Genomic DNA, 72,089 nt, shown 5'->3' on the forward strand with positions numbered 1-72,089 from the left:
GGGAACAGTACTCAGCAATCGTTTCATGGTAGAAAATCCCAGAGAGCATTTCGGCCATTGCTGCAATGAGTCACCTGCAACCATCTCTGGGTTGTGTCCCACTGCTTGAACTCAAGTCAGACAGCTGCCATGTGGCTGTACCAGGGAAAAGGAGAGAAGAGACCCAGAAAATTCACTTTGATGGTGGAGGGTAGGGGGTTGATGGGGGACAGTCACCGTTTCTACCAGGGCTATGAACAAAGGGAGAAGAAATTCCTTCCCAGCAAATTAAGATGGGATCATGAAGGTACTAACTGCTGGGAAGATGCAAATTAAAAAAACAAAGTTCCACCACACACATCTAGATCCCAAACCAGTCCTTTTCCATCATCTGAAGGGATGGGAAGTTTATTCAAAGAAAATATTAGAGCAGTGGTTCTCAACTTTGGCTTATGGAAGAATCGTCTGGGGAGCTTTTATGAATCCTAATGCTCGGGTCAAAACCCAAACCAATTAAACAAGAATTTTAGGGGTGGGACCCAGGCATCAGTACCTTGTAAAGCTCCCCAGAGTTCACATGCAGCCAAGGTTGAGAACAGTGGTGTTACTAGAAAGCCCAATACACAAAACAGACAAAGCAGCCCTGCTCCAGTTGGGCGGGGAGATTGGCAATGCTCCCCTCCTGCTGGTCCCTGAGGCACCTCTGAGGAAACCTTTTATACTAGCACTTAAGATGGGTTGTAATTGTACACTGTTGACTCCCTTATTTTCCCACACCCAGATCCACTCTGTCAGTTTGGCTCAAGCTTCAAAAGATAATCAGAATCCGACCACATCCCCCGCTGCCACTCTGGCCCGAGCCAGCATCCTCTCTGGCTTGGATGCCATGATAGCTTCCTAATGGGTCTCCCTGCTTCTAACCTGGCACCCTTGCCCCCCAGAGTCTGCTCTCAACACAGCAGTATGGGTGATTCATGTATAAGATAAACTAGAGTGTGGCCCTCCTCTGCCCAAAACCTGAGATGGCTTGCATTTTGTTCATAGTAAAGGCAAAACACTCCGAGCCTCTACACCAGGGGTCAACAAATGTTTTTAGTAAATACTTTAGACTGTGTAGGCCATATGGTCTCTGTCACAACTACTCAACTCTGGCCATGTTAGCCAGAAAGCACCCATAGACGATGTGTAAATGAACAAGCGTGGCTGTGTGCCAATAAGACTTGTACAAAAACAAGCAGAGGGGCTAGGTTTGTCCATAGGCCGGTATTTGCCAACCCCTGCTGTATAAATCACACCCCTTGATTCAGTTTCGGCCTGATATCTTCCTGTCCACCTCTTGGCTCTCTCCTTTCCAGTCACATTGGCTCCTTGAAGCCACTGGAATGTTTTAGGTACTCCCCTGTCTTAGGGAGAGGATTCTATGTTCTTCTGCTCTCAAGATTTTCCTTTGGCTACCCCTCACCTCGTTCAAGGCTTTGTTCAGATCTTACCTTCTCAATTAGGCCCATCGGGACACCTTATTTAATAGGGCACCTGCCTCCCCACCTCCAGCCCCATGGCACCCTAGATTACCCTTACTCTTTCCCTCTCTCTTTCCCTTCTCTGATTTTCTTTCTTTCCATAGCAGCTTTCACTCTTAAGCGTACTTTAGAATTTACTTATTAAGCCATTTACTGTCTATCCAGAATGTAAACCGCACAAGCACAGAGTATCTGTCAGGGTTCAGTCAGAGCAACAGAACCACTGTGAGAAACAGAGAATGGGAATTATTGTCGGGATTAGCTGGTAGGCAGTTGTGGGAGCAGGTGGGGCAGCTGTGCAGGCTTCTGCATCTGGTTGGAGCCCGAAGACACCACGAGTCAATGATTCAGGAAGGAAACCTGGATGGGAATGAGAACAGGGACAACATGGAATTCACAAAGACAAATACAGACAAAGTGGAATATACACCTGTCACTCACTGACTCCAAACTCAGTGCTGTGGGCATCTGCAGAAGTGGGCCCTTTGCCACTGAGCAACACCACTCTGGACTTCAGGCCACAAAGAAACAGGAAGAGGAGACCCAGCAGGATCCTAAGGTCACCCAATACTGCACAAGGAAGGTGACGCAGCACGTCATCTCCAAAGTACAGGAGCTACAGCAGTGCCTGGCCCCGCACTGACCGTCAGAGTGTAATGGCTGCAGCTTTCCTCCTGGTGTTCAGACCTTTTGCAGATTTCTCTTATGGTCACCCCTAACCCAGACAGAACCTTACAGACAGAAAATTCTGGGGAAGGTGCTTCCAGCTTAGATAGGTTGGCACATTATAAAGCCACCACAAGCAGGAATAATATTGTCTGTTTGTTTTCTTGATGAATCAGAATTCCTAGAACCCCAAACAGTGCCTGGCACATCGTAGGTGCTTTAAAAAATAGTTGGTGAATGAATGACAGATATGTTGATGGATATTTGATTCATGCCAGCTCCTGTACTAACACGTAAGTTCATGAGAGCAGAGGGCATGTGTTTTATGTCTGCCATTGTATCAACAGCACCCAACACACATTCAGTCTCTATGCAGGCTCTCATTTCAAGAAACACTTCCCAGTAGCCAAAAATAAAGACACCTGATGGTATCTCCGCAAGAATGCCAAAAGGTATCCAACACAGACCCAAGGCAACGTTTCCTAAAATCCTTTCTCCAAACTCCAAAGCCACTCCGAGGCTTTTGCATCCCTCCCTCAGCTCCCAACCCCCACCAAAAATCGCTCCCTCGACCCACTCTTCACCACGCCCACTTCACCATACTACGTTGATTCTTCTCTCCCTTACCTTTCTATGTAAATCTCCTTATCCTACACCTCACCCACCACCAAGCACCCTAACACACATCAGAAGACCACAATAATCTTGCAGATTCAATCTCCCTTAGATTATATGTGTGTGAGTGTACATGTAGGTCTGTATACATCTTCTATTATGTAATTTTAATATATTTATTATATACTATTTATACATTAAATTTCTCTTCTCCCTCCTACTAAATGAATAAACAAACTCTTTATGGACAATAGGACTGGGAATACATGACAAATTAAGTCTTTTGGATACTAATGTGATAGAATAAAACCAGGTGATATTTCAAAGGTAGATGATGATAGATAGATAAAGTGACACATAAATGGATGAAAATAATCTGTGAACTCAAGTCATAATAATGTTAAAAATAGAAGAAATAAGGGTTATTGAGAAAATTACACAGATGGTAACAGATATGAATTTGTCATTTAAAATATTTTTAAAAGATGATTTCATTTGATGTCTTTGTGCTTATGTTATCTATTAAGCAATAGTAATAGAGTCAAAATTATTGACTTCATAAAGGCACTGACAGTAAAGAAATAGATAATATAAAATACTTTTTGGCTTTGAAATGCCATATATATATATATATATATATATATATATATATATATATGTTTATATTCAGGAAGAGTCTAAAATTTACCCTGATAATTCACAAAGTGGAAAATTCACAGGCGAAAATAACCCAGCCTTAGCCTTATTCAAACAGAGAATTAAATGTTCTCTGGATATAATAGACAATAGAGGACAAAGAACAGGGCTGTACATCTCTGGCACATTTTGAGCAGGGCAAAGAAATTCCCAGGAAATCCCCAACCCACTGCCGCGGTTATTCTGAGGCAAGGTCAAATTCAGGAGGGAGGTAAATCATTCACTCTTAATACCTCCTGAAGCTTCTTGCCTAGAACAAAGATAAAGACTCTCCCTAGACTTCACCCCCAAATCAGGGGACAACCTCATATTATCTAAAAGATGATCCAATGTGGGACGCCTGGGTGGCTCAGTTGGTTAAGTGTCCAACTTCAACTGAGGTCATGATCTCGTGGTTCACAAGCGATGGCTTGGAGCCTGGAGCCTGCTTCGGATTCTGTGTCTCCCTCTCTCCCTGCCCCTCCCATTCTCACTCACTCTATCCCTCTCTCAAAAATAAATAGACATTAAAAAAATGTTTAAATAAAAGATGATCCAATATGTGTGAATAATAATAAAGCCAAGGGTAAAAATCCTTCAGCCCCTGAAGTTTGAGATCAATTGATTCTGGAATCAGTCATCTCCAGAATAAACTTCCCTGTCTTCCCTGGGACAGACTATGCAAATGGTCCTCACTAGTTTTCCCTCACTCTAGAGTGGCTAGAATCAGACAACTTTGGTGTTGTTTATAACACAAGTCACTACCAACTGTTTCACAAAGTCCCCACAGTCTCAAAGCGGACAGTTTCTACCTGAGAAAACAGCGCTGTTCAGCAATGAGTGAGCTTCAGTTACAGACACCTGTAAAAGCCAACTTTGTGACTCATTGTTAAGTAGTCATCTTAAAAGAATCATCGTTATGAATTGATTTGCAATCAATTCTCTATAAATGAAAGCCCTGAGTAACTCAATTCAATGAATCATGTGAATCCAGAGAACAATGTGAAAAATTAAGAGTGAATCACACTAATACAGACAGAGGTGAGGGGACAATGTGGTATGATTGAGTCAGATTTCATGGCTAAAATCTGAGAGATTTCAGATCTCTCAGATCTCTCTTCCTAAACAGTGAGAAACCAGGGAAGACCCATTATGCTCCCATTATTGACATGGGAAGACAGCTTTTATTTTTCATTTATTTTTTTAAAAAAATTTTAATGTTTATTTATATTTGAGAGAGAGAGAGACAGAGACAGAGTGCAAGCAGGGGCGGGGCAGAGAAAGAGGGAGACGCAGAACCAGAAGCAGGATCCAGACTCTGAGCTGTCAGCCCAGAGCCCCACACGGGACTGGAACCCATGATGATCCAAACTGAAGCTGGCCGTTTAACCACCTGAGCCACCCAGGCACCCCTGGAGGGCAGCTTTTAAATGGCAAGAGGTATCTGTCTGCTCTCAGAGTACTTAACACTTCCTAAATGCATGACCTAAGTTATTCACTCAGAAAATCTGATGAAGCCCCTTCATGCTTATCATCATCATCATCATCATCATCATCATCATCATCACTTGAAAATAATGGACTGGACTTCCACTTTGAAATAACAAAAAAAAAATTTTTCTTAGGCATAAAAGGAACAGAAAGTTCCATTATATACCCTCCTGAATTTTCTGCTTTCCCCAGGGGAGGGAGGAAATGACTCAGCTTCCTCTAAGTACTGGCCATCTCCATTTCTCCAACTTATTTTTACATACATGGTTAAAATCCTATACTCATTCAGCAAATATTCATAGAGCACGAACTATGTGTCAAGTACTTTGGACAAACATACATAACCTATCCTGCCAAATTTATTATTAAGTGTATTTTTTTCAAATTGTGTTACTGACATTTTTCTTTGGTTTAGAACCACATATGCAACAATTCTTCAAATTTAATTTATGGATATCTGTGCTCAGAGCAAACTTTTTTATACAATAATTTTCCCACCACTGAATTTTGTATCTTTTTAGGTCAGCTAGAGTTCACCTTTGAGTCATTTTTTTAGGGAACTTCCTTTGGCAGCTACTTAGCTTACCTTTTCAGAAATGGAATAATATATATGCAAGAATAAAATTCTTGTACCATTCCTGTACCAAATCTTTGCCCATATATCCCTGTAATCTATGCTCTTCTAAGTTTTAATACTATAGAGTGTATCAGAAGGAAACAGGATTTTACCCCTTTGCAGGCCACCTCCCCAGATGCATTGGAAGTATTTAAAATTTAAAAAAATTACCAGGATGTGTTCAGGAACAGACTGATGCTGCCTTAGTCCTCATGATATACATACACAGGTCTCACGTGGAGCAGGCAAATTTTCCTCCATTATCTATCTGAATGTCACTCTCATCCTTTTGCTCTGATCTCCTGTTTAGAAACCTCAATTCTCTCTGTTTAATCGCTATGTTCTGATCCTCAGCTACCCATTTGTCATTTTTTTAAACTGTTTTTCCTTTTTCTCTCCATCTTGAAGAGTGGGTTCTCCATTTTTCTTTCCGTCATTGGCTCTTCTGGTTATTCCCTACTTATTCAGCCCAGAGGAAGGGACAGCTTACTCTGGCCTAGCGTTTCCCCCATAAACTGAAACGATGGGTTTACTTATTTCTCCTGACGGCCCTTGCAATTCTTCTGTCAGATTATGATGCAGAGGGCTGGTTGATGTCAATGTCTATTTCCTATTCAGCCTCAAGTGAATGGTATGCAGTGGGAGCCAAAGGCATTCCCAGCAGAGAAATGTCTCTGCACAGCTTCTTCCCAGCACTGGTGAAGTTGGAAAGCCTCCAGCATTCTGCTTCTGGCTTGCTGTTTGCCAGGCCTCCGTGCCAGGTAACAGCTGTGCCACTGCCCACTCCCTCCTTGGTCCTTCTGCCAGCCAAATCGGGCACAAGCCACCCTGCTGGATGCATTTCCTGTGCTGCTGTGTGAAACCAGCTGCCTCCCACTGCTGTTAATTCTAGTTTTCTGGGCTGCCAGAGTGGAATAGAAACCCAAAAGTGTGTTCTAAGTGACCCCAGGACCAACCCTGCACATTTCCAGCCTGTACTCAATAGAATGAGAATGTTCAGTTCAACCAAGTTCTCCTCCCTGACTGCATCTGAGGGTAACTCCCCCTGTCACACTGTCCTGCTCAGAATAATTATGGCACCCATAAACCCTAGAGATCGTCTTTGCCACTAACGGATGCTGAACTGAGCCACAAAACAAAATCCACCATGGGCATTTTAAATCCTGTATCCGGTCCGTCAATACACCACGTATGATCACCTAGAAACCATAACTCGGAGCGTTACTTTGCAATAGTTTTGGTTCTCCTCTTGATACATTTGCGAACGCATGACAAAGCTGGATAGTTCTCTCCTCTCTTTCCTTACCAAAACTATCTTCTTACTCTTCTCCTAATCCTAAACCTAACTGAGGGCTCCTAGGACAGTAATCCACAGCCCCCAGGCTGCTGTGAGAGAAACACAGATGCACAGACTATTTTGCCTTGTGCGCGCGCGCGCACACACACACACACACACACACACACACACACACACACACACAATCCTTGGTAATAACATTCTCACTTCAGAGTTTACAAAGTGCATGCACATAGTCCACTTCCCTTGCTCTTCGTAAGATCTATGTAAGAGAGAAAACATGAATACCTCTGTCTCAGGGATCACAGGACTGTGCCCAGCAGCCTTTACAGCTCTACCCCACCAACACCACTGCCCTGAGCATCCTCTTGTAAGTTCCCATTACTCAAGTCTCCCCAGACTCTGGCAATCTCTCCAGTCTGCCTCCCAAACTTGCTTGCTCAGTCTTACGGGGTCTCTGCTGCTGATCCTTCCCTTTGGGTCCATGAAATAGGGGTGGGCATTTCAGACATCCCCTTGCTCCCTGCCCTGCCCTCCCATGGCCTGCAGTCCCGGTTCCACTCACACTTTGTTCCATGTGCTATGGAACTCCCTTAGCTATGAGCGAGCCCCGTTCATTCCCACACCGAGGCTGGAAACTCAGTCTGGGCTGAGCCCTGATCTCCTCAGTTACCTAGAGAAAGACAAATAGACATGTGTAAATTAGGCCCCAGAGGAGGCAGAATATACAGTGAATACGTGATCTGCCAGGCCAGGCAGCCCAAGCTAGAAATGCAATCAAATCATCCACTAGGAGTATGACCCTGGACAAGTGTCTTAACCTTTTAAAGTCTCTATTTCCAAACGATTAAAAAGATATGATGATAATACATCTTCCTACCAAAGACTTTTTGCAAATATCAAATGAGATGGGTATGAGTTAAGTGCCCAGCATAATGCTTGGGCCCTGGTAAGCTGTCATAAATATTAACTGTCATTATTACTATTATTATTAATGAGGTTAAAAATGAGTAATGGCAGACCTAGAAATTGAATCCTTCTCTATCTCTTCATTTCATTTTTAATAGCACATAATTATAGAAAATTAGTACATGATGGTAGCCAGAAATGGTCACTTAATTGCTTTTGACTAAATGTGGAGAGGCTTGATTACTTTAAGAGCTTACTAGAGGTCAGAAAAATATTACTTGCCCTAGATAAATATTACTTAGCAGTTTCTATTATTTTATTAGACTTCTCTGACAGAGAGCTCTAAAGAAAATATCACTACTGGCAGGTGAGTTGAAACACATTTTCTTGGTCCTTGTTGTAAGCAAATGTATGTTATTAAATCCAATGGGGCTTTCCCTGGGGACTCTTGATAGCCCACTGCTAAAGGATTCTGGGCGGAATTACTCTCTCTTAAAGGTAAGCTCTGGAATTAATGCACAGAGTCATCTGTGCAATTAACACATGTAATCTTGCAGTAACTTTCTTGGAAGCTAAACATGACCTAAGGAGGCAGTAGTATTTTTGATGGCCCTTGACATAAGGGCTGCTTCAGAATCTTTCCTAAAGTAATAAGATCCATTAGAGTGCATGGTCCAGAGATAGGCTTTCAAAGCAACCACAATACATGTGTCAAGGTCCGTCAGGTAATAAATTATGTGTGTTCCAGTGGAACCATATTAGCACTCCCAGTTTTTCTCAAAAGCGGTTCTATAGTAGGTTTTTAATTTTATTTGATGGACAAATTGGCCAAAGTGTTTAACGTGAGCCACAATCTTTATGGATTTTGACAGATTATCTTTTGATGGTTTGTAGCAAATCCTGCTGCAGGAGAGGCAATGTGTTCTTGTTCAGATGGTACACTGATCTCACATTTTGCAAGCTTTTAAGGCATTCTTCCAGATTTCCTGGCAAGGAGAAAAACTCTGGGACAGCTAGAGGTCTAAATGGATCCAGATAATCTCTCTATAAAACGCTTAGTTATGGTTCCTCAGGGTTCACCAGCACAGTGGCTTGCGCTCCGTTGTCCCAAGGTTCAGCTGGATGTGATTTTACTCTGACAATGACCCCAAAAAGATGTAAAACCCATGGCAAATTAAACATCAGGCAAGCAAACCTAATCTAGATGAGAGAATAACTACTCTGGGCCAGGGATGGTGATAGACATTTCACATTCATAAGCTCATTTGATGCTCATTTCAATGCTGTCATATAGGTGCTATTATTAAGCCCATTTAAAGATGAGGAAACTGGGGCATCTGGGTGGCTCAGTTGGTTGGGAGTCCGACTTTGGCTGAGGTCATGATCTCCTGGTCCGTGGGTTCCAGTCCCGTGTTGGGCTCTGAGCTGTCAGCATGGATTCTGTGTCTCCCTCTTTCTCTGCCTCTCTCTCTCTCTCTCTCTCTCTCTCTCTCTCAAAAATAAATAAAACATTAAAAAATTCAAAGATGAGGAAACTAAAACTCAGAAGGATTAAGTCACTTGCTCAAGACCAAACTGCTGGGTGGCTCATACGTTAAGCATCTGACTTTGACTCAGGTCATGACCTTATGGTTCATGAGTTTGACCCTGCATCTGGCTCTATCTGGCTCTCTAAGGACAGCTCAGAGCCTGGATCCTGCCTCAGATTCTGTATCTCCCTCTCTCTCTCTGCCCCTCCTCTGCTCACACTCTGTCTCTCTCTCTCTCTCTTTCTCTCAAAAATAAATAAACATTAAAATTTTTTTAAAAGACCAAACTGAAAACAAGATGAGGAGAACTCAGCCAGATGGCCTGATTCTAGAACCCCAGCTGTTTGTTAACCAGGGTCCAGTCAGACTTGTCCTTTTTTTTTTTAATTCTAGAATATTCCAAAAAAAAAAAAACCCCACACTAGAGTCTTTGCCAACTTAGTGCCTCAGCTGTGAGCACTCTTCTCACTGATGACTTCTTGCTGTGTCATTCACAGCTCAGCGTAAATGTTCCATACTTGGAGAGGGTTTCTCGGTCACATAACATGCTCCATCGTCTCAAGCAAGGGACAGCAAAGTGGCAGTAGTTATCCATCATTTCCCGTCCATCACTGGCTGAGGGCTGCCCCTAGGAGCTCTTCTGGCCTGCTCTGTCCATAGACAGAAGCTGTGATCTGCACACAGAAATGATGAGCACTGAAGAGCCGGCTTTCAAGACGGGATGGCTTAGAGGTTCACTAATATCCTCAAGAACCAGATAATTTCCTTCTCTACATTCAGCTACCCTGAATGTCAGGTTTCCTCTCGGGAGTATTTCTTTCATGGCCATAGGCCACCTGCCAAGAACAACTGTCTGCTTACTTCCTCATTCACATCTACTAAGACAGACAGACCATCTTTTCCCATTAAGAGTAGAAAACTTCCCCAGACATTTCCAGAAAACTCCCCTGCACATCTCACTGCCTCAAACTCAACTGTGTGCCCATTCCTGAACAGATCTCTAGTGACATGAAAATATTATGTGCTGATGGACTTAGGCCCAGATTCTTAGACCAATCACTGGTAACGGGATGACGTTACTATGACTGGGTGGTATTAATCCAGGCCAACCACTGAAGCTGGTCTATTCAGCCTTTCGTGAGATACATGGACACTTGGGAAATGGTTTGTTTAGGAAGGAGTGAGGAGAAAATGGATGCGAATAGGCTATCAAGTATCGACTGCAGTTAATAACCTTGTGGCTATTTTAAGACTTTCCTAAGTCTTTGGCATTCTTATTTGTGTAGGCAAACAACTACAACTTCTAAGTACCCCCCAACCCACCCCAGTCAATATCACATGTCCTGGTCTTATTTATGTCATAGCACTTATCACCATCTAATATGTACTTGCTTGGTTGTTTATTCACTTAGTCTGTTTTCTCCACCAGGAAACAAGCTCCAGGAGAATAAGCATCATGTCTGTCTCATATACTGCTATAGCCCTCACCCATAAAAAAAAAATGCCTGGAGTACAGGAGATGCCAAATAATAAATAATAAATGCTTGCTAAATGAATGCCTGAACAATAAATAAGCGAATCAATAAATAATGGCTCTTACTACACAAAGCAGGATAGTGGGAGAGAAGTACTTTGAGGGCCCTGGTGGGGAGTCCCTTAATCCATGGCAGTGCTAGGAGGAAGCGAGAGACTGCAAAAGGGCCAAGGGAATAGAACTCCTGCTTTCCAGGTCTGCTGGGTCCCACACTGAGCTCTGGGCAAGGTACAACCAGTCTGTCTCAGCTCTGTAGATTTCCCTGGTGGAGAGCAGCTAGAACTAGGAGGAGGCAAAGTAGGGGTGATGTCCCCTTGTTTAGAAGAAGAGGTAGCTATTTTGAGAGACAGAACAGCCAAGGCAGAGGAACAATCCTGGGCCAGTAGAAAGCCATGTCCTAAAGTGGCACAGAGAAGCCCTACGCACATACCCAAAGCCCAGCGGTGTGTGTTCTCAGACCACTTTGCCTCCTAAACATACTAGAGTTCATCTAGACCTAGAAGATATGCCACAGAAATGCAAACACACAAGACAGACCTCACTGGCCTGGAAAAATTGACCATTGTGGAGATACTGAAGATCTAACATATTAATTACATCCAGCATACTAACGGTTTTGGACATACCAGCCACTCTGGACAGAACAATCATGCCCAAAATATGGATCCGCTGAGGTTTGTGAGCTGGCGGATGCCCTGACCACTCTGTACTTACCGGTGCCTTGGACAATAGCAGCAGCCTCCAAATCTCTATCCGAGGTGGAATCCGGGTTACAAGCAAGGGCTGGATGAACTGTCATGAAATGGAGGAGATGCACCATTGTTACACAGATGATACGTGATTTGACCAGTCTAGAATTATAACGACCAGTCTAGAATTCTGACTCCTCTACACTCATGTCAAGCTTTAGTAAATGCATACGTCCTGCTCACCGTTATTGCTCTGGATACAATGCTTTACTTGTGGAAACTCTTGGTTGCCAAAACTAAGAGCCATTGCTGGTCCCTTGCACTCAACTCTAGCCCCAGCATTTTCTGGCACTTTGCTTTTTAGATTTAGATGTAAAAGCATTGGTGTCACAGGGAGAGGGGGAACAGAGAACTCTCTGCCTCAGAAAACAGTACCTGTGCAACAGAAGACCGGCACAGAATACTGGTTAGTACAATGCTTACACTCAAGGAGACAGATGAGTGGCTGATATGGAGCTTCTCTTCTCAGCTTTCTGGGCATGTGCAGTCCGTTTCTGTAGGCACAGCTCAGATGGACCATCTATTGCATTTTTTAAACTAATCCATTATCTTTGCAGTTTGCTGAAATTTCTCCAAGATTATGCTAACAGGTTGAATTATGGCCCCAGCTTTTAATACTAATTTTCTCTTTGCTTCAGAGGGATGATAGAGGACCACCAGCCTGGGCTATGTGGAAATCTATTAGCCTTCCCAAATGGAACTTTTTGATGTAAGCACATGCATTTTAAAATGTCACGTCCTTCTGTGTGTCCCTCTCTCTCTGCCCCTTCCCTCACTCACACTCTGTCTCTCTCTCTCTCTTAAAAATAAATAAACATTAAAAAAATCTTTTTAAATAAAATATTCATGTCTTTTCATTTTCAGAGGTACACTCTCAATATCAATCTTCAAAGAAATGGCCCTTGTCCTTTTCTTTTTAATATGTCCTATAGTAGGGTGTCTTTCTCCTGATCCTAAGTTTTGTTTTGTTTTGCTTTGCTTTGCTTGTTTGTTTTGTTTTGAGAGAGAGAAATGTGGGGGGAGAAGCAGAGAGAGAGGAAGAGAGAGAATCCCAAGCAGGCTACACACTCAACACGGAGCCTGGCGAGGGGCTCAATTTCATAACTTTTACATTATGACCCGAACCAAAATCAAGAGTCAACGCTCAACCAGCTGAGCCACCCAGGTGCCCCCTGAGCCTCATTTTTTATTGTTAATTGAGGTATAACTTAAATACCATAATTATACTCAGCTTAACAGTTGGGCTCAGTAAGTTTTATCAGATGTATAACCACCACCTAGATCGAGATATGGAACACTTTCATCACTGGAAAAGACTTTTACATCCCCCTGATACCATCCACGCCTTCAGAGGTAAACATTAATTCAACTTCTAGCACCAAAGATGAATCTTGATCCAAATGCATTTCCTAAACTTTTTTTAGGGGCAAGTTGCCTCAGACTTCAGGGCACTACACTTTGTCCCCACCTTGATTTCTTGTCATAAAAAATGGAAAGAAAAGGATCAATGGTGACAAAAGGAAGGTGAGACAGAGAAACTTGAGATTCTAGCTATGGTAGTCATCCAGGTCATGGTTCCGAATGTGAACCGTTTTGTCCTTCAAGGAATTTGGCAACGTCTGCAGACATTTTTGGTTATCACAGTCAGGGGTGATGAAGTGCTATTAGCATCTAATGGGTGGAGACCAGAATGCTGCTAAACAACCCACGTTACGCAGAACAGCCCCCCACAGCAAAGAATTACCTGGTTCCAAGTGTAAACGGGGCAAGGTTGGGAAATCCTTATTGAGAAGATGGCTGCCTTTACATGGGGGTTGACTTAATAGCTCTTCCTATCACCCTTGAGGCTCTTTATTTTGTTCCAATGTAAAAACTTGGGTGCAGTCCAAAAATAATAATCTCAAGTCATCTCCATCAATGATAGCAGAAATTTCATGCAAAATTTGACTCTGTCTTTCCTTTAGTCTCCTCCTCTGCTGCCCATTTCAGTCTTCTCTGTGCATCTTCTCAGGGCACTGTACTAGAAACTGGCAGAAAAGGTGTCAGATATAGCTAGCCTGCTGCCATAATTACCAGAAGTCTCTATTTATAACTTGTATATTAAAAATGCAATCAACATCAACATTATTATTTTAAGTGAAATGCTTTTGTGACTATGAAATAGGGAGCAATTTTACCTGCCGGGAATTCCAGGAGAGTAGATGAAATGGAACAAATTGTTTCCTGGACTGTCAACCTTAGCTTTTTCTAAGGAAAGGCTGTTAGCAAGGTCCTCTTTTAACAGTGTGTTATTGATCAGTTTCCCAGGGAAATTTGCTAGCTCTGCAATGTAGGTCAGAATCACAATTTATAAGTGACCACTGATGCTTTTTGCCTCTAAAATAGCAAATGCTGCAATCAAGGGCAATGCATTCTAATTTCCCCTCCTGGATTTTAAAAGCATCTCTTGAGCCTCATTTTCATTAAGATATAAATTGTGCAAGTGTGTGAGAAACACAATTAGAAAGAAAAGGCCAATGACAGTTTTATTTCCATTGCATTTCATCAGACAGTAAGAATTTTACAGGAAAATACCCACATTCTCTCCCCACTCCTACCCTCAATAGCAAATTCTTTATAAAATACATTTTATGTATGTCAGGCATTGTTGAGGAATTAGGTATTTAATGTAAGCAAACTTTCCAGTTAAGCGAAAGTTAACCTTTTAAGCAGGAAAACTAGCATTTATTTTTTTAAACAGAGGAATCTTCTATCTTTGTCCATAAAAATTCTACTCATGCTTTAAAGCCCCTTCTCCTCCTTCATGAGAAGTTTCCCTTATTGACCGAATCAAAATGAATCACTTCTACTTAGAATTCCCGATGTATTTTAATCGTGTTTCCCTATGTTGTGCTTATATTGAGGGCCATTCGAAGAACATGTAACCAAAATAAATGTTTGCTCCCTCAGATAGATGAGCTGTCAACCCAAAAGTTGATAGGCAAAGATGAAGATAGACAAAGACACTTTAAAGAGGATTAAATGAGTCAAGGTATCTAAAGCACTTGGAACTGTGCCTAGCACATCATAAGCCCTGAATAAACACTACTACTGTAATTATTGATTTTATTATTAGGATTAAATAACATGAATTGCTCCTCGAGAATAATGCTTGATTGTAATGGAAAAATGTACCTATCAGATACAGAGCTGTCCATCCTTGTGAGTCCAGAGAAGAGAGAGTGCCAGAGGCAAATATCACTGGACCCATCCCAATAGTGTCCAAGGGAGAGGATGTCTTTACCTTGTGGAGGCAGTGATTCCTGTAACTAACTACACTCTCTCTCCTCTTTCTCATTCCATGCACAATGATCAGGATGATAAACTGGTGTTCCAGGTTGATAGGCTTCACAGAGAATACATGCCAAATGGACTGCCATATTGCACATATTTTCTAAAAAAACTGGGTGAGCTTACATTCATATGGAAATTTGGCTCTCTGTATGGAGTATCCATGGACATAAGGTGACCATTGGAGGACATGTCTGAACCCTTTGGCACTTATCTTCCTGTGCATAAATAAATTGGTGGGGGTTTTTTTGTTTGTTTTGTTTTTTTTACTTCAGGCTCTGTGAGTTTGGTTATTGTGAATCTATTCCCAAAAAATCAGTCCCCCAGTGGGCCAACAAATTGGGTTTCTGAGCCTGACCTTTTGGCTGGGAAAAATTCACTAAGGCATCCTGAAGATAATGTAACACTTTTTCCCACTGCCATGCATTTAAGCTATTATTTCTACAAGTTCATCTACCCTTAATGCATTATTTTTATTGCCTTATTACAATTATTTTTATTCTTGATCACATTGGATGTAAATTCCCCCAAGAGTAGTAATCATTCATTTTTACCATCTCCCATGGTGTTTAAAATTTGAAGTGCAGATGATGGGGTAGAAATGATTTTTTTTCTTCTTTTTAATTTAAATTCATGTTGGTTAACATATAGTGTAGTATTGGTTTCAAGAATAGAATTTAGTGATTCATCACTTACATGTAACACCCAGTGCTCATCCCAACAAGTGCCCTCCTTGATGCCCATCACCCATCTAGCCCATCCCCCCCCCAACACGTCCCTCCACCAACCCCAGTTTGTTCTCTATCATTAAGAGTCTCTCAGGGTGCCTGGGTGGCTCAGTCAGTTAAGCGTCCGACTTTGGTGCAGGTTATGATCTCGTGGTCGGTGAGTTCGAGCCCTGCGTCGGGCTCTATGCTGACTGCTCAGAGGCTGGAGCCTGTTTCAGGTTCTGTGTCTCCCTCTCTCTCTGACCCTCCCCCATTCATGCTCTGTCTCTCTCTGTCTCAAAAATAAATAAACGTTAAAAAAAATGTTTTTAAATAAAAATTAAAAAAAAGTCTCTCATGGTTTGCTTCCATCTCTGTTTTTATTTTGTTTTATTTTTCCTTCCCCTCCTATGCTCACATGTTTTGTTTTTAAATTCCACATCTGAGTGGAATTATTGATGAATGGTGAATGGATAAAGAAGATGTGATATATATATATATATATATATATATATATATATATATATATACACACACTATATATATACACTATATATACTATATATATACACTATATATATACACACTATATATATATACACACTATATATATACACACTATATATACACAATATATATATATACACACTCACTATATATATATATATATATATATATATATATATATATATACTAAGAAATATTACTCAGTGATCAAAAAGAATGAAATCTCACCATTTGCGATGACACGGATGGAATTAGAGTGTATTATACTAAGTGAAATGAGAAATCAGTTTTTTATATATTCTTAGTGAGCATTTCAATTGGAAAAAAAATATTTGTCAAGAAGAATTGGACAGGTTTAATCAAATTTTTATATGTACATACCCTTTGACCAGTTCCACCTCTCAAAATCTACTTTAGAGAAAAACTTCTAAGCATGCACAAGAAAATATGGATAGGCTGTGGTTTAGCATTACTTATAATCATAAGCAATTGAAACAACCTACATATTCATTAAAAGAATGCATAAATAATCCATAGTATATCCATTCTATTGAATACAAATGAGCAATTTAAAAGAATGAGGGAATTCTAATGTTCTAATGCAGAAGAAGCTGTAAGTAAGCTATATTGTTGGAAGAGAGAAATGAAAAGCAAACCACACACACAAATATTGGATTACATGATACAATTCATATAGACCAAGAAATACTGGGACATGATACCATACGTCTTCTCTGGGTATATTTACACAAATGTAGATGCATACAAAATTTTGGAGGGGTACACTGCAAATCAATAACTATGAATAGGGAAAGCAATATGTCTAAATTTGGGATTATAACTTATTTATAATGTTTTAATTGTGTACCAATAAGAATGTATTCATACCTTAACCATGTGATCATAACTTTTAAAAAGGAACAGTTACTGGGGTGCCTAAGTAGCACAGTCAGTTGAGTGTGTGTGTGTCTCTCTCTCTTTTTTTAATATTTATTTATCTTGAGAGAGAGAGCCCGAGTAGGGGAGCGGCAGAGAGAGAGGGAGAGAGAGAATCCCAAGCAGGCTCCGCACTGTCAGTGCAGAGTCTGATGGAGGGCTCAATCTCACAAACTGCGAGATCATGACCCAAGCCAAAATCAAGAGACACTAAAGTGATTGAGCCACCCAGGTGCCCCAAGCACCTGGGTTTTGATTTCTGCTCAGGTCATGATCTCAGGGTTGAGGGATCGAGCCCCACGTCAGGCTCCGAGCTGAGGATGAATCCTGCCTAAAATTCATTCTCTCTCTCCCTTTGCCCCTCTCCCCGGCTCCTGCTCTCTTTCTCTCTCTCTCTCTCTCTCTCGCTCTCTCTCTCTCAAATAAAAAAAAAGAGAGAGAGAGAAAGGAAGGAAGAAAGAAAAAGAAAAAGTTACTAAATGGCATAAGAGGAGACTTAAATAGAGACATCATAGATACATACACCTAGATGAAAAAAAAATTTTAAGAATGTCAATTCCTCCCAAGTTCATTTATTTTTTTATATGTAAGCATTTATTTTAAAGTTTGTTTATTTATTTTGAGAAAGACAGAAACACTGCAAGCCAGAGAAGGGCAGAGAGAGAGAGAGAGAGAGAGAGAATCCCAAGCAGGCTCTGCACTCTCAGAGCAGAGCCTGAGGTGGGCTCAAACTCACAAACTGTAAAATCAGCTGAAACCAAGAGTCAGACCTTTAACCAACTGAGCTGCCCAGGTGCCTCAACTTCCAAGTTCATTTATAAAATAAAAGTAATCAAAATAAAAATCCTATTATTTGGGGGAAATTTACACAATAATTATCTGATAAAACCATTAAAATTGTTATGAAATAAATGAATCACAAGAGTAACCTTATTGTCAGTAATTAAACTGTGCTGACCCTCTGGTTACGAGAGGGCAGGAGGGTGGGGGATGGGTAAAATAGATGACCCGGATTCAGGAGGACACATTTGTTTTTAAAAAAAAATTTTTTTAATGTTTACTTATTTTTGACAGAGAGACAGAGCATGAGTGGGGCAGGGGCAGGGGCAGAGAGAGAGGGAGACACAGAATCCGAAGTAGGCTCCAGGCTCTGAGCTGTAAGCACAGAGCCCAACGCGGGGCTCGAACTCACAGACCGCAAGATCATGACCTGAGCCGAAGTCGGATGCTCAGCCGACTGAGCCACCCAGGCGCCCCAGGAGGACACATTTTGTGACACACACCAGGTGATGTATGGAGATGCTGAATCATTAAATTATACATCTGAAATGAATATTACACTGCATGTTAACTAACTGGAATTTGAATAAAAACTTAAAAAAATGTATTGTAAAACTGGCACAATTCTAAAGATGTTAAAAAGGAACAAAACTACAAAGACAATCTTTTAAAAATCACAAAACTAAAGGGCAAAAAATACTCTATGGGAAAGCAAATTGATAGCATATATCATGGAATTCATTAGGGTGACACTTTTTTAAGTGTTACTTTAATGTTTCTGTTTAAGTTCACATCAATGTTACAATTAAAATCAAAAGAACTTAAAATTAATGTTTTTTTTAAGTTTAATACCTACTTGTATTTTACTTTCTTTTGAAGTTTAGTAGGCAAACACGAAGGTATGTAGATCATAAGGGTACAGCCCAAAGAAATATCAAAAAGTGAATAGATCCAGGCCAAGAAGCAAAATAGGACAGCACCCAGAAATTCCCCTTCTGCCCCTTTTCCATTGCTAGCCCCTTTATTCCCCAAATTAGCAACTATCCTGACTTTTAACACCACAGCATACTTTTGTCTTTAACTTCATAAAAAGAGAGACTGTAAAGTACGTTTCACTTTGCGTCTTGCTTTATTCATTTAATATCATGTCCATGAGACTCAGGTGCGTTGTTACCTGAACTTTATAGTCTGTTTTCCTTGCTGTATAGTATCCCACGGTGCACATATCACCATGAAGTCATTCATTCCAATGTTAATGCACCTGGGTTGTCTTCAGTTGTACCTCCTAAGAGCAACAGTTACTCTCAGACAGTATTGAGAGATTTAACCACTTAGGGAAATGGATTGGCCCTATCTACCAAAGTCAAACTAGCATTCCTCATTAGCCAGCAACTTTGCCCCAGATACATACCAAAAGAAATGCATGCTCTTGCTTACCAAGATAAAAGTATAAAGCCATTCCTAGCAGCATCGTTCTGATTTTGTTTGTTTGTTTGTTTGTTTGTTTGTTTTTAAGAGAGAGTGAAAGTGGGGGAAGGACAGAGGGTGAGGGAGAGAGAGAATCTTAAGCAGGCTACATGCCCAGAGCGGAGCCCAGGGCGGGGCTAAATCTTAACACCGTGAGATCATGCCCTGAGACGAAATTGAGAATCAGACGCTTCACGGACTAAGCCACTCGGGTGCCCCTTATTTTTATTATAATAAACATGGCAGTGACTACCCTTGTCATCTGGGTTTGAGGTGAACAGGGGAAACGTCGCGGATATATTTTTACACTACTCGAGATGCCGCGAAACGGTGTTTTATACCCTATGTCACTTAGGTAAATCAAGTCATGACTAGACATGAACCTAAATACTAAACTTCAGCCTGCTGGAAAGAACACCACGTGCAGGACTATCGTCTGCCAACCTCGCTACTGTGCTTTGTGAAAAGAGCTGCACATCAACCAGCTGCCAGTCTTCACGGCAGCTGAACAGATTTTATTTCCTTATGAACTTGAGTATTACAGGGAGCTTTCCATTTAATAATTAGCTTCACTAATGACTTAATTGTCATATTAAATTACTATTAACCCAACCTGAAATCCACTTCATTAACTTCAAAAATATAAGGCCGCTGCTAAATTGAATTTAAAATGTCAGCAGCTAAAGTAACAAAAAAGAAAGATATGCACCCTGTGATTTTCAAACCTCTTGCTCCATAGAAGGTTATTTTAAAGACAGAAATAATTCCGTATGTTCTATGTTCTGAAATAACTGAGCATCTTCATTTTAAATACCTTTTTAATCAAATTACAAACTCAGCCACCTCCCCCAAAATCTGAGAATAGAGAAATTACTTCTCAATATTTGAAACATTATTGACATGCAAAGCCATTCCCTATTAAATAACTTAAAATTTCAAGTATATACCAAAAGCTAATTTTACAAATTTTTGTTTAATAGCAAAATAATCTAAATTATTAGGGGATGGCAATTTATTAAAATAAAACCACAATGTAGGTTATTCTGGTTTTATTTAAACACTTTGCAAAATTCATTTTAAACACAGATTTCCCAAAAGGCCAGCAATTCCACTCCTTCCAAAAGAAACCCCCATCCATGAGAAATGAAAACGTGTCTACACAAAGACTTGTACAGGAAGGTCTAGAGCAGCTTTTACTTATAGCAGTCAAAAGTGGAAATAATCCACCTATCACCTGATGAATGATAAAATGTAGTAAATCCACCTAATGGAATATTACTCAGCAACAAAAAGCAGTGAGTTACTGATACTAAGTAAAACATGGATGGACTTCAAAAACATTACACTAAGTGAAAGAAACCAGACATGAAAGATCACATACTGTATGATTCCATTTATATGAAATGTCCAGAAAAGGAAGGTTTACAGACAGAAAGTAGATTCATCAGTGCCCAGGGCTATGACTGCTAAAGGGCACAAAGTTTCTCACTGGGGTGATGGAAATGTTGTAAAATGAGAATGTGGTGAGGGACGCACAATCCTGTAAATATACTCAAGATGGCCGAGTTATTCACTTAAACTGGGTGACATCTATGGTATGTAAATAGTGCCTCCACAAAGCAATTTAAAAAAAAAAAAAAAGATTGAATTTTAGGAAATGAGCCCGAATATTATGAACTGATTGTGGTATGACATCATTGCATGTTATGTCTTTCTGTTCATCTTCTCAAAAGTCCTAATGTTGCATCATCTTCGTTTTCATGAATTAAAGCTCCCTGTGCAAAGAATAGCAACACATCATAAAAATATAAAAATATCCCATTAGTTAAAATAAAAGGACTCAAACAGATGCAAGAAGGTAATTTATAAACTAATACAACTGTTAAAAAATGTATACCTAGGGGAAACAAAATTAGCAGAACTGTTCATAAGGATTTTGTTTTTCCCATGAACTTGCTTCTCCGTTCAGGATCCAGAGCAAATTTTTTTACACTGTAAAGCAGATCACATCATTGTACTGAGAAAAGTCTCCAGCAATAACAACAATCTTTGTGTCACTCTTAACCTCAGTCTGTAAGGCCTTCTGTGTACTCCCCTCACCTACTTCTCTGAACTCAGTTCATATTGTGTTCCTCACGGCTAGAAAAACACCAGCCATACTGGTTTTCTTACTGTCCTTCCAAAAACCTCAGGTTTGTTCCAGCCTGAGGGACTTTGCACTGGCTATGCTTGGAAAGGCGGCAAGGCAGAGTAGATAAGTGTGCAGACTGGCTCCAAATTGCCTGGCTTTCTGCCTGCGTTTAGATTGGTGTCATTGTCTCTGTTTCTCATTTACGCATCTGTGTAATGGGAATAATAACTAGGCATACACCATAAGGTTGTTAGAAGATTAAATGAAATAATTTTTGAAAAGTGCTTAGAAGAGCTTTTGTAGAAAAATCTTTTTTTGAACAAATATCTGCGATGCACTGATCTTTCCCCAGATCTTTTCAGAGAAGGCCTTTTATTCAGAACTCAGCTCAAATGTCATTAGGTAGTTCCCAGCCCCGTTTACTCAGTACACGTTTATTAAATGCTTGCTTTATGCCAAGCACCGTTTTGGGTGCTGGGCCTATGCCATGAAAAAAACAAAAACGCTGTCCTGGTGGACTTGACTTCTAGCAGGGGGAAACAGATGGTAAGTAATGACCACAGCACATAGGGCATGTCAGAAGCAACACGTACTGTGAAAGAGAAACAGCACAAAGGAAACGGGCAGGGCAGAAGTAGGAGGGGAGAGGAGCTGTTTATCTCTTTACGTGGGGGGTCAGGGACACTGAGAAGAGACATATAAGGAAGGTGACTCATAAGCTAATGGAGTTTACCAGGGGTTGTGTGCAGGAAGCAAGAAATGACAGTCCACTAGAGTATGTATTAGTGTGAGGTCATGAGAAACACTCAAATTTTATCTTTCTCATAGAACTTCTAACTTAAAAGATTCAATTTTTTTTTTTTTTTACTTATTTGTTATAACCTCTTCGCTTCCCAAGCCCCATCATGAAAGAAAGTCCTATAGTGACAAGGACCCTGTCCATCATTTTAACCTCTACAACTAAAGCACACACTGGGTACTAAATGCATGTCTGCGGAATGAGTGAATGGAAGAATGAATACGTGAGTAAATGAAATAAATTAATGTGAGTTTAAATCCACTTTCTAGCCTATACAAATACTAGAGGATTTCACTTACACGTGGAATCTGAAAAACAAAATGAACAAACAACACAAGAGGCAGACACAGACTCATAAATAGAACAAACTGGCGATTGCCAGACAGGGATGGGCAAAGTGAATGAAGATGAGTGGGAGGTACAGGCTTCTGGTTATGGAACGAGTACGTCATGGGGATGAAAGGTAAGCACAGGGAGTAGAGTCAAACGTATTGCAATGGTATTGTCGTGTCGTGACAGATGGTAGGTATGCTTGTGAACACAGCATAACACGCACATGTGTTGAATCACTAGTTGTACACCTGAAGCTAATATGGTATTGTGTGTCAACTATATCTTAATTTTAGAAATCCACTTTCTATCCTTTATGAGCTATGCATATGATTTCAATGTATGATAAGTGAGACACTTCAGATTAATGCAAAGGACTTCAAAAGCTGTTGCTGGGATAGCTAACAATTTAGAATAAAAATCAACCAGATTCTTAGTTTATACTATACACAAAAATAGATGGCAGATGGTTTAAAGAGTTTAATATAAAAAAAGAAGTCTTAAAAAAACAAAAAGAAAATGTAACTTAATTATTTCAGGTATAAAAGGACTCTCCAAAAGTAGAAACTACCAAAAAACAAAGATTGATAAGTTTGATAACATGAAAATCCTTAACTTATGCACAGCAAAATCACTATAACAATATAAAACCCAATGACAAACTGAAATAAACATACAAAAAGTTACTACATATAAGATCATGTGATAATATCCTTCACAAAGAAATGACACATATATGTACATATATATATATATATATATGAAAGAATCCCTCATGGAAAAATTTGGCTAAAGTATAGGAACAAAGAATTTATGAAAACATATAGAAATGTTTAATAAACATAAAAACATTCAACGTTACCAGAAATCACATATATGCAAACTAACGTACAATAAAATAACACTTTAACTTATCAAATAGATACTGATTTCTTTTAGCGCTAATACCAATGTTGGTTAATAGACATCATCATTCATTTTGGCTCACATGAGTATGAACTGATACAATACATCCAAAGGTAATTCATTAGTATGTAGCAAATACTTTTAACATGTTGATAGCCATTGACTACACAATTCTACTTACTATAAAGAAATTATCCAAGATGCACACAAATGTGTATGTCTAGCCAATGGAAAACCAGATTGATTAAAATGTTATCATTAGAGGAGACGTATTAATTGTATCGAAAAATAATAGGTTGCCTGGGTGATTCATTCAGTTAAGTGTCTTGACTTTGGCTCAAATCACGATCTCACAGTTCACGGGTTTGAGCCCTGCGTCAGGCTCTGTACTGACAGCTTAGAGCCTGAAGCCTGCTTCAGATTCTGTGCCTCCCTCTCTCTCTCTCTGCTCCTCCCCCACTCATGCTCTGTCTCCCTCTATCTCTCAAAAATAAATCTTAAAAAAAATTTTTTTAAAGAAAAATATTCACTGTACTATATCGTTAAATGGAGAAAAAAGTTATAAAGCAGATTATACACAATGATCTGAAATTTTTAAATGTATATATACAACTTTTACAGTGGTGGTAAATACATGAGCAATATACATATGATAAAAGTGATAGAATTCTACACACACACTTACCAATGTCAATTTCCTGGGTTGATATTGTACCATAATTATGTAAGATGTAACCATTGAGTGTAACTGAGTAAGTGTACATAGGACAGCTCTGTATTATTTTTGTAATTTCTTGTGAATCCATAATTATCTCAAGATAGAAGGTTTTTTCTGTGCATATGCATTTTGGAATATAGGGAAATACAACAAATTGCTAACAGTGGTTTCCACTGGTCTATAAGATTTGGGTGATTTTTATTTTCATCACACTTTTAAACTTTTCTTCAATTAGCAAAGATTATTTTTATAATCAGAAAATGTTATTACTGTATATTGCTTTAAATAATGTAAAAATTTTAAGATATCCCGAGAATTGAAACCTTTTTTTGAATACCAACAGTATTTTTTACAAAGCTAGAAGAAATGATTATAAAATTTGTATGAAACCACAGAAGACTCCAAATAGCCAAGCAACTTTGAAAAAGAAAAACAAATCTGGAAGCATTGTAATTCCAGACTTCAAGTTACATTACAAAGCTGTAGTGATCAAAACAGTATGGTACTGGCACAAAAGTAGACACATGGATCTATAGAACAGAATAGAAAAGCCAGAAATGGACCCACAACTATGTAGTCAATTAATCTTCAATAAAGCAAGAAAGAATATGCAATGAAAAAAGTCTCTTCAACAAATGATGTTTGGAAAACTGGACAGCAAGATGTAGAAGAATGAAACTGGGCCACTTTCTTACACCACACACAAAAATAAATTCAAAATGTATGAAAGACCTAAATGTGAGTGAGGAAACCATCAAAATCCTAGAAGAGAACAAAGGCAGTAACCTTTGACATTGGCCATAGCAACTTCTTACTACATATGTCTCCTGAGACAAGGGAAACAAAAGCAAAAATCAATGCCTAGGACTTCATCAAAATAAAAAGCTTCTGCGCAGCAATGGAAACAATCAACAAAACTAAAAAGCAACCTATGGAATGGGAGAAGATATTTGCAAGTGACATATATATGATAAAGGGTTAGTGTCCAAAACCTATAAAGAACTTATCAAATTCAACACCCAAAATACAAATAATATGATATAAAAATGGGCAGAAGAGATGGATAGACATTTTTCCAAAGAAGACATACAGACGGCCAACAGACAGATGAGGAGATGCTCAACATCATGCATCATTAGAGAAATACAAATCAAAACTATGAGATATCACCTCACACCTGTCAGAATGTCAAAAATCAACAACACAAGAAACAACAGGTGTTGGTGAGGATGTGGAGAAAGGAGAAGCCTCATGTACTGTTGCAGGGCATGCAAACTGGTGCGGCCACTCCGGAAAACAGAATAGAGTTTCCTCAAAAAGTTAAAAATAGAACTACCCTACGATTCAGCAATTGCACTACTAGGTATTTACCCAAAGAATACAAAAATACCAATTCAAAGGGATACATCCACCCAGATGTTTATAGAAGCTTTATCTACAATAGCCTAACAATGGAAACAGCCCAAATGTCCAATGACTGATGAATGGATAAAGAAGATGTGGTACATATACACAATGGAATATTATTCAGCCATAAAAAAGAATGAAATTTTTCCATTGCAATGACATGGATAGGGCTAGAGAGTATTATGCTAAGCAAAGTAAGTTAGAGAAAGACAAATACTGTATGATTTCAGTCTCATGTGGAATTTAAACAAACGAGCAAAGGAAAAAGAGAGAGCGGCAGACCAAGAAACAGACACTTAACTACAGAGAACAAACTAATAGTCACCAGAGGGGAGGTGGGTGGGAGTTGGGTGAAATAGGTGCTGGGGATTAGGAAGTGCATTTGTGGGGTGCTTGGGTGGCTCAGTCAGTTAAGTGTCTGACTTTGGCTCAAGTCATGAACTCACTGTTTGTGAGTTTGAGCCCCATGTTGGGCTCTGTGCTGACAGCTCAGAGCCTGGAGCCTGCTTTGGATTCTGTGTCTCCCTCTCTGTTCCTCCCCAACTCACATTCTCTCTGTATCTCTCTCAAAAATAAATATTAAAAAAAAGTGCATTTGCTGTGATGAACACGGGGTGATGTATGCAAGTATTGAATCACTATATTGTACCTCTGAAACTAATATTACACTGTATGTTAACTGGAATTTAAATAAAAATATAAAAAAAAAATTTTTGACTGTGCATGTATGTAAGTATTTGTATATATATACATACATATATGTACGTATATATACATATATATACGTATATGTATATATATACATACATGTATATACGTGTATATACATATATATACGTATATGTATATATATACATACATGTATATACGTGTATATACATATATATACGTATATGTATACATATATACATATATATACATATATACGTGTATATGTATACATGTATACATATATACGTATATACATATATACGTATATATGTATACATGTATACATATACACGTATATATGTATATATATATATATACGTATATATAGTATACATATACATATACATATATGTATATATGTACATATACGTATACATGTACATATACGTATACATATATGGTAAGAAATGAGGAAAGCTGGATGAATGGATGATAGATAGATAGAGAGCTATAGATAAACAGATATGGCCATTACAAAATTATCAGATATTGGAATGAATTATCACAAAAATGCTTCTGATAAAGAGCATGGATATGTGAGTCACAGATATAGCTTTCATATTATTAGTGGTTGGTGATCATGCTGTTAAATAAATTCAGTTAATAATCAGTTATTTACATTTATGTAATTTTATATTAGGTGTTATATTTGATCAAATACAAATGCAGATGTGAACATCAACAAATGTCAATTACAAATGTCATTAATAGTCTTGTTTCTTCTTCTCCCCTCTCTCCACGGATGAAATGACCTTCACCTGTTTCCTTTCCTTGCCCTCAACTGTTATGGTAAAAACAGTTGGAAGTGGAAGAAACCGCAATTTGCATTCAGTTTCTTCTACTTAGCATCTGTGGTCATGAGCAAATCTCTTACCCTGAGTTTCAGTTAACTCAGTAACATGGAAATACTAATACCCACTTTCAAAGTGGTTGGGAGAATAAACTGAGAAGTTATATACAAAGCAAATGGACCTAGTAGGTTCTCAGTAGGTGTGAATACCTTCCTTTTCTTTCCCTACTTACTGCCCATTTCTAAACGCCTTGTTGCTAACTCTTTGAAGTCCTTATTTGCTGAGAAAACATGTAGATAAAAAATAGTGGAGACTAGGGCACTAATTTTCTCAACAAGTTCCCATTTTAAGAATTAAACATCACTAAAGGGCTCCTCGTTTTGGAGGATGAGGCAGGGAAAGGGAGTAGAGGAGGACAGAGGCTAATATACTTGATTTTGTCACCACGAAGAGTCCAGTGTTGTATGGAGGCCAGCCTCTCCCAGTTAGAACAGTTGTTGGAGATCCAGTTTTACTCAATCGACCAAGAGTGTATTTCTCTGGAAGAACTCCTCAGCCCTCCAAAGAAAGCTAAGAGAAATTCTATTCTTGAAGCACTATTTCTTCTCCATGTCATTTCTAATGCTGCCGAATGCCATTATGCAATGATTTTAGTAGAAGACAGCTTTTCAAAATGGCATATTTTCTCACCTATCCTCAAGAATTCATCTATATTTCAAATGGCCTAGTTTCAAGCTGTTATATCAGTCAGGCTAACACATGGTCTCCGACTTAGCAATTTAGGGAAGGGGAATGGGGGGATGAAAGGACTTAATTTGCTACTCTGATATAGCACAGCCTCAAATCTTAAGATTCGGATGGGCATTAAGGAAGGCCCTTGTCGTGATGAACACTGGGTGTTATCTGTAAGGATGAATCAATAAATTCTACACCTGAAACCAATTTGACCATATATGTTAATTAGAATTTAAATAAAAACTTGAAATAAAAGAAAAAATTTTTTTAAGATTCTTCACAACCTCGGTTCGCCTCCTCTGCTTTTCCACGTTGCCTCAGACTCTGGGCATTTCACATTCAGGTTGTCCAGACCTGTTTCCAGCTGACTTTCACAAGCCTCCTCGAGAGCAGCCCACTGTGGCTATTCCTCTCACTCAAATAAATAACAAGAAGGTGTGTGCTCCATAAATAGCAGTAAGTGAGAAATGAAGACCTGCCTGTCTTACACCTGACTCACAATGCAGCAAGCTGAGGGATCTTTAGTCTCCTGGCGTCATCATTTAATAACCCCTCTGGTTCAGAGCTGCGGGAGTCCTTCCCATTTATATCAGTGTCTGAGTTGTTCCTCTTTTACCATTTTGGCAACTGACCCACGTCTATTCTCTCAGTTCTAATCTAAGTGAATGGAATAGATTCTACAGAGTCCAACAGGTAGGCGTAATTTTTAAATGTACACATGTTTAGACAGAAATTTCTAGTGTTGCATTGTAGTGGGCATTGGTTTTCCATGTTCTGAGCCTCGATGGCCCAGCTTCCATCTATCCTGGGTGCCAGTGCTTCCAGGAAACTCCTTTTCTGTGAAAATTTAGCCAGAATCAGTTCTGTTGTTTGCCAACAAGAACCCTGAGTGATCTAACCTTCAAGACAGCATGATGCAGTCTCATCATTGTAGATAATAGCAATAAAAATATCTAGGGAACTTTAGATAATGTGAATACTAACAAAATACGTACCTGAAAGAAAAATGTTACTGAAATACTATTTGGGGGGCAAAGCTATTTATAAAACAGTATGTACAGTATGGTTCCAGTTTTGCAAAAAACCACATGTATGTATATGTCATATTGAACTCGAAGGAGACGTACCCAAATGTTATTAGCGTGATCTTCAAGAAAAGGACGTGCCTACAGCCCTTATTGGATTCTTTTAGCGTCTCCACATTTGCTGTATTTTCTACAATGAGTACGTATTCCTTTTGCAATGTGAAAAAAATGAGAAATGTTATTTTAAGAAAAGCGAGCTCAAGGATGAACTTACGGAATAATTAGGGGTTAGTTGCTGATTGAAAACTATGTGGGCAATTAATGAAATGTTATCCCAAAGACTCGCCTTTGTGAGAGCTCTTGAATCTTAATGACACCACTGGAGTCTATCACCTATTGTTACCCAATCCTCAGAAATTCAACGTGTACAAATAGGTCATGTTGTTAATCGTGACTCACCAAGATGAGTCATGGCATATAACTCATGCTACTGAAAGATTGTAGTTAAACATACTATCAATCTACATATAAAATTATCCACGCTATTTTGAGAATCCAAGTATCTTTTTTAAATTATTAGACTACATTACCTTGGTATTTGAGAAGCTACTTCTTCATAGCAGTTAAAACAACGCATTATAACTGCAGACACATATAATAAAGGAAAATATTAATAAAGAAAATTAACACCGCATGAGTTAATTTAGCTAGATTGCTATTTCTAAAATAAAAACAGAAAATTTTTAGAAGCTTTTAAGTTTCCCTAGTTCTATTTAAATTTTTTCCATATCTTAAAAAACTGTGCCATTACACCGGCATGAAAATGTATTCACCTCACATCAATTCCTCTCCTGCAAGAATTCTTTAGAAACATTTGTCTGTTTTTTTTTTTCCTTTTTGTTAAATATTCTGTATTATGTCTGGTTTCATTTAAAAGGTAGGGACAAAACTTTCAAGTACTCTTAGAATTTATTATTCTCCTTCAAAAGTATTTGGAATCAAGTATCCTTAATGATATGATCTGTTAAATGCTAGTTGACAATTAGAAATTCTACATCTCTTGGCTATAACCATTTCCTAGGATTCGGTTATCTCCTTCTACATCATTGGTTCTCAAATTTTTTGGATCTCAGGACCTCTTCATACTTTAAAAATTACTGAAGAGCCCAAAAAGCTTTTGGTTCACATGGGTGACATTTTTCAATGTTTACCATATTTGAAAGTAAAAGAGAAAATTTTGAAATGCTTATTTACTCATTTAGAAATAACAATAATAAATTTGTTACTATAAATAGCATATTTTATACTTTCCCAAACCCCAGAAAAATTTAGTGAGATAATAACATTGTTGGAAATTTTTGCAAATTTCATTAATGTTTCGCTTAATAGATGACAGCCGGATGATCCTATCTGCTTCTGTATTCACTCTGTTGCAGACATCACACATCATTCAGTCTTTAGAAAAACTCCACTGCATACTCATGAAAAATGAGTGAAAAAGACAAATAATGTCTTAATATCATTATGAAAATACTTTTCATTTCACAGACTCTCTGAAAAGATCTCAAGGAGCCCAATCCCCTGGGCTTCCCCAAGCCACCAGAGACATCAGTGAATTGATATCATTTCATAATTATGCAGAAACTGAATCAGATATCTAACACATGGCACAAAATATTTTCTGGGCCCAGGAATACTGTCCTGATGGCAGCTATTTGCCCTTTAATCCACAGCAAAAGATAAAAGTCTCCTTGGGACTATAGATGCTGGAGAGGATGTGGAGAAACGGGAATCCTCTTGCACTGTTGGTGGGAATGCAAATTGGTGCAGCCGCTCTGGAAAGCAGTGTGGAGGTTCCTCAGAAAATTAAAAACAGACCTACCCTATGACCCAGCAATAGCACTGCTAGGAATTTATCCAAGGGATAAAGGAGTACTGATGCATAGGGCACTTGTACCCCAATGTTTATAGCAGCACTCTCAACAATAGCCAAATTATGGAAAGAGCCTAAATGTCCATCAACTGATGAATGGATAAAGAAATTGTGGTTTATATACACAATGGAATACTACGTGGCAATGAGAAAGAATGAAATATGGCCTTTTGTAGCAACGTGGATGGACCTGGAGAGTGTGATGCTAAGTGAAATAAGCCATACAGAGAAAGGCAGATACCATATGGTTTCACTCTTATGTGGATCCTGAGAAACTTAACAGAAACCCATGGGGGAGGGGAAGGAAAAAAAAAAAAAAGAGGTTAGAGTGGGAGAGAGCCAAAGCATAAGAGACTCTTAAAAACTCAGAACAAACTGAGGGTTGATGGGGGGTGGGAGGGAGGGGAGGGTGGGTGATGGGTATTGAGGAGGGCACCTTTTGGGATGAGCACTGGGTGTTGTATGGAAACCAATTTGACAATAAATTTCATATATTAATAAATAAATAAATAAATAAATAAATAAATAAATAAATAAATAAAAGTCTCCTTGGGCCTTTCACTGAGATACAAAGAAAATTACCCCATCGCCCCAGTTTTCAGTTACAAGCATACGGCACCCTCTCTTTGGACAATTCCCAATTCTGTCCCTCTGTGTCAGAAAGAGATGCAAATAATGTTTGTACCTAAATAACTAAAGGATACTAAGGAAAAGAGCACCTTCTATCCCCATCATAGACTATCCCAAAGACAGTTCCTGAGGCTACCTTGACTTTGTCATTAGTCTTCAAAAGAGATTGTGAATTAAAATTCAACTAATAATGGTCAGGCATCTATCATGCATCATACACTGTGCTGACCACTTCATGTGCATTTCCTCATTTAATGCAAGGAGGATTCCTACCTTCCTCTGTGAAACATTACTATTTGATGGAAACACTTTAGTGGCCAGTGATCCATCATGGCCAAACCATCATCTAAGATGGAAGACTGAAGTTTCAAAAGAGTATAGAAAGTTAAACTAATGAAAGAAACGAAACTCTTATAACTATCTTCCACTCATACATCCAATCATAGATGAACCTAGGTTTCCCCGGGCCCTCCAAAAAATATACTGACTGATGCCAACGCTATGCTGTACCCTCATGATCAGTGCACGCACACACACACCCTACTTAATGACAGGGATGATACCAATTAAGTTCTATTTTAACAAGACTCAGTTAAGTTTGTCCCGAAATTATTAGTGCCAGTTGGACTTGTTATTTTAATTATTTAATTTAATTGAATATCCAATAAACTGATAACTATGGAAATTTAAAAAGTTGTTTATGTGAAATCTCAGCTGAATGCTTTTAGAAAATTTCAGTAAAGGCAAGTCCCTTAAGAACACTAGAATTGAGGGGCACATGGGTGGCTCAGTCAGTTACGTGTCCAACTTTGGCTCAGGTCATGATCTCACAGTTTGTGAGTTCAAGTCCCACATCAGGCTCTGTGCTGGCAGCTCAGAGCCTGGAGCCTGCTTTGGATCCTGTGTCTTCCTGTCTCTCTCTCTGCCCCTCCCCTGCTCTCTCTCTCTCTCAAAAATAAAATAAACATTAAAAAAATATTTAAAAAAAAGAACACTAGAATTGAGTCTGGGTGTAACAACTTTTAAAGGACTGAAGAAAAGGGAAGAATGCTGGAAGGATTCTATTCTCAAATTTCTCTACAGAATGTCCTAGTGCTCAAAGGGCTGGTTCCTTCCTTCCTTTAAACACCAGATTAAATATCACCTCCTGAGAGAGGTTTGTGCAACCCACTAGTCTAAGTAACCCTCACCTCTACCCTATTATTCTATGCCACAGCATTCTGATATCATGGTTTTTTCCTTCTGAGCATTTATCAATAATGTCTAATTAATCTTATTCATTTATTTACTTGTTAAGTGTCTGTTTTCTCTCTGGAATTTAAATGCCATGAGAGCCAGAAACATATTTGTTTTATTCACAACTATCTATCCAGAGCTCTGCACAGTGCCTGATATATAACAGGTGTTCAATAAACATTTACTGGATGAAGTAACAAATAAATGATTTTGCTGTTAAGAAATAGTCACTTGTGGGGCACCTGGGTGTCTCAGTCGGTTGAGCGTCCAACCTTGGCTCAGGTCATGATCTCACTGTTTGTGAGTTTAAGCCCCACATCGGGCTCTGTGCTGACAGCTCGGAGCCTGGGGCCTGCTTCAGATTCTGTGTGTCCCTCTCTCTGCCCCTTCCCTACTCATGCTCTGTCTCTGTCTTTCAAAGATGAATAAACGTTAAAAAAAAAAATTTTTTATAAAAGAAATAGTCACTTGTAATTCTTCAGTGAATACAATGTCAGAGTTTTTCCTCTGTGTGCACATTTATATTTTTCTTTATAGAAAAATAAGATTATATTGAGTACGGGTGGCTCAGTCGGTTGAGCGTCGGACTTCAGCTCAGGTCATGATCTTGCGGCCTGTGAGTTCGAGCCCCACGTCGGGCTCTGTGCTGACAGCTCAGAGCCTGGAGCCTACTTCGGATTCTGTGTCTCCTTCTCTCTCTGCCCCTCTGCCCCCCATTCATTCTCTCTCTCTCTCTCTCTCTTTCTCCAAAGTAAATAAAAAATTTTTTTAATAAAAAAAATAAGATTATACTGTGCAGACTGTTTTTTATCTATTTTGTTCACCTAAAATGTCTCGCAAACATCTTTCTTCGACAGATTCTGCTGATCTTCATCTCCATTCAAACACAGCAGAGACTTCCAAAATATGGAAGCTAACTACTTCTTTATATTTGAGCGTTTGGAATGATTTTTAACTCATTCAGATAAAATCTGAAAGAAGCATTGTCTTTCTCTTTTAAAGCTACTCATTCATTAACTGTAGTGATTTTCTTTTTTTACGTGATGTCATCTAAGTACTCTCGTTTTCTGTTCTTTTGTGTTTACAAAAAAGACGTACATTCTATTTTAGCATAGCTCTTCCCTGTATTACATCATATCTCATATTGTTCCAACATGGGAGAAAACAATGGTCACTTTTCCTCTCAGGCTACAAGAGTTTTCTACTCAAACAGCAACATTTTTGTTGACATTTATTCTACATGCCGCCTCTTTGTTCTGTATTAATCATTTCATTTTTATTCTTTGCATTTCAACATTGAGATGTTTTCTTTCCATAGAATGTTCTTTCTTGCCTGGCTCCTTATAAGTATACGAAGGTAGATATCATATTTATGGTAATTGTTCTTCTCATTGTTTTAGCCATGTTACTATTTTTCCAAATGTAGTCAACTTTTCTTTGTTTTGTGTTCTATCAATTGATCAATTACCATTTAAGTCAGTATCTCCAGGTCCCGGGTAAGTATTCCACGAATTTTTAAAAATATCAGATGAAACCGTTATGCTTCTCTGCTCTCAACTCTTGTTTGTGACTCTGTTCTCTACTTCATACACACTTTTAGTTTTTTCTTATGTTATTTCCATAATTAGAAAGAGTGCTAGGGCTACAAGAAGTGATCTTTCAATATTCAAATGGCAAAAACAGACATTCCATGAGGACCAAAGAGAAACTGAAGCACCAAAACACAAGCAATGACCTATCCACATTAGACAACCCCCTAGGAAATTACCTAAAGTACTATAAATGTATTGTATAGGAAAATAGGATACCCGTAGAAAGCAAGAAAAAATGAACAAAGGCAGATATTCTGCTGCAGTTTTTCTAGTGGTTAAGTAGATGAAGAGATATAGACAGTAGATAATATTTATCAATATCAAGAGATGTCATTATCCCCAAAAGAATGGAGAATTCTGGCTAATACTGGAATGTAAAATGCATTTGGTACAGTAGGGTAATGTGAATACCGTCCTGTTGGAAAAGGACTTGTTTCAGCTAGAAAAGGGTAAGTGATATCACACACCCATGGTTCATAGACAAGTTACCTGCTACGGAACCATGAGGATGGCAAATCAAGCACCACCCAAAAGGGGAAGCAAGGACAACTCACTTCACAGAAACTCTCCATTCACTAAGAAATTCTTACGCTGAATTACTCAAAGGAAACTGCATCCTTTCTGTAATTTCTCCATTTTGACCAAACCAAGATAGGTACCTACTTTCCTGTTCCTATTTCAGCTAATCCTCACTGATTGAGTTTCCTGCCAAATACCTAACTTACTGATTTCTAAATCTATAGTAATTATATATGGGAGTCTTTCAGGTATTAAAAGAGCTACCAGTTTTTGAACTCCTAGTTTGTACCAGGCAATAGTAAGTGTTTTCTACATACAGTATTTCTTATCCACGAAACAAACGTATGAGGCAGGCATTGCGCTGATTTTGCAGAGGAGGAGATGGACGCATAGGTGAAATAACTTTGCCAAGATCTCCCAGCTAGTAGGGGAAGAGGAAAACTTGGAACTCAGTTCTAATTCCCAGCGTACCCACACTTGCCACATTCTTCCGCCTTACCTTGGAGAGTAATATTTTGACAACACACAGCGAGGCATTTATTCATTCATTGACATGGAAAAGTAGGTTTAATTCATTTTGTAATCACTGAACCAGTTCAGAACAATTACACACACTCTAACTAAACTTGTAAGGGAAAAATGAAATGTCTTTAACAAATGCTTTCCACCTTTGAAATGCATAGGATACTGACAACAATCCGCTGTTACCTGCCTTTTATTTTTTATTTTTTTTTAATTTTTTTTAATGTTTATTTTTTTTTATTTTTGAGACAGAGAGAGACAGAGCTTGAACGGGGGAGGGTCAGAGAGAGAGGGAGACACAGAATCTGAGACAGGCTCCAGGCTCTGAGCAGTCAGCACAGAGCCCGACGCGGGGCTCGAACTCAAATACCGAGAGATCGTGACCTGAGCCGAAGTCGGACGCTTAACCAACTGAGCCACCCAGGCGCCCCACCTGCCTTTTAAATTGTGCCATTTTTCTGTCTGAAACATTTAAGGACAAACAAAAGTTTAAACCACATTTTGTTGGGAAAAAAAGGCAAGAACTTCATATATGTCCACTAACCCCTAAGGTAGTCAGAATTTTTCTTTCCAATTGATCTATTAGAGATTTTTTCAATCATTTTTTTCTCTTCTACCCTATGAAAATAAATTGGGCCATGTCCAGTAGTCAAGTGCTCTCCAGCACGCTTGTGCTCCTAGGTGCCCACGCAGGAGTAAACGGAATTCCCATGCATGGTACTCACAGAGATACTCTCTCATCGGGAGCCGGTTTAACGTCAAATGCGCTAAGCCAAGTCCTACCCTGTAGAATTGCCTATTTTTCACAACAGGAAAAACCTTTATTAACTAGTCAGATTATTTTACCACCCCCTGGAAATACTTCTGTAAAATTATCCTTCTTAGTGGTAACAAGAGCTGGAGCCATTTCCAATCCTCCAAAATGGTAGCCACAAAATTTGATTCAAAAATTACTACACAAAGTTCTCTTTTATGAAATAATGCAAACGAAAAATAATTAAAATTAAGCCATTGACAATTTCCCATCATAATCATTCACAGAAATATTCACAGTGAATATCTTCACTATATTTAAATTTGTAAGGTCCCCTTCTCTAGTTAGAATAGCTGAAGTGTTCCTAAATAAACATTAAACTTTCATTAAAGGAGTAAACCATTAAAAATCAAGTAACAGCCATACTCAGACATACTAAAAAATAACATCTATAAAAAAATATCAATTACCTAGTATTTTCTATTCTATTCAAATGAAAACCAGTATTTTTATCTTTTTATATTTTATTTTTTCAAAAAACACTTAATATGGTCAAGTAAATGATAATGGGAAGAGGAAATACATTAGTTGTAAAAAAAGTCTATTTGCCCTTCTCTGACATGAAATAATGGTGGAAACCTATGCCTTTATTTGTACATATTTAATTATATAATAGTCCAACTATGGCTAATATCAACATTGCACTATGAGTCCTGGCATCAGAAACCACCCCTCAGTTTTACAAACTGCCATGTGTGAGAACTGAACTATGCTAGGGACAGTGATGCATACAAAGATAAAACATCCTACCTGCCATCAGGGTGTATGTTAAACAGAACAATTCTTGGGGCGCCTGGGTGGCGCAGTCGGTTAAGCGTCCGACTTCAGCCAGGCCACGATCTCGCTGTCCGTGAGTTCGAGCCCCGCGTCAGGCTCTGGGCTGAGGGCTCGGAGCCTGGAGCCTGTTTCCGATTCTGTGTCTCCCTCTCTTTCTGCCCCTCCCCCGTTCATGCTCTGTCTCTCTCTGTCCCAAAAATAAATAAAAAACGTTTAAAAAAAAATTTAAACAGAACAATTCTTGAAGCATGTGCACCAAAAAATTATTAAGCATGTGAGAGGCACAAAGAAAAATGCCTTGGAAAAAAATGTAATGTTTGTTTCAGATGAATAAAATCAACAAAATCATAATGAAAGAGTTACTGTCTGAACCTCCGCCAGGAATTTGGATGGGGCTTCAAAGGGTGGTGCGGAGGGCAACATCAGCACGATACGAAAATAGGAAAGGAAAAGACAGGTTGGCTAAAGCTTCCAGTTACAAAAGGGACAGACTTGGGGAGACTGTGTGCAAACCTAAACATGGTAAGCTTACTCGATAGGCAAGAAAAATTTTGAAGGTTCTCATTTCTCTTTGAAATGTTTGAGCAAGAGGAACACACTCTGACTTGTCCTCAAAAAGGTCACTGCACAAAGGGTCAAAGTAAATAATTTGAAGACGAGACAGATTGTCAAGGAGTCTCTCGCAATTGAAGAAAACAAAAGGCTAAGGAAATTGAATTAAGGCAATGAGCAAACATATAATAATATAAGTCACTTCATCTCATATTTTGGTTTGCCAGGGTGTTAAATACACACAAGAATATCTTCCATCCTACAGCTATAGCCTCAAATGAAACATTAGCAATAAAAAGAAAAGCCCACTAAACAGCTCATTGAAGAAGCTATACACACGGTAAATAAGCATATGAAAAGATGCTCCATATCACGTTATTAGGAAAATTCAAAATAAAGCAATGAGATACTACTACACACCTATTAAAATGGTCAGAATCTGGAACACTGACAATACCCAATGCTGGCAAGGATGTGGAGAAACAGGAACTATCATTTACTGCTGGTGAGAACGCAAAATGGTATGGCCATTTTGGAAGACAGTTTAGCAGTTCCTTACAAAACTGAATATACTCTTACCATCTGATCCACCCATCCCGCTCCTTGGTATTAAAGTGAAGGACTCGAAAACATATCCACACAAAAACCTGCACACAGATATTTACAGCAGCTTCATTCATAATTGCCAAAACTTGGAAGCAACCAAGAGGTTCTTCAGTAGGTGAGTGGATAAATAAACTGTGCTACATCCAGACAACGTAATATTACTCAATGCTAAAAAGTAGAAATGAGCTGTAGAGCCATAGAAAGACATGAAGGAGGGGGGCACCTGGGTAGCTCAGTCGGTTTAGCATCCCACTTCGGCTCAGGTCATGATGTCACAGTTTTTGAGTTCAAGCCCGCATCAGGCTCTGTGCTGAGAGCTCAGAGCCTGGAGTCTGTTTCGGATTCTGTGTCTCCCTCTCTCTTTGCCCCTCCCCCACTCGTTATCTCTCTCTCTGTCTCTCTCTCTCTCAAAAATAAACATTAAAAAAAAAAACACATGAAGAAACATTAAATGTATATCCCTAACTGAAAGAAGCCAATCTGAAAAGGCTATCTATTGTATGATTCCAACTATATGACATTCTGGAAAAGGCAAAACTATGGAGACAGTAAAAAGATCAGTTGGGGAGCACCTGGGTGGCTCAGGTGGTTAAGCATCCGACTCTTGATCCCCCCTCAGGTCTTGATCTCAGGGTCATGAGTTCAAGCCCTGCACTAGGCTCCACATTGGGCTCTGCATGGAGCTCTATGTTGGGTGTGAAGTGTACTTAAAAAAAGAAAAAATCAGTTGCTGCCAGTGGTTATGTGGAAAGAGGGATAACTAGGCAAAGCACAGAAGATATCTAGGGCAATGATATGATATACTGTGTATGATATTATAATGGGAAATCTGTTGTTATGAATTTTTCCAAACCCATAGAACGTACAACACCAACAGTGAACCATATGTAAACTTTGGACTTTGGGTGATTATGATGTGGCAGTGTAGGCTCATGAATAGTAACAAATGTACCACTCTGGTAGAGGATGTTGATAATGGAAGAGGCTATGCATGTGTGGGGGTGAGGGGCATATGGGAAACATCCATACCTTCTGCTCAATTTTGCCGTGAATGTAAAAGTGCTCAAAGGGTGCCTGGGTAGCTCAGTCGGTTAAGCGACCTGACTCTTGATTTCGGTTCAGGTCATAGTCTCATGGTTTATGAAACTGAGCCCTGCATCAGGCTCTGTGCTGACAGCTCAGAGCTTGCTTGGGATTCTCTCTCTCCCTCTATCTCTCCCTCTCTCTGCCCCTCCCCCACTCGTGCTCACTCTCTCTCTCAAAATAAATAAACTAAAAAAAAAAAAATGTAAGTGCTCTGAAAACTCAGGTCTATTTTTAAAAAACACATTAACTAAATTCAGAAATTCAAAATAATGCATATAAAATTTAGGTGCACTGTAGAAAACCTAACAACTGTTCATAAATTTCATTTGGGATATTTATAAAGATTTTGTAACATTAATAATGTCTACAACAATGTTATACTCATTTTGAAACTGAATTAGAGGTACCTATTTTAAGCTATATATTTAATGTACTTAAATTCTCTAAAGCTAATGTTTAGAATTCATCTTATTACAGTAAAAATTGTTGACATTCAGCAAGAGCTTTAGAAAACCTAGGGCTATTCAATCTGCACACGGTTTTTATTTAGCTGTGGTGTTGTGTTGAAAATGTATGTACGTTGAGTTTTTCTTTCTATAGATAATTAATTTGTATCTATGGATTTCTTTCCTCATAAGGTTGTTGTGGGATGCCACTAATGTTGGGTAAGATTTAAAGCATAAATATTAAGGTCCTGTATGGTCTCAGAGGTAGAAGCCCATTATACTTTTATGAATTAACAGTTACACTATAAAATAACTATAGATTCATGTGAAACTCCTGGTTCAGTTTCCATGAGCACAAGTATTAGGGGAAAAATTGAAATGCTTTGCAGAGTAGCTTATAATTAATCTGAGTTTAAATTTGCTAGTGTTTTCCAAAACTCGAATAGGAATAATTCTGTCTCTCCCTCCCTGTATCCTTTCATAACAAGAATAAAAATTCCATGATAGCAATGGCAATTTATTGTTAACATAAAAATTACACAATACGTGTGCAGAAACTTTACTGAGACACTAAGGGACTTAAGTAAATATATACTGACCATATATCTGGATTGGAAGACTCAGAATTGAAAAGATACCAATTCTCTACACAATAATATGTGAATATAATACAATGCCACATAAAATCCTAAGGTACTTGTGGAACAGAGGGGCCTTGAAAAAAAATTCTGTTTGTTTAGAAGAATAAACCTGAAAATTGAATACCCAGAAATTTCTTGAGGAAGAATACAAAGGTGAAACTTACTCTACAATATTTTAAATATATTTCAAGTTACAAAAATGAAGTCTTGACCAAGAAGCCAGAATAGACATACAAATCATTGAAACAGAATTAAAAAGTGGTTAATAATGATAAAGGAAGACCTTCAAACCAGTGGGGAAATAGTAAATGTTGTCTGGTTAAAGAAGAAAATTTTACCCCTAATTCACACTTTCATTCAGGTTAAAATCCAAATAAATTAAAGATATAAGTATTAAAATGTAATTACACACAAAAAAGAAGGAAATTCAGGTGGATATTTGTGCAATCAGTAGGAGAAAGAACCTTCTAAATGTGACATAACAAGGAAAAAGTCGATAAATCTGACTGCATAAAGCTATTTAACACTGAACTGCAAAAATGCTGAAAATAAGATCAAATGACAAATTTAGAGGTAAACTATAACATATGAGGCCAACAAATTATCATAAATATGAGATACTAGTTTTCACATCTATTAGTCAGGGTCCTGGCAGAAAGCAGGACATGCTCAGGCAGAGCAGTTAGGAAGTTTAATATAAGGGGGCTTCTTACAGAAGTATAGATAGTGCTAAGGGAAACCAATCAGGGATGGTGAAGCACCCAGGGCTAGCAATAGCCCAGAAGGGAGCCATTGCCCACCCTAGGTCAGAGAGAGCAAGAGAGGAGCAGTTCTTGGCACACAAAATGAGTAGAGACCGCCAGACAGGAGCTGTGACGTTTGGTAGAAGGATACAGCCCATCCACCATCAACCTGGCAGAGAGGGAGCAAAACAACAAATGCCTTGACCACACCGTGCTCCCATCTGCCCATCTCCTGCCAATGGCTTTACTGGCTGACCCATGAGGGAGCCAGAGGGCAAGGAGCCCACTAATGCTCCAAAGAGCAGGATGGAAAAGGGTGGAGAGTAATTCTGGAGTTGCAAATGGAAAGCTTGTCTTTGGAAAATATTCTTAAATGATTAATCCTGGTGCTGTAGAAGGTAGGGAGAACTGGGATTCAAATACACGTTGTGGTTGTGTAAGTATTTATACTCTTCTGGAGGTCAAGTGGACAATATGAAATGTTTATATCCTATAACCCAGATATTCTACTTCAAAGGATCTATCCTTCAGAAATACTCAAAGAGCCAGCATGTGTGTGTGTGTGTATGTGGACACACACATCACTAGTCATCACAGCGTTGTTTATTATAATTAAAATTTTATAGTAACCGGGGCACCTGGGTGGCTCAGTCGGTTAAGCGTCCGACTTCAGCTCAGGTCACTATCTCGCGGTCCGTGAGTTCGGTCCGTGAGTTCGAGCCCCGCGTCGGGCTCTGGGCTGATGGCTCAGAGCCTGGAGCCTGTTTCAGATTCTGTGTCTCCCTCTCTCTGCCCCTCCCCCGTTCATGCTCTGTCTCTCTCTGTCTCAAAAATAAATAAACGTTAAAAAAAAATTAAAAATTTTATAGTAACCTTAAGATCTATCAAATGGCTATATGTTATTAAAATATATTATTGGATTAAAAATAGAATAGTATGCATAAATTAAAATTAGTCTTGTATTTGTTTTTGAAATTTTTTATTTCAGCTTTATTGAGGTATAAAGTATATTGACAAACAACTGGCTTATATTTCTTTTTTTAATGTGTATTTATTTATTTTGAGAGAGAGAGAGAAAGAGAGAGAGTACAAGCGGGGGAGGAGTAGAGAGAGCGAGAATCCCAAGCAGTCTCCACAGAGCCAGACGCAGGGCTCAGTCTCACAGCCATGAGTTCATGACCTAGCCAAAATCAAGAGTTGGACACTTAACCGACTGAGCCACCCAGACCTATATTTCTTAATAAGGAAATACGATCATAATAAACCATTAAGTGACAAAATTATATATACCAAGAGGAAAATGGTGAAATTATGTGTGATTTTCACTTATTATATTTATTTCTGGTTATATGTGTTTTCTAATTTTTCCAACAATGAACATGAACTATTACATACTAGCTGGGTTTTCAAAGAAAAGGAGAAATCCAAATGTAAAATTAACTCTAACATTAGATATTTTGGATTCTTTTCAATTTGGTTTCTTACTGGTTTCAAAAGCAAAATGTGTGTAATTTATTAACCAAAGGGAAAAAAAAACCCGAGATAGAGCAGTGCATTGGGGTAAGTGAAGGGCTCTGTAATAAAAAGCCTAGGGAATGGAGGGCTATAAATATTTATGAAAGAATTGTATTTGGTGAAGGAAGGAGATGTTTTTAATGATACAAAAAGGTATATTACAGAGTTGTTTCAGCCACAAAAGTGACAGGATCACCAGTCATCAAGCTCATCTTTTTCTCTAGCTTCTAAAACAGCATAAAGCCCATTATAAATTGCAGTCCTAATTTTACATTAATACCAAAATAAGACTAACAAAATTTAAGTGTCAAGCAACAAACTGAACATAGTATTATTTACACCTAATAGATAAACCAAAGGTTTTCTTTTAATCCCTCAATTTCAGTTAGATTAACTAGTTGTTCTTAGGTATTAGGGAAAGGCAATTTATTCACAATCAGAAAATTCATCTATGAAATAAAATTATGTCTCATTCTGAGAGGTGCATTAAAAAACATTTCTGGCTTCAAGTTAAAAATGACAGGTTGACCAAATACATTTCTCTCTGTTCCTCCTAAGACTTCACTAATGAGAGTGAAGGAATAATATATACATCTACCATTAAAAAAAGAGCAGGGGGAATCCACTGGCAGGCAGATTTCAAGAAAATGCTGAAAGATGCAAGGGAGGAGGTAGGGAAAAAGGCATAGCATAATGTGTGCATCAAGGCAGATATGGAAACAAGGACACAAAGTTACCTGACTTCTCTACGGAACCCCAGAGGGGCTTAGCATTGGAAAATAATCTACATCACAAAGAACAAGATGTTAGGCTGGAAACAGAATGATGAATTGAAAGGAAGTTTTGTAGCCTTCTCCCAAAATGACCTCCAATGACCCTTACCTCTTGATATTCATTTGTTTAGTCCCCTCTCCCATATTAAATTAAATAATGGATGGCTTTATAAGGCCAATAAAATATAGCAGACGTGACAAGGAATGATTGCGGAGGGTAAATCACAAGAGGCTTCACAGCTTCCACGTTGTTCTCTTGAACAGCTCGCTCTAGAGAAGCCAGCTGCCATGCTGGGAGGGCGCTCCTTGGAGAAGCCAGTGTTGAGATGCCAGCACTGGCACCAACTCTCCAGACACTTGAATAGACCCCTTGGAAGCAGATCTTCCAGTTCCAATCAAGCCTTCAGATGACTGTAGTCCCAATTTATGAGCAAACCAATCGCAAACCACCAGTCAGAACCACTGCCAACTTTCCGACCCCCAGGAACCTCCAGAAGTGAGAAATGATTATTGGTTTTTAAAGCCACCAAGTTTGGGGGAAATTTGTTATATAGCATAATAGCTGGAACAGTCAACATAGGGATGGATCAAGTACCACAACTTCACACAGAATGTTTCATGTGGGGATCAGCTTTCCCAGGCAGGGAGTCAGAAACTTCTCCCTTAGACAAGATAACCTCCACATTCTCATATTTGGGATACCTAAGAGTCCCAGTACTGGTCGGCTCCCTGCTTAACCACTCCACAGCCAAAGGTACCAATTAACAAGCCCCAACCTTGCAACAGAACTCCCAGTCAACTTTTAGCAGCTCATTTTAAAATATGAATCAAGAATCACCAGATATTAGTAAAAAGTCTTCCACATGAAAGAGAAAGGCCGGCGTGAACAAAGAGAGGTTCACTTTTCAAAAAGTGGGGGGAGGGGGGGTCATGGGAGGGTGGAGAGAGAGTGCTAGAAATAAAAGAGAACTACAAAAATCTCTACTTGGTAGCATTGGAGAAAATTAACAAAATATTGAAACTATTTTTTTTTAAACATAGGATGATTAGGGGCACCTGGGTGGCTCAGTCGGTTAAGGGTCTGCCTTCTACTCAGGTCACGATCTCACAGTTCGTGAGTTCCAGCCCCACGTAGGGCTCTGCGCTGACAGCTCAGGGCCTGGAGCCTGCTTTGGATTCTGTGTCTCCCTCTCTCTGCTCCTTTCCCGCTCATGTTCTGTCTCTCTCTGTCTCTCAGAAAATGAATAAACATTAAAAAAAGTAATAAATTAAAAAAATTTTAATGAATAAAAATGAATAAACATTAGGAAAAAAAATTTTTAACACAGGATGATATAAATAAGTAAAGTTCTTTGAAATTTAAATATGATTTCCAAAATTAAAAATTCAGTAGAAAAACTGGAAAATAGAATTGAAGAAATTCCCTGAAGAGTAGGATTTAAAGATGAAAAATATGAGAGAAAGAAATAGACCTAGAGGATCAGTCTGGGAGTCCATAAAGCATCAGATCAGTTGAACATCTAAGACTTTTTTTTTAATGGTTATGGATTTTTGACAGAGAGAGAGAGAGAGACAGCTGGGGAAGGACAGAGAGAGAGGGAGGGAGACAGAGGATCCGAAGAGGGCTCTGCACTGAGAGCAGAGAGCCCAACGTGGGGCTCAAACTCACAGGCTATGAGATCATGACCTGAGCCAAAGTCAGATACTCAACCAACTGAGCAACCCAAGCACCCCTAGTATTTGGTTTTTCGTAAAGAAAATGGATAAACGGGAAAATGTGTCAAAGAAATGAATCAAGGGGTGCCTGGGTGGCTCAGTCAGTTTAGTGTCCCACTTTGGCTCAGGTCATGATCTCGTGGTTCATGAGTTCAAGCCCTGCGTCAGGCTCTCTGATGTCACGTTGGAGCCTGTTTCAGATCCTCTGTCCCCCTCTCTCTCCATCCTCTTCCCCCCGCCTCTCAAAAATAAAGACATGGTAAAAGAAATTTTAAAACTCAAAAAAAAAAAATGAATCAAGAAATTTCTCTAGAAGTCAAACCAAAAGTGTAAAGGAAAAGAGAAAAAGGCCTATAACAAGACACATTATGAATGTAGAACACTCACTATAAATTAAAGATCCAAAAGAGGAAGGAAGGAAGGGAGGGAGGGAGGGAAGGGAGAAGGGAGGGAGAACACTAGATTGCATACAAAGCAGTAGCAATGGGGACTGAATTGAATTTTCTCAAGAGCGAGCAACGCTGGAGGGTAGAGACAGCAGTGTGGTGGTGATGAGCATGGACTCTGGAGTCAGTTTGAATTCTTTGCGTTTCCACCTACTAGCTGCCTGACCTCATGTTAACTACTTTTACCAGCCTCCAGGTCGGTGTCTGTGGCTGTAGGTAGTCAGATCCACAATCAACGAAACTGAAAAAGGATAGAGACTTCTGGGTTGGGTTGGACAATACAGTTAGTAAGAGAAAGTCCCAGCTTCGTGATAGGAAGCAACACTCGTGACAGCCACCAGGATGAAGAACTAGGTTCTCAATCTGTCAGCTGAGGTAGAGGGCTGACCTCAAGGAAAAGGAACCCAAAGCCCGTTCTGTGGGACAGTGACCAAGAGGGCTCAAAACACTGCAAGAGGATCTTCAGTCCCCTTCCCAAGAGAAAACTATCAGAGAAACCAGACAACACAGATGGGACAGGACCAGTTTGACAGACTGATTCCACGGGGTGAGAGTTAGATTCACACAGCTGATTCACCACCAAACCCAGACCCTGGGGCCCCGGACAAAGACTACATCTACACCTTGATTCCTGGAAAGAAAGGCAGGATCGTCACTTCCAACACAAGGTCAACTTATCCAAGAAGGGTCATAAATAAGCCTTGATATGTTCATTAAACTGTAATAAATGTCTCCACCTTCAACTATAAGAGCTCTGGGAACAGAGATTACATCTTGTTCCTCTTTCTCCCCAGTGCTGAGCTCTTGGTCAGCACTCAATAAATAAAGGAAGGAATGATGCATGATTCTAGATGAGAGGTGCTTTTTAGAGACCACTGAATCCAAAACTAAAGAATTAGGACAGATAACCAGACTCAGGACTCCTTCCTTACCCAACTGTAGCCTCTCCTTGGAAGCACTATTCCCCCTACCATTCTGGCATCTGCCCTCACATGTGTATACTCCCCCCTGCCGCTGCCCCACTCTGGTCATCTCCAGACCACACCCTCTGAAGCCAGCACTGTCCTAAAAGATGCCTGCCCCCTAGCAAGGGCATAAATGGCTAGTCATCCACTCTGATCCAGTTAATCAAGACGGCTAAGGCTGCCCAAAGTTCCCCTAGCTCTTTTCCTCAGGCATGAGGATCTGTTCTACTTGAGGAGAACCTCCCAAAATTCCAACTTTCTTGATTTTTTCCCTGGCTGTCTGTCCTCTCAGGCGTTCTTGTCTTTTCTTCCACTTTTGGGGACACGGTCCAAGCTCACCGCCAAGTAACTGTGGGAACTTGCTCAGTAACATACAGACAAGGAAACGTAGTCTCAGAGAATGAGTAATTTACCCCTGGTCAGGGAGTTAATAGGTGTTGAAGATAAGATTAAAATACTGCTATTTCAGACTCAACAGTTTGTGCACTCCACCAAACCTTCGAAACTCTCTAATCTTCCACAAGCAGGCTCCCTGATCTCAGCAGCCCCACCTTCATATCCAGGACTGTACCCCTGACCTCCACTTGCCCTTTCCCTCCTGAGGGAGGAAACATTCTGTCAGAATCTTCATGCCTTGTAAATCCTAGACTATACTTTGTTGCGCAAAGGTCACATCCAAACACAGGTCTTAGAAACACTTGAGTTTTTGCATTTATCCTGAAAATATGGCCTCTAGCTTCAAAGGGAAAAAAAAAAACACCGTAAATTTGGAACAAATCCAGGGGGCAAACCTGTCTGAAATGGGGAGAAGTGATGTAATGACCTACTACTCTCGAGGAAATGAGGCTTTGCTGTGGCCATGTTCATATACCAACTGAAGCCGGACATACCAATCACGCCTGGAAGAAGACCCTAATTTAATGAATACTTAAGAATTATTTGAATTGGCAAATTAGGACATCAATCCAAGCAGCTATGAGACCCAGCTTACAGAGTCATTTCACTTTGTCTAGGTATACACAATTACTGAAGTTCTTTAAGTGGTTTCTTCTTCAAAGTGAGTAAATATCTCTTCCTGTACTCTTACTTCCAGTATTCTTTACTTAGCAACATACTTTTTTTCTTGATAAAGAGAAACCATAGTCAAAATACTTTCTGAATAATCACAAATTTTAAACTGGTAATGCCAGGATTAAAGAAATTTTAATGCAATACCTAAACTATCTGTGAATTTTAAAAATAAAGCTAACATAAAATAAAATAAAATTTTAAAATAATAATAGTAAAGTTAACACCTTGATTTATAAGTGGTACTTCTCACCACCATGGGGCATTAACAGCCATAAATTTGCTAAAATTTAAAAATGCCCCAAAATATTACTGTTCATTTAATTCCATTCTTCTCAATTAGTATGTGATTTAGAATTTAAACCGATTTTGATCAGCTTTTCTTTTTTTTTAATATTTGTTTATTTTGGGGAGAGTGCAAGTGGGGGAGGGGCAGAGAGAGGGAGACAGAGGACCTGAAGCAGGCTCTGCGATGACAGGTTGACAGCACAGAGCCCGAAGTGGGGCTCAAACTCACGAACCGCGAGATCATGACCTGAGCCAAAGTCAGACGCTCAACTGACTGAAACATCTAGGCACCCCGTGATCATCTTTTCTCAAGAAGCTGGGTTTTTTCCTGTATTTTATTTTCTAAAGTGGTTATTCTTGATATTATGTGCATTACGATATCTTAATGATCCTTTGATTTTATCAGCTGTCTTTTCTAAAAGTGTTCAATACCATAGCCAAGAATCGTAAAATTTATAGCCCAAGTGGGAGCACTTCTGAGATCAAAAGGGGACACTATTAATAAACTAACCAGGCATAAACTAACTCTGTCCTAGGCAAACCAAGAAGTATGGTCAGCCCAGCCCTGTGATTCCCATCCTGAGAATGTATCTTGAGTAAACGTTTTCAAAGGATAAAGCTAAATACACAAAGGTAAAGCTAAATATATGAAGATGCTATAGAATATAGATGAGTGAAAAATGAGAAGCAACCTAATATGGGGAAAATTAAGCTAAGGTATGAGAACGTTAGCTTACTCATTTACAGATATGATTAATTGAATTTTATATACTCATTAAAACTAATCACCAAGAAGATGGTGAAATAGCATAAAATGGCATGAAATAAAAATACTTATGATGTAATTTTGTAAAAAAAGAACACAACTTCAAATCATCACTGGACTCAGGACTATGTAAAATTATAGGCAGATATGTACATAGACATAGACATGGCCAGCTATATAATTTGGGGGACCTTTATGAGTACAGGACTCTCCCCCACTGCAAAGGGAACACACCCATGAAGTCTGGGGACAGACTAAGCTAGAAAAAAAGTAAGTGAAAACAAGTGACTTGCTTGTTAGGTTCATAGGATCATTTGTCTGTTTCACTTTCATTATTGCTATGGTAATATCTTCTTTTTCATACATTAAATAAAAATTTTTAAAAATGGTAGCACATCTTTAGGTCAACATGTAGTGAAATAAACTTTGTTTTGGCAATATGAGCATTTTCTGACACCCTGAAAGCAGACATAGTCTAGGGCTCTCGTTCCTAATTCTGCCTGAGTACCCGCATTTCCTTGTCACTTTGTATGTTCCAAATGTCCACTCTTCACTTAGAGATACTGACACAGCAGGTCTGAAACAAAGCAATTAAAACCTGGTTATATAGCGTTCTGGGCTGGCTTTTCCAACAGAAGGATGTCAAGTGTTGGTTTTGGCCTTTGAGATCTCATTCTCTTTCAAAAATAACAAATTTTTCATAACTTAATCGTGATTACAAGTCTTGTGGGGAAAGGGTTTTGTGGCTTATTGGTTTGTGGTTTTGACTTTTATGTTCTGTTTTTTGTTTCTTTTGCCCATTTTTTATTCACTAAACCTAGGTATTCTCACCTATAGATAAGCTTTCAAAATAACAAATATTCAAGCTATTTAATTCTTTGGTAAAATAATATTACATTTGCAAGAAGACCAAGAAGAAATGTCAGATACAGAGAAATCTGTTTAGAGAATTGTTGAGATTTTTCTCTATATGGGTCTTCCAGAAAAGATCTGGCATGGCTTTATATGGGGCTGATTATGGCAAACCACAAATCTTATGAATAAGAACAGTGTTCCAGACAACAGGTAATCAACCAAAGATACATGGAAGAAATCTTTATCCAGGTAAATGGTGCATGCAATTCTTAGCACAGGCATTATCTCCTGGCAACGTCTGTCATGGATAGTGGCAGAGTCAGAATTGGGGCAAGGTAGGGGAGGTGCCTAGGGTACAAAATTTAAGGTGGCAATCACTCTCAAGTGCCAACCGCGCTCTTGTACAACTCTGAGAGCAGGCGCTTCCTTAAATTCTGCGCCTTAGGTACCTGCTTGCAAAACTCTGGGCACAAGGGTAGAGACTTATACCACGTGTGTTGTGTGTCTGTCTTCTTGACTCTAGAACCTAATAACAATTTTTCCCTCTATAGAGTTTTAATTTTTTTTAACGTTTACTTATTTATTTTTTTGAGAGATAGAGACAGAGTACGAGCAGGGGAGGGGCAGAGAGAGGGACAGTCATAGCATCTGAAGTAGGTTTCAGGCTCTGAGGTGTCAGCACAGAGCCTGACAGGGGCTAGCTAGAAAGCCACAACGATGAGATCATGACCTGAGGGGAAGTCGGTGGCTTAACTGATTGAGCCACCCAGGCGCCCCACCCTCAGTAGAGTTTTAGAGAAAACTCTCAATCATCAGTAAGTAACTATTTGAACTGGACGTTATCTTCAGAAAAATCTGGCTTTCGAGTATCTATTAATGATATGTCAGTTTATGCCTAATTAAATCTTTCGAGGACATACACAGAATCTCTGTGCCATTTACTCTGTACCATTAAGACTTAAAATGACCTGTAGACAAAACGTGACCCAGTACTTCCCCCATTCTAGAGAAGGTAAGAATCAGTGACCCTCTGTAGACAAGCTAGCTTTACCTTAGCATGCTGATTTTCATCCATCTGGGAGGTAAAACAGAATGAGGAAAACAAATAGTCCTCACAGAGAGGAAAGACAGATGGGGCAATCATTGTTCGCTCTGGCTACTCACATCTCAGCTCCAGGCACTGTTGTTTTCAACCTACAGCCCACCGAGTTAGGTATTTTGTCTCTTGCTGTTCAGCATTTGTGGAGCAAACTGTGCCACAGCACCATCCGCATCACCTGAAATCTTGTTGGAAACGCAGAATCCCAGGTCCCACCCCAGACTTGCTACATCACTATGTGCATTTTAACAAGATCCTCAGGTGGTTTGTAGATGCCTTAACATTGGAGAGGTATGCTCTCTTCCAGCCCATCCTGTCCCCAACAGAGTTTGCAGTATTTCTATCACACTCAAAGGGACCACGCACATCAGAGTGAGCCTAGACTTCCCTTGGCTGCAAGCAGCTGCAATCTCCAACCCCTGACGTGTTTGCCCAACCCCTACAATGGGTTCCTACCACAGTTACTTAATTAGCAGACGGAGGCTGGCACTCTGTGTTGATTCACATTGTCAGTCCTCTGTGCCCCAGAGGACTTGAGAAATTTGGGGGAGAAATGTTTGCTTGTCACAATGATTGGGTGTGCTATTGATATTTAGTGGGCAGGAGTCGGGGATGCTAACTGTCCAGCAATCCATAGATAGTTCTGTATACAAAGAGTGGTCCCACATGCCACAAAAATTTCAACTAGCCCACTGGGCAGTCCTGTAGGTGAAAAAAGTATCTATCACTATCTGGCCTAGAACTGAACTCTGTTTCACACATAAATACAAAACATTTGTGCAGGAAAGCAACCACTGTGCAAATCAAGGGAAAGGTTGAATTTGTTTTGATCACAATTTTACCAAAACTCATCCATGAATTTCCTGAAGAATCACATTAATAATGGCAACACTTCTCCTGGCAATTCAATCGTGAATTCAACACACCTCTGTCAGACTACATTTGTAGCTTTCCCTTGTTCAGTGAAACAGTCTGATTTCTTCATTATGTCTTCTAGGTCCAAAATGTGTTCCATGTGCCAACAGCATTTACATCACCAGGAAGCTTGTAAGAAATACAGAATCTCAGGGCCCACCCAACACCTGATGAACCAGAATCTGCTCTTTAACAAGACCCCAGGAGATTTGTACGCACAGTCAAGTTTGGGAAGTGCTGTTCTAGTGGATTTGGGGAAGCACAGTTCCAATGCTTATTTATTCAAATAAATATTATTAATTACTTTTTTCTTTTCTATTTTGTAATTAAGGCATACAGATTTTTTTAAATTATGTTTATACAAAAAACTGAAATAGGCCCATAAACACAGCGAACAAACAGGTGGTTGCCAACAGGGACCTAGGTGGGGGGATGGACAAAATGCATGAAGGGGAGTGGGAGATTCAGGCCTCCAGTCATGGAATGAATAATTCATGGGGATGAAAAGTACAGCATAGGGAATATAGTCAATGGCATTATAATAACATTGTATGATGACAAATGGTAGCTACACTTGTGGTGAGCAAAGTAGAATGTATAGACTTGTCCTATCACTACGTGTGCACCTGAAACTAAGGTAACATCGTGTGTCGACTCTGCTCCAAAAAAATAATGTGTGTAGTCTATTTTATGTTAAGTGAGTGGGCATAACAAAATGTTTGTTTCAGTTAGAGGAAATTGAGTGTGTCAAGATTGAGAGCCACTTAGTTGGGACCTGACCATCTGCCCAGCAATTGATTATCAACTGTCTTTAACCCACAACCACTATCTGAAGACTTGAAGCCACCCATATTATGGTATCACCATTGGCTGAAATGCCACCCACTAACCAGATGGATCCCTTTGGATACCCACATCAACCCAAATCAAAGCCAAATCCCAGGGTTCTTTGGCATAGAAACTGTCTTTTCCCTAGCTGGCCATCTTCTTTCTCTTGACGGTCTGTTGACAAGTTAGCCCCACCCTGCTACAAAATTTTCCCAGACCAATTAAGTTTTTCAAATCCTAGGATGTTCTGCCCGTAATCCCACCACAGTTATGAAGAAGGTACAGATATGATCTAGTGGCATTCAAACTTGAGGATTCTATATGAAATTTCCTGAGGTCCCAGAATGTTCCAATTCACATCCAACTGAATTTTCAAAATACGTTTCCAAAGCAAAAGTAGATGATTTGACAAGAGTGAGAGAGGTTAGTGCTCACACTTGTATAATATGTTATCTTTCCTTGTTATGGCACAAACAGGAAATTGTTCAATTATAAAAGCTAAATGATGGGATCTTAGTTTGAATTATGCTACTATAAAGAGAATTAGGAACTGAATCATCCAAGTTTCAGTTTCACAAATTATCTAGGAAATCTAATCATTTTCAAATATAGATTTCTCCCACTGTCCAAAAGTAGAACATTCCTGTAAAATCTTTCATAAGCCAAAATGACATAAAGCAAAGAGTATCTTCTGCTTTGTGAAAGTTAGTGTCAGTTCACTTTACTTTTAGGAAAGACCTACATTAGTAGCTGTTTTCTCTAACTGAAAAAAATCCAAAGAAGATGTTTGCTTTAGAAAAAAATAAAAGTAAAAAAAAAAAAAAATCTGTTACCATACTAATGTAAGTCTCTTGTAAAAGTTAAGTGGAATAACACAAACTTCTGGAAAGCAGGGGATACCTATTTAGTAATATTTTACACTGTGTGAATGAAAAATGACTGAATTATCACTTGGGCAAAACTTATATTTTTTATTTATATTTTTAATGTTTATGTATTTTTGAGAGAGACACAGAAACAGAGTGCAAGAGGGTGAGGGGCAAAGAGAGGGAGACACAGAATCCAAAGCAGGCTCCAGGCTCTGAGCTGTCAGCACAGAGCCTGACATGGGGCTCAAACCCACAAACCATGAGATCATGACCTGAGCCAGTTGGATGCTTAACTGACTGAGCCACCCAGGCGCCCCACTTGGGCAAAACTTTTTGAGGCTTATGCATCAATATATTTGTAATACAACTTTTTGATGCAGTTCCCAGCAATAAAAACAGAAGTATCCAATTTACCAGTAATATTCCTGGGTAGGGGCTCAGTATAAATAGTTTATACAGATCACATTATGCAAATTTTTCTTCATTATGTACCTGAAATAAATTTTTCCTTGGCATCCTAACCCGAATCATTATCTCTAATCTTGTAGCTTAGTTAATAGCATGATTTGTTCCATAGCATAGCCAGTAGACCCTTATTTAAGATACTTCAGATACGAAGCAGAAAAAAGCACTTGAAAAAGTCAGAAAACCAGTGCTTAGCTATTGTTTTGCCAGTTATCAGCACTGTGATTTCAGGCAATACATCAAACTGCAAATCGCAGTCTCCACATCTACAAAAGAAGACAGTGCATCAAATGGTCTATAACTTTCTTTCCAGCTTTAACGTGTTGTGATTATACCCCAAGAACAAACGTGCATATGTATTCTTTAAAGTGTACAGCAATTTTATAACCTTTCTGAATTTGCCCTTGATATTAGGTCACTTGGTGATCTTTCAAAGGATTATAACTGCCAATTCGTGGTTATACAAGTCCATGGAAGGAAGCATTGTCATTCTTGATACAAAAATCAGGTGTAATTCACCTCCGAAAGTAGTATGTTAACTCTTGACTACAACTAGCCAGGATTTCTAACTAAATGGAATTCAGAAAGACAGACCAAAACAAGATGAGTCACCAACTCCAGGGCAAAGGAGGGATGCAGACATCAGGGCATCAAAAATGTTAAGAGACAAAGGGGTGGGGGATGAGGCAGCTCACACTTACGCGATTAACTTAATTCTAGTGGCTTAAATTTGATCCGTTTGAAAGACTGATTTGTACGGGTCATAATCCAACTTTGGAATAGAAGCTTTCTCCTATTTTTGCTACAATATAAAACAGATTGTAGGTGTTTACTAAACAGTCCTTGCAACTTGGCAAAATCTGCCAAAACGTAAAATGTATATGACCTTTGATTCAACAGCTCTATTTCTTCAACTCTATTCAATGGAAATATTGGCACACAGAGACAGAGAGATGTGTCCAAGGGTGTTCACTGCAGGATGGCTTGTCCTGGAGAAAAATGGGAGACAGCCTAAATAAATGACCCACGGCAAGGCAGCGGTCATGTCCACTGCATGCTCATTTTATCTTGAAGTAATTTCAGACTTCAAGGAAAGTTGCAAAAACAGCACAGTGAATTCTCCAAATGTCAACATTTTATCACAGTTCCTTAATCCTCTCTCCTTCCCTCCTCTCTCTTCTCTCTCTCTCTCCTTCCACACACACACACACACACACACACACACACACACACGCACACACCTTTGTTATTTACAACAAAATTTAAAAACTGTTTTTCTCTTGGGCCCAAGACTAGGCAGTCCATTTACTTGTCAAATATCTTGAGTCCCCTTTAATCTGGAATAGTCCCTTGGTCTTCCTTTGTCTTTCATGACTTTGACATTTCTAAAGAGTACAAGCCAGTTATTTTGTAGAATGCCCCGCAATTTGAGTATGGCTGATAATTCCTCATGATTAGATTATGTGGAAATTTTCATTTTAATAAATATATTTATAATGACATGGTAGACCTCAGAATATTCTGCTAATGGAAAAGGGGCCATGTTGTCATGGTCACAGTAGGAAACAGATGGCCCATTCAAAGGATTTAACTAAAATTATTTTAATGAAGGGGCTCCTTTCAGAGGTGTGGACAAGGTTAAAGGAACAAGAAAGGGTAAAGGGAAGCAACATGAGATGGTAATACACCCTGGGATTAGCAGGAATGGGAGGCTTTACCAGCCTTGAGCTGAAGGAGCAAGAGAGCTAAGGAAGTACTTCAGCCACAGAGGAACATGGATCAGGAGACAGGGTCAAGGTTTTAAATATCCCAGTTTCCTTCCTTACCACTCTCCAGCCAACTACTAGTGTCTCTTTTAACCAGAACCAACCAAAAGCAAGAGGACCAGGGAGCCAAAGTAATGCAATCCAGGGGTGTCTAGGTGGCTCAGTCGGTTGAGAGTCCGACTTTGGCTCAGGTCATGATCTCGCAGCTCATGAGTTCAAGCCCTACCTCAGGCTCAGTGCTGATAGCTCATAGCCTGGAGCCTGCTTCAGATTCTGTGTCCCCCTCTATTTTTGCCCCTTCCCTGCTCATTCTCTGTCTCTCTATCTCTCAAAAATAAATAAAAATTTTTAAAAAGTTTTAAAAAGTAATGCAATCCATAGAAGTCAGCTTTCCAGGGCAACAGCAGGACAGATAAAGGTAAAGAACAGTTCTTGGGCAGAGGGACAAATAGAGAACAACCAGAACAAGGAGCAAGTTCTTAGTGTCTAAGGATATGAAACAAGATGTCAACTTGGATTTTTCTCATGGTACAAAATTTCACCTAAGGGTCAGGGCTGAAAATAGAAGGCATTAAGCATTTCATGTTTTATGTGCACAAAGCAGTCAAAACTGGGGTCACCCTCCTTCCCATAGACCTTGCAGAAAGAAGCAAACATGTAGAACATGTCCCAGCACCACATGACCCTCCTCCAGTCTATATAAAAAGAGAAATGAGAGGGGAGGGGGTCACCAGCCTCAGAATAGCAATTCACGGGAAGAGTCTATTCCTTCAGCTCCCCTCGGGAGCTCCTCCCCCTCTTGTCCCCTCCCCCAGGACAAGATAGACTATTTCTAGTGAGGCTCCAACAAAATTGTTTGTAAAGATTGGGTGACTGCAAGAAGAGATTGGCATGCAATCCTTATCTGCATGCCTGGTAGGCCAGCAAATCTAATAATTTGTTCCATGCTCCCCGCATAGGAGAAGAGAATTGGAGAGAGATGGCAAGTGGCCAGCAGCAGGGGGTCCCAGGTAGAGAGAAAGTCAGAACTGCCCCCATTCCCATCAAGTGCTCGATTTCTGACAGAGATAGAAGAAGGGATCCTACACGTATCTGGAAGCCTTAGAGATAGTGCTGGCAAGCAGTTGAGACTGAAAGAAGTCTTCATTGAACCGCCAGGGTTGGGTATTGCATGGGGACAGAGGTGCAGCCCATTAAAGAATGGATGCCATCCTTGGCTGGAAGAAGTGTCTAAATATGACAAAGGGCTACTGATGCCCACCACTGCTGAATGGAAGCAAGCCTCTCTTGCAAGGGCCATATTGATACTTCTACTGCCTTCTTTTAGCTCATAAAGGCTAAAAGGCTGCAAGCAAGCTCCCCACCCCCTCTCTCCCGTAGAGCCAGCAGCTGGAGCCACACACAGATCTGGCCGTCACTGGGGTTGGGAGAAGGAGACGCTCTCTGAATTGCGTTTAAGACTGAAGTTTTTAAAAATATATAATCACAAATACTGAAATGAAATCATTCTAATAACTGAAAGTAACAGGAAAGTTATGCAAAGGGACTGAAATTTCATTAAGGAACCTGTATACCACCCAACCAGAAAGGGAAGTTTAAAATATCACTGTTGGGGGAAGGTCATTTTTTAAAAATTCAGTCATTTCAGAAAATTTCGTATGTATGTTCCAGTGAATTGTGCCCCTCTACAATTACCTTCATATTTTCAAAGCCATATACATGTGTGCAAAGAAAAAAGTTTGTTGGGGGCGCCTGGGTGACCCAGTCGGTTGAGCACCCAACTCTTGATATCAGCTCAGGTTGCGGTCTCACGGTTGTGAGATCAAGTCCCACATCAGACTCTGTGCTGAGCGTGGAGCCTGCTAGGAATTCTCTCTCCCTCTCTCTCTCTCTCTCTCTCTCTCTCTCCCCCACCCCCCCAACCCCTTCCTGCCCCTCTCCCCCAGTCATGTGCACTCTTGCTCTCTAAAATTTAAAAATGAAAAGTTTATTGGCCCACATATCAAATTGTTAATAGTAATTACCTATGTGAAAGAAAGTGAGATTTTGGAAAGTGCCAGGATTGAAGATAAATCATCTGCCTTCTTTGGTGTTTGAAACCTAAACTCAGCATGTATTGTGTATTAGGTGTGGAATTATTACAAGGGGGGAAAGTTTTCTTGCATATGCTCTAGGAGGCACTGTCAACTTCTCAAGTGTTAGTAATGGATCGTGAGGCTCACAGAGGATGATACATGCAAAGTCTTGGTCATAAGACCCGGCACAGGAGATGCTCACTTCATTCCCTCTCCTTCACCCTCCCACCGCACCTCTGCCATTAGGAATTTACACCAAGCATGAGAGCCCAATCACCATTTTCTGTTTAAAAGGAAAACGCTATACATATTGCAAATGCAATTACTAGCTCATTCTTCATCTTCTTTTTAAAAACCAGCACTAAATATGATCTTTACCAATGAACTTAGCTCTTTTCTTCAGGGTGTTCGATAGCTTTATACTTAATTCTTCTCAGGTTCCTTTTTCAGTCCTCAAAAATGTGTTTTCCACTTACCATGAGCACAGGAATGTTCAACTTCTGCTTAGTTCTGTGGGACCTATATCCAGATCAACGTCTCCTGCAGAGCACCTCTAACGTGCCTCTCAGAAAAGCACACATGCAATCCTGAAAGTGAGAATGAGCCAGAAAGCCTCAGCAACTTCTCCCTGTATTATTCTCTCCCATTACCTCATCGGCTTCCACCTGCTCCCGTTCCTGGCTCACATCCGGATCTCACCTCTAGTACTTGCCCTGCTGAGCTGGCGATGCCACAAATAACTCCCAGCTTCCCATCGTTGGTTCAGTCTACACACACTTACAAGGGCTTACTATGTATTAGGGCTATATTTGGGGTCGAATAAAATACAGCCCCATTGGCCACACACCAAAGCCACAACCTTCCCTTTGTCTACCAGTCCCAGGTCAGCCAAGTCCTCTATGCTGAGCTTAGCATGAGTATCATCTCTGTGGTTCTTTATAATTTCAAAAGTGATTACCATGATGATGTGTGCTGTTTATACTTCAATGTGCTTGGCAAAAAAAAAAAATCTAAGCTACAGTTCTGCCGGTGATAACCTACCTCTCTGGGTCATAAAATGTTAACAGAGTAACCTTAATTTTATGAGCAGTGAAAGTCGTTAACAGTCATTTTTAAAAGACATTAATTTAACATAACAAAACCAGACTGGACAAGACTATGGTATGGGTTTAAGTCCACTTTGCAGGTGAACTTCTCCAGCATAGACAAAGATTCTCATGCGTTGTGAATGTGACACAGACTTTACCTTTCTATTACTGTACTGCCTGTAACTCTAACCTCCCTGGAAGACTGCAAAACAGGTTAGGGATGTTAGTTTGAAATTCCTGATTTACGGGGATTGTCCCAGTGCTCTGCTTATTTGTGCTTAAATGAAGTTCATATTAATTTAACAATCCAGATATGAGCACATCCTTAACTTTTCATTAATTCCTCTCTTATCAAAATAAAGCTTTTGGTAGCATTGGTTCTGCATTTAGTTTCTTGTATTTGAGAAGAAAAGAAACAAAATTTCAAAGAAAACAGAATTTAGTGGCTAGAAGATAAGGGAAATTTAAAAAGTCATGGCATGTGAAACTTACCTCAATCTGGCTTTTGGGATCAACTCAAATACTGTGTTTGCTGGGAGAATATTATAGGGCATCTTTAGAATCATGTTGTAATAAATTCAATATTCAAATTCAGTATTTCAAAATCTTGGATAGTATGTTTTCTGGATTTTTTTAAATAATAAATAGATCACCCAAAATAAAAGAAATATAATCTGCTATCACGTGGGCTTACAACTAGAACCAAAAAGCTTCTATTTAGATAGGGTGTTATGGCAAGTGAATCTGATTTGTTTTAAAACCACGGCTCCTTTGGAATCTTTAAAACCTGTTCCCTCCATTCCCTGCTCTGCGTGAAACTCCTTATCCCCGCTTCCTCCCTCCCTCTCGAATCACATTCCTTTTAAGTATGAACTCACTCAACTGTTATCCCTCGAGCAACTTCACACCAAACTATTCTTTAACAATATTTCAATCCAGCCAGAACCAAATTTCAAGAGAAGGAATGTGACTTCAAGCCAGAACCTCGTCTTTTTATAGAACAGAGTAGAATCCACAGCTATTTGACTTGTACTGTACATAGCGTGTAGCCAATGTCATGTGCATGAGAGCTTATTAAGACAATTTGATGATGAAATACCCTCCCTGGGCAAGAAAGCCACAAGGAAATTCCAGAGAAAGGAGCAGGGCCAAATCCTGCAACAAATTTAATTTAGCCTGCCAAATCATAACATGTAATTGATAATAGCGAGCAAAAAAAAAAAAAAAAAAAAAAAAAGACAGAAGTTAATCCTTAGGCACTGCACTTACGATATTCAATTATAGCATGGAAAATACATATAATAAAATAGACCAGAAGATTAATGCTTATAAATCTGTTAGCCTTTTCAACACCTATTGCACTTAACCTAATACACCTGGTAAGGTAGCAAATAGAGGCCCTTATTCATTATAGTTTAAATTAAAAACATAACGTCCTGCAAAATTATGCGTTAACAAAGACAGGTGGCCATTTTAATATTCACAGAGTTAATATACAAGCTACTGCTTCTTTTGACCCTCAAGAAAAGATACCTTGGTTTGGAACAATCACTTATTGACTGCATCCCTAATTAATAACTTCTAAGAAATTACAGGAAACAAGAGAAGTCCCAAAAGAACAAAAGAAGATGGGAGCCTGCCAGATATGGTTCTAAACTTTCCAGTGCGGTAGGAGTTGGATTCCACAAACTCTAGACAAGTACTGTCCAATGGAAATAGTATAGCCACATTTCAAAATACTAAAAGAACCAGGTGAAATTCATTTTAATAGTACATTTTATTTAACTCAGTATATCAAAACTATTATCATCTCTTCATGTAATAAACATAAAAAAAACTATTAATGCATTATTTTAAGTATCTTCTGTGTGTTTTCAAAATCTAATGTGTATTTTACATTTATACTACATTGTAATTAGGACAGGCCATATTTCAAGTGCTCTATAGCCCACGTGTGGCTCTCGGCTAATATCGGGCTGTGCAGCTACTGACCTATAAGCCACTGACCCCAGCACAATCTGGAACCTGATTGTACCTTGGCAAAGCCTGAGGCAAAAGCTTATGTACTATGACTCTATTAAAGGAGCAATCCCATGAAGTGGAAAAGAGGCCAGGGCAGAGAAGGAAGGCCACTGAGTTGGCCACTGTGTGGAAACAAGGGCAATTGTTCCACCTCCCACCATCATCTTCGGAGACGCGTAAGCTAGTACGGCTCAGCAGAAGGCAGGATTTATCAACTCACTTCCCTCTCACTTTGACCAAAACTTGCTTCACAGGACATTAACTCCCCCACACTTTCAGGTCGCATATAACACGATCCCAGTTCAACATCTCACACCTCCGGGGCTTTGGGGAAAGCCCAGAGCGGCAAGCAAATACCACACAGCAGGGACAGGAAGCAGGGCACTGTTCAGTTGTGCCCACGTGAAGCTAGTTGCCATAGCAGCTGGGGAAAACAAGGGGCCAAGGACCCCAGGGACAGGAGTGTAGTGAGGATGTGAGGTGGTGGGTAAGAAATGTCTGACACAACTGAAAAACTAATGTAGAAATGACTAAGAGTCACCACTGGTGCACCCAGACTGAGTCACATCAAACTACATTCAGGCTATGGTTTGTTTAAGACACCAGATCATGTTATGACTTGTCTGGATCTTTATATTGGCCATCTAATTTTCAAGTCTAGTGTGCCTTTAATTCCTTCCTACTAACCAAACTCTGCCCTGGGTACTCCCCAAAGTTAAGTTCTATAACGAAGGAATTTAAAGGCCAGCAGCCTAATAACCTATGTCCTAGGAGCCTTACCCTGACTCTTCTCTGCTCCTAGGTACCAGTTCTCACGACTGGACTCCTGCACTGTTACTTAATGCCTATCCCTTTCCCCTATTTTCTTCCTCCTTCCCAAGGTGCTGGAAATCAGCTTCTGCCAGCTTCCATCTGCCTGAGGCTGGGCCTGTTCTACCTGTCTCCTTCCCTTCACTGCTTCATATTTCTTAAATCTCTGTTTCCCAGAGCACTGATCTGCCTAGAAGCCAGATGACCTGCCTTACTAGATCTTCCTGGAAGACCCCCCGGTGTGTCCCTATCACCCTCATCTCTACAAAGGCCCTTCCCTCAGCATTGCTGGACTTCCCACGGCACCTGCAGCTTGATCTATCCACCACCTCCACCCTCCCCACCCTGTACCCCTCTACTATTCATTCTACCTTAAAAGGACATCTGTTCTCCAGAGTGCAAAGATCAGTCCTTTGGCCTTTCCCAGCTAGGGCTTTCTCATGGGGCTTCTGCTCACCATCCTGCAATTTGCATACCCCTTCCCCTGGACACACACAACCCTGTGCCAGGGTTCATGGCTTGGTGAGCAGAATCCCCCTTGTGCAAGTTACCACTTGCCCAACTTCACATTTGGCTTCACTTTTGCTGCCTGAAGCACATTTCCCCCAAACGCTTTCGAAAACTTTCTGCTTCTCGTCTCTTCTTAAACATTCTCCCTCAGAGAGGCTCTCTCTCTCTCGCCATACATTCCAAAGTAGGCCCTTGTTTCCATCTCACGTTACCCCCAAAGCACTTGTCATAATTTATATATTATATATCCATTTCTTACTTTTCCTCCTCTTCAGACTATAAGCTCCATTGAAGCTGAAATTACTAATGTGTTATCCGGCCCCCTTCATAGAGCCAAAATAAGTATTTGTTGAATGAAAGAATAAATGAATGATCTATTTATCTAGCAAGCAAGCTCCTTATGTTAAAAATCAAGGGAATGGCGCAGATCAGGGATCGGGATCACAAAGGAGTCAGACAGGTAACATAATACATGAACCATTGGTTAACAGCACTAAAAAGTGGCACGGTTTGGGGCACACTACAAAAATTCCCTACTTCCCAAAGACATGCAAATTCAAATCTCAAACACACCCTACTGGCACAACAGAACTCACCCTGGACTAAGTGTTTCACCAGCATTGCTGGGCTTCTTTCCAGCTCCCACAGCATGACGGCCAGTTTGTAGACCAAGAATTCAGGACCTGACGGGTACAGTGCTCTCTTTAATCTCTTATAATAAATAACCTGGTTGGCAAATTAACCTGGAATTTTACTCCCAGGACTTTGCATACAGTCTTCCCCCAATTCCTTTCACATCTATCTTCTCCACCTGCACTTTGCTGATTCCCATTCGTCCTTCCTCAAGAGGCTTGTGTGACCATGCCCGCCCCTCCCCGTCCTGTGTGATCCCATGATGCCCTGCACTCCTATTCACCTGTTTGACTTCCCCACCAGACTTCAATTAAGGGAAAGGTCTGAGACTAGTGCCCTGCTGTGTCTTTGATGCCAGGCACGGTGCTTGGCATAAATCAGAATTGAAAACATTTACCAAATAAATGATGACTCTGCCATAGGGATTCCTAGCTGGTTGAACCACACGCCCGTAGAAAGCTAAAGAATGGATCCAGATACGGATGCAGGCTCCATCCTATTCAATATCTTTTATGAATAACTGCCCCAAACAAGCTCTGCTCTGACATGCGAAGCATACAAAGCTGGGAAGGAGAGTCCGCGTATTGGGAAATGGCCAAAGGAGAGGAGACAAGAGATGGTGGTTGTAGTGAGCGTGGGTTGAAGCCTCGATTTTGTAAACCAACTTTAAATATTTTCATGAGGCCTGGTGTGCTGGATTTGTGGAAGAGTGTGGGGGAGGAGGTGTGGTTCAAGGTAGGAATGGGCATCTGTTTATTGGATTCACGTGGTGGTGGTTTTACAAGCCCGAGGCTGGAGCGGTTCCAGCTGTTTCGCTTTTGCTTTGCCAGAGAGCCTATAAGAGCCATTTTAAAAGTAGCATTGCTGACAGGATTCTATAAATTAATCTGTGTGTACTTTTCTCACCCAAGGTCTCGATTTATAACACCCTCAGTTAGAATACAGCCTCCTCTCTTTCCTCATCATATGCATATAAATACAACTTGTTCGTGCTCCTCTTTAAACGTACTATTTACTTATTCTTGAATTTGATACCAGAATTGCTAAATGTCTGCTGCAGTTTAGGAGAGTGGAGTTGATATAAACGGGGTCAAGGAACTCACTTACTTTTGGTGTTGGCCAAACTTCTAATGCAGTTTCTAAAATCTACCCACTGGGACCCTTCAAGGCACTGTCATTCCCTAGCGTATTGTCTAATGAATGCCTCCCTCCAGGAATCAAACCTGTTAGTAACTAGCAAAATCCACCATTAATGCTTGCTCTAGGAAATTATGAAATTTGCGATGCTGTATGAGTATAGCCTTATTTAATTCTCACAGCAGCCTGCTGAGATAGGGGTACTTGTAGCAGGCCATGTAGGCACCCCACATATCCGCTACACCCCCGTCGTCAATTCTCCAGAGAAGGGAGGAGACTGGAAATGGAGTTTACAATCGATCATTCCTACATGATGAAGGGTCTGTAAAAATCCCTCAAGTACTGGGTTTAGAAAGCTTCTTGGCTGGTGAACACATCTACCTGCTGGAAAGGTTGACACACTCCAACTCCACAGAGACCAAAGCTCCTGTACTCAGAATCCTTCCGGGCCTCACCCTGTGTATCTCTTCATCTGGCTGTTCATCAGTGTCCTTTATCGTATCCTTCATGTGTAAGTGTAAGTAAGTGTTTCCCTGAATTCTGTGAGCTGTTGTGGCAAATGACCAACTCCAGGGAGGGGGCTGTGGGAACCTCTTTTGTAACCACATCACACAGAGGTTGTGGGTAACCCGGGAACTTTTCGCTTGCTATTGGTATTTGAAGTTGTGGGCAGTCTTGTGGGAGGAGCCCTTGATCTATGGGGTCTGCACTAACTCTGGCATGTCAGAATTAAATTGAATTAAACTGTGGACATCCATCTGATGTCACACGGAATTGCTTGGTGTGTGTGTGGGGGGGGGGGGAGACCCACATATTCAGTGTCATGTGTATTTTGTGTGTGTGAATAAAGGAAGACTCACAAGAGTTTTTCCTATACACACCTAGTGATTTTCACCTACTAAATTCACACACTTGTTTAATCTTCTCTTTGAGTGTGGGCTAAATTCATTGACTCACTTCTATCACATAGAACACAGCAGAAGTGATGAGATATCACCTCCAAGATAATGTTAGAAAAGGCTATGGCTTCCATTATGGAGGCTTGTCTCACTTGCTCTCTCATTCTCTCCTGGATCTTGCCATGTGTCACAGACTGAAGTGTGTCTCTGCCGAAGTCCATATGTTAAAGACCTGCCCCCCAGTGTGACGGTATTTGGAGATGGGGTCTCTAGAGAAGTAATTAAGGCCAAATGATAATATAAGGGCTGGTGTCCTTATAAGAAGAGGAAGAGACATCATATATCTCTCTCTCTCCGCACATGCACAGAATAAAATAAGGACACAGTGAGAAGGCACCGTCTAAAACCCATAAAGACAGTTTTCAGCAGAAGCTAAAACTGCCAACATCTTAACTTTGGACTTCTAGTCTCCGTAACTGTGAGAAAATAAATGTCTGGCATTTAAGCCACCCAGTGTGTGGTGTTTTGTTATGGCAGCTTGAGTGGACTAATACACCATGTCATGAGGTAGTCCTGTGGACAGTCTCATTTGGCAAGGAACTAAACCTTTCGAACCACCACATGAGTGAATTTGGAAGCAGATTTCGTCAAAGCTTCAAATAAGACCACAGTTCTAGCTGACAGTTTGACTGTCACCTAGAGCCAAAAGCACACAGCTAAGCTGCACCCAGATTCCTGACACACAGAGACTGTTTGTTGTCATAAGCTACTAAGATCTGGTGGTAATTTGTTATGCAACAATAGATAACTAATACATGGAAGTAACAAACAGTGTCAAGAGATTAGGTAGATAAAGTGGCTAACCAGAGAGTCAGCCCCAAGTGCATTGCCAAAAAAAGGTGTCAGAGCAGGGAATTGGGAATTCCAGTGTGCAGTCAAATCAAATAAAATAGAGATAAGGAGGCAAAAGCAAGAAACAGACAACTAGCCAGGCAAATGAGAAGCCATCTTTGTAAATTCTTACAAAATTCTTTGTAAAGAAAGAGGGGTCCCAGGCTGGGGTTGGATTTGTCCATGCTTCACACTGAAAGGTTTACTTCCAATATCCATAACAAATAGGTAAGATGGTGTCTTCGTTTGGGTCACCCCAGAAGCACACTTTGAGATGAGGATTCAATTAAAAGTAGTTGATTTGGAGGTGATCCAAGAACAACACCACTAGTGGAGAAGGGAGGTGTCGTAGTCTGTTCAGTCAATGCCATAGTCTGTTCAGGCTGCTACAACAAATCACCATGACCTGGGTGGCTTATAAACAACAAACATATATTCTCCATAGTCCTGGAGGCTAGTCCAAGATGAAGGCACAGGCAACTTTGGTCTGGTGAGGGCCTCCTTTCTGGTTCCTAGATGGTGCCTTCTAGCTATCACTCACATGGCAGAAGGGGCTAGTAAGCCCTATGTGTTGTCTTTTACAAGTGCACCAATCCCATTCACATGGACTCCAGCTTCATGATCTAAGCACCTTCCAAAGGCCCTACCTCCTAATACCATTACATTGGGAATTGGCTTTTAACATATGAATTTGGGGGTAGGAGGGAAGGTGCACACAAACATTTGGCAAATAGCAGCCAATAACGAATATGTTAGCATGTGAGTTGTCACTGTGGGCAAGTGAACTTTAATGCCACAGGGGAACTGTGGGAGACAGGGTGGAGCATGCATCTCAGAGTTATCCCTCCCAGGAACATACCCACCAACTTCTGTCGGATATCGGTTGAAGGAGGGGGAGGCCATGAATTCCCAGTACCTGTTGTGTATAAAGACATACACATGCTAGTCATGAGAAGTTAGCTTGTGTGTGTGGATGTATAAGTGTCAAGAGGATAAGAATGAGACACTGAGAGCCTCTGCTGCATATAAACCCCCTGAAGGAATCTAAAATTGCTTAGGCAGCAACTACATACAGTCTATCTAAATGAAATTGTTGAAATTTATTATCATGAAAACATGTTGAAATGAAGATGGCCATTATGCTTTTTGAGAGATTTGAAAAATAGCATTTAAATTCAGATGAACTCAGTCTTGCTCTTGTATTAAATCTTGATCTGAGTCAGAGACCTTTAAAACGTTACTGGCTTTTCTGAGCCTTAGTTTTCTCACCTGTAAAATAGACACAGTAATTTCTACTATAGTTGGTAGTTATGAGATAATTCACTGAGGTTTTTTTTTTTTTAAGTTTAAACCTGCAATGATAATTTAGTGATGGCAACTGTGCCTCAGCAAGGATTGCTTAAACGAAATTAGTAATACCACATAAAGTCAGTATTTGTGTATGCTATAGACTGACTGTCCCCTCCCCACGCCCCACGCCCCGCCTCAAGCTCATATGTTAAGTCCTAACATCCAGTGAGATGGTATTAGGAGGTGAGGCCTCTGGGAGTTGACTGGGTCGTAAAGGTGGAGCCCTTCAAAAAAAAAAAAAACAAAAGACCTCAGAGAGTTCTCTTGTCCCTTTCGCCATGTGAGGACACGATGAGAAAACAATTGTTTATGAACCAGGAAACAGGTCTTCACGGGACACCAAATCTGCTGGCACCTTGACCTTGGACTTCCAAGCATCCAGAACCGTGAGAAATAAGTTCCCATTGTTTCTAAGCCACGAGGTCTATGGCAGTCTGTTGTAGTAGCCCAAATGGACTAACACGGTGTCCTTAGGATAAAAAGGTCAATAATGCCTATCAGTATTGAAATACTTAGTCTATGAGACATTGTACAGGCAAGTATTTCTTACTACTTTCTTTCACATTCCAATGTTAAAGTAACACTAAAAACCTAATGTTGTTTTCAGGCATAGCCAATAAAAATGTGTTATTTCCTCAAACCTGCTTTTTCTATAAAGCTTTCTTTATTAAAGAAATCAACAATATAGAAAAGAAATAAACAATCAAAATGGTGAGGGTGCCTGGGTTGCTCAGTCGGTTAAGCATCTGACTTTTGATTTCGGCTCAGGTCATGATCTCATAATCTCATGATTGTGAACTTGAGGCCCATCTTTTGGCTCTGCACAGACAGTGCTGAGCCTGCTTGGGATTCTCTCTCTCTCTCTCTCTCTCTCCCTCTCTCTCTCTCTCTGTCCCTCCCCACTCATTCTCTCTCTCTCCTTTGTCTGTCTCTCTCTCTCTCAAAAATAAAGAAAGAGAGAGCATGCGACAGAGACGTTTGCTTCTGGAAAAATCAGAGCTGGAGAAAAAATTTAAATTCATGAAAAATTGCCAACAATCAAAGCAGGGCTAATTGGCCAAAAATAAATAAACTAACTCCAAATATGTGAGAAATGAACAGAAACACAGAACATTCCTGTAAGTATCCCAGGGTTCATAAAAATAGCTGAAAACCTCTAAAAGTCTCTGTTAAACAGACACAAATATTTAAGGTCACACTAAAATTGGCAACACTGGGGTGCTGGGTGGCTCAGTTGGTTAGGCATCCAACTCTTGATTTCGGCTCAGGTCGTGATCTCACACTTTGTGAGATCAAGGCTCGTGTCCAGCTCTGCACTGACAGTGTGAACCTGCTTGAGATTCTCTGTCCCCCTCTCTCCCTGCCCCTCCCTTGCACTCTCTCTCTCTCTCTCTTTAAATTTATTCATTTAAATAAAAAAGTAAGTAAATAAATAAATAAGTCAAATTGGCAATGCTATCACCATAATGCACAAAATTACCAATATGTGACAAACTTCTATGATTGGAAATATTTTTATTTGACCAATTTTTGTTTCAGTCAATTGCCTTATAACCTCTACTATAACCCAACACAAGGTAGATATTTGAGAAATTTTAGCTGCCCTGTATTTATCGTTATGCCTTCGGCATTTAAAAAAAATTTTTTTAATGTTTATTTTGCAGGGGGGGAGGGGCAGAGAGAGAGGGAGACACAGAATCTGAAGCAGGATCCAGGCTCTGAGCTGTCAGCACAGAGCACGAGGGAGGGCCCAAACCCACAAACCACGAGATCACGACCTGAGTCGAAGTCAGAGGCTTAACCAACTAAGCCACCCAGGCTCCCCTGCCTTCGGCATTATTAAAGGAAGAAAATGCTAACAAAGATTTCTGAGACCCACCTTCAAGCCCAAACCATCTCCAAAAAGGCCCTAAAAAACCCAGTTATGGGAAATGGAACAGGAGGTTGTTTGTGAAGTGCTTTGGGGGTTTTTTATGCAAGAAAAGAGTAAGAAAGATGTAGACATTGGAGGAAGCTGACCAATGCATCAAACTGGACAGTGGTCTAAATAGTCTAGGTTGCACCTCCCAAAGTAATAAGGTGTAGGAGGTCCAGAAGCAGTGCTTGGAATAGGCTGACAAAATGGAATGGCTCAGAAGCTACATCTGTGAATGCTAAGTATCTAGTGGGGCATTCTTTTTACTAAACCAGACAAAAGCCAGAGACGAATCCTTACTGTGGTCAGAAAAAGCCGTCCAAAGCCCACCAGAAGCCTCTGATCTCTAACACATGTATAACCCCGCAACGGAAAAGGATGACTCAACAGTCCAAAACAACTCAGTGAAACTATGTCTTTAGGAAGATTCCTTGTACATGGACTTTGTATTCACCAGACTTTATTGATTTTTCCCAAAGATCTTATCACTAAGAACAATATACATTGACCAGGGAACGTAAACATTCTGGTTTTAATGGCATAGATACCCAAAAATATGCATTGCGACTCACATTCCAGTTTACTACCCACCTACTGCTGAATTGAAAGTCACTGGGAATCCACACGTAAAAGTATAAGACACAAATCACTATGCTTTAGTGTCCTCTTCCATGGCTCCAACCCAGGCTTAGCCTGAAACAACTTGCCAGCCTCACATTCCTACAAACATACTCTATGCTTGGATGTCAATGGTTACCACCAAACTCTCTGAATCCATTAATCAAATTCTGTTCACATGGTTAAAGGCAATTCTGTTTGGGGAGTTGCTAAGCAGCTTTGTCTCTTTCCTGGAGATCCATGATTAGTTGTTAAATGTCTTAGTCTTGTTGGCTCCACCGTTGCTGGGGAGGTGAGCTGCCCGTTGTTAGGCAGTGGGGCAATCAACAGCTTTACCTCTGACAACAGCTGTGCCACCTTTATCTGGGGAAGCCATTGCCACCGAGCCATTGAGAGATAGTGCCGGGGGGGCGGGGGGGGGGGGGGGACTGTTAATTTGGCTCAGTGTCTCTCTTGGCCAGAATGATTTTATTTGGAAATCTATTTGACCAAGGTTTAGAGAAGGTCTCTGCCTTCATAAAGAATGAACAACGGCCTTATATCAGGGGCTCCAGGCCAACAGGTTAGAACTTGCAGAGGAGCACTAAGGGCTTGCCCAGTCTTCAGGCAGACAGATTCAACTCTTGGATGATTCAGACGGTGTTTACCCGATGGCATCCGCTGCCTAGCAAAGTCAGCAGGACCCTGTGTGCCGAGTGGCTAGTTGTGTTTGTTTTGCTGGGGACGAGGAAAAGATTCTAGTCAAGATGTATGACCGGTGACCAAAATATTCATATGGTCTTGGTCCTGACTGCCTCGGCGTGAACGAATAATCAAGAATATAAAAAACATAGCCCAAGCCCTCGGGACCAGATCTTACTTTCAAACAGCGTCCACCCACCACACCAAATCTGCTAGCACACAACACCATCCTGTATGCGTAAAGCCAAATTAACAGGGTGTCTGACTGGACACTTCTCCTCAATACACACCCCAGGGCTTGGGAACGGGACGGATGCTTTTAAGCCCAGATCCACCCCCTTACAATCCCCGAAACATTGAGCAAGTCACAAATCCCTCTGAGCTCCAGTTTTCTTGTCTATAAAATTGAGAGGATAAGATTAACTTACTAGGTAGTTAGTGAGTCCGTAATACATACCAGCCATTCTTTTAGGTACTAGCCATACAGAAGTGAAACAGAAAATAAACAAAAAGTTCAGCCGTTATGAAGCTTAGATTTTTCTACTCCTCACAACTGTTCAGAGGAGTAGAAAAAAGAAGAAAACAATTATAATGATATCAGCACATAGTAAGTGCTTAATGATAGGTCCTCCCACTAACCCCCTCCCTCAGTTTTGTTTCACAATGATAAGTGCTATAGAGATGGAAGGAGAAAACATAATGTGTCACTTCTTTTTCTTTTTTTTCCCCCAAATATGATTTTATTTTATTTTTTTTCAATATATGAAATTTATTGTCAAACTGGTTTCCATACAACACCCAGTGCTCATCCCAAAAGGTGCCCTCCTCAATACCCATCACCCACCCTGCTCTCCCTCCCATCCTGCCCTCCCTCCCACCCCCCATCAACCCTCAGTTTGTTCTCAGTTTTTAAGAGTCTCTTATGCTTTGGCTCTCTCCCACTCTAACCTCTTTTTTTTTTTTTTCCTTCCCCTCCCCCATGGGTTTCTGTTAAGTTTCTCAGGATATAGTGTGTCATTTCTGAACTGTGTTTGGAAATTAAAAATACAGGGGCACCTGGATGGTTCAGTCGATTAAGCGTCCGACTTGGGCTCAGGTCATGATCTCATGGTTTGTGGGTTCCAGCCCCGCTTTGGGCTCTGTGCTGACAGCTCAGAGCCTGGAGCCTGCTTTGCATTCTGAGTCTCTCTCTCTCTCTCTCTGCCCCTCCCCTCTTGTGCTCTGTCTCTCTCTCTGTTTAAATAAACATTTAAAAAAATTAAAAATACAAACCTCACCTAGGCCAATATTTTTTCAAACTTGAAATTACAAATGAGTTGTAAAATCAATTCAGTGAGTTAAGGCAAGCACTTTTTCTAAACCAAAAAAAATGGAAAGGAATGGAATGGAAATGTAATAAGAATAAGTATTGATTCCTGAAGTTTTTGAGTGTGTGTGTGTGTGTGTGTGTGTGTGTGTGTGTACTGGCTCAGGATGTAAAATGCATTTCTGACTATAGGTCAAAGGTTTTCAAAAAATTTTTAAAAGCTACTTATCTATATATAATTTTAAAAAAAAAGGAAAGAAATTTTCTTTTGGCTTTTGTCACTTAACTACTTAACTCCTTACCTGGTATTTACGATGATGACTTCTATAACACTGTACATCAAGACAAATTAGTTTTTTTTAGAAAATGAAAGACTATGCTCTAAAATGGAAAACATTTTGAAAGTCATTTTCTATAGTCCCATATACTTTACTTATTTCCTGGAATGTCCATCCCAGAAGTGGAACAGATGGAACAGGGACAGACAAGGGGTGTATTTGCTCCCTCTAAGCACATTTTCCAAAAGTAACACTTTCTCAATAATGTCTAAATTACTATGTTTACATGATGATGCTTAAAACTATCATGAAAAACATTAAAGGGAGATGTAAAAACAAGATTGCATGGCAGGGAAAGAAAGTAGACAAATACCATCTTTCTCCTCTCCAATCAATGGGCCAAGTCTTGCCCAACCCCTCAGACACAGCGAAGTGTCATAACCCCTGCCTACAGAGATACTGACTCTGATTTTCAAACCTTGTCATGTTGCTACCCTAGCTTAGAATAACCCAATCTGCATAAAGGATAATGGTTCTAATTTATTACCACATTTTTCCCGTTAGTTTTTTTCTCGTACCACCTTC

This window comes from Panthera onca, chromosome C2 (assembly GCF_046562875.1).
Source record: "Panthera onca isolate mPanOnc1 chromosome C2, mPanOnc1 haplotype 2, whole genome shotgun sequence".
NCBI lineage: Eukaryota > Metazoa > Chordata > Mammalia > Carnivora > Felidae > Panthera > Panthera onca.